This window comes from Wolffia australiana, chromosome 1, assembly GCF_029677425.1.
Source record: "Wolffia australiana isolate 7733 chromosome 1, ASM2967742v1".
NCBI lineage: Eukaryota > Viridiplantae > Streptophyta > Magnoliopsida > Alismatales > Araceae > Wolffia > Wolffia australiana.
The window spans coordinates 998,899-1,063,957 of NC_135835.1; the positions used below are offsets into that span (position 1 = coordinate 998,899).

At 38.0% G+C, this 65,059-nt stretch overlaps 5 protein-coding genes across 8 annotated transcripts; 3 read left to right on the plus strand and 2 right to left on the minus strand.

The window, feature by feature from the left end:
- Positions 1–23,593: 23,593 nt before the first annotated feature.
- LOC144700541 (1-aminocyclopropane-1-carboxylate oxidase 3-like) lies at positions 23,594–25,461 on the plus strand. Its single transcript, XM_078571963.1, has 4 exons — positions 23,594–23,790; positions 23,855–24,081; positions 24,202–24,532; positions 25,129–25,461. Exons 1-4 carry the CDS (start codon positions 23,683–23,685, stop codon positions 25,390–25,392), a joined length of 930 nt encoding a protein of 309 aa, XP_078428089.1. The 5' UTR covers positions 23,594–23,682; the 3' UTR covers positions 25,393–25,461.
- An 837-nt stretch (positions 25,462–26,298) lies between these two features.
- LOC144700549 (Integral membrane Yip1 family protein) lies at positions 26,299–29,810 on the minus strand. 3 transcript variants are annotated; one of them, XM_078571985.1, is made up of 7 exons: positions 29,627–29,810; positions 29,446–29,528; positions 29,175–29,211; positions 28,997–29,065; positions 26,936–27,101; positions 26,599–26,872; positions 26,299–26,520 (listed from the first exon to the last, which is right to left on the minus strand). In XM_078571985.1, the coding sequence occupies exons 2-7, from the start codon at positions 29,497–29,499 to the stop codon at positions 26,329–26,331; spliced, it is 792 nt and encodes a 263-aa protein (XP_078428111.1). In that variant the 5' UTR covers positions 29,500–29,528; positions 29,627–29,810; the 3' UTR covers positions 26,299–26,328. The 3 variants fall into 3 exon arrangements, with proteins under 3 accessions (XP_078428111.1, XP_078428117.1, XP_078428102.1); XM_078571991.1 differs by having other exon boundaries at positions 26,936–27,098; positions 29,446–29,535; positions 29,627–29,809; XM_078571976.1 differs by having other exon boundaries at positions 29,446–29,535; positions 29,627–29,809.
- A 21,315-nt stretch (positions 29,811–51,125) lies between these two features.
- LOC144700575 (PRA1 family protein A1-like) lies at positions 51,126–53,213 on the minus strand. 2 transcript variants are annotated; one of them, XM_078572019.1, is made up of 8 exons: positions 52,895–53,213; positions 52,620–52,660; positions 52,453–52,531; positions 52,142–52,228; positions 51,983–52,071; positions 51,791–51,862; positions 51,547–51,663; positions 51,126–51,425 (listed from the first exon to the last, which is right to left on the minus strand). In XM_078572019.1, the coding sequence occupies exons 1-7, from the start codon at positions 53,050–53,052 to the stop codon at positions 51,560–51,562; spliced, it is 630 nt and encodes a 209-aa protein (XP_078428145.1). In that variant the 5' UTR covers positions 53,053–53,213; the 3' UTR covers positions 51,126–51,425; positions 51,547–51,559. The 2 variants fall into 2 exon arrangements, with proteins under 2 accessions (XP_078428145.1, XP_078428139.1); XM_078572013.1 differs by lacking the exon at positions 51,126–51,425 and having other exon boundaries at positions 51,435–51,663; positions 52,895–53,212.
- Positions 53,214–53,892: 679 nt separating this feature from the next.
- LOC144700564 (putative glycosyltransferase At5g11130) lies at positions 53,893–55,048 on the plus strand. The gene has a single exon (XM_078572003.1). It carries the CDS (start codon positions 53,898–53,900, stop codon positions 54,930–54,932), a length of 1,035 nt encoding a protein of 344 aa, XP_078428129.1. The 5' UTR covers positions 53,893–53,897; the 3' UTR covers positions 54,933–55,048.
- A 1,338-nt stretch (positions 55,049–56,386) lies between these two features.
- LOC144700588 (myosin heavy chain-like protein) lies at positions 56,387–60,698 on the plus strand. Its single transcript, XM_078572030.1, has 15 exons — positions 56,387–56,524; positions 56,598–56,682; positions 56,773–56,810; positions 57,010–57,099; positions 57,189–57,242; positions 57,386–57,463; positions 57,694–57,762; positions 57,842–57,997; positions 58,086–58,209; positions 58,725–58,765; positions 58,851–58,940; positions 59,503–59,607; positions 60,028–60,141; positions 60,201–60,310; positions 60,412–60,698. The coding sequence occupies exons 1-15, from the start codon at positions 56,489–56,491 to the stop codon at positions 60,482–60,484; spliced, it is 1,263 nt and encodes a 420-aa protein (XP_078428156.1). The 5' UTR covers positions 56,387–56,488; the 3' UTR covers positions 60,485–60,698.
- Positions 60,699–65,059: the final 4,361 nt, after the last annotated feature.

Below are 65,059 nucleotides of genomic sequence, written 5' to 3' on the forward strand. Positions count from 1 at the left end.
CTGCCGCCGCCACCGCCGCCGCCGCGCGATGTCGGCCTCCCACCTCCTCTCCATTCTCTCTCTCTCTCTCTCTCTCTCTCTCTCTCTCTCTCTCTCTCTCTCCGTTAGCCTTGGCAGCAGCAACCCCGCCAGTCGCTCGAGCAGCCGACCAGGCCGCCCTAGGCAGCCCGCCAAGGCGCCAAGGCAGCCCGACCAGGCCGCCCGAGCAGCCCGACCAAGCCGCCCAGGCCGCCCCGCCAGAGCCGCCCAGGCAGCCCCGCCAGAGCCACCCAAGGCAACCCCGCTAGGGCCGCCTAGGCTGCCCTCCAGGGCCGCCCTAGGCAGCCCCGCCCAGGCCACCCAAGGCAGCCTTGCCAGGGCCCCAGGCAGCCCTGCCAGGGCCGCCCTAGACAGCCCCACCAAGGCCGCCCAAGGCAGCCCCGCCAAGGCCACCAGGCAACCCCGCTAGGGCCGCCTAGGCAGCCCTGCCAAGGCCACCCAGGAAGCCCTCGCCAGAGCCGCCCAAGAGCGCCCAAGCCACCCAAACCGGGCTGCCCGAGGCCGCGTTCAGGCTGCCCCTGTCTGGACGCTGTCGGCGCTTCAAGCCACGCGCGCTGGCGCTCCGCACGCTTCGTGCGCTCAGCACCCGCATGCGCTGCACTGCGCGCACCCTTCACGCGCTTCGCGCGCGCGGGTGTTCGCCCACGCTTGACTCAGGACCGTTCAACGCCCGGAACGTCCAGCCTTGTTCTCGTCCTATAGGCCGCTCAACGCCCAGATTCGTCTAGTCGCACCACAATCAGAATTTCACGCTCCCTCTTCACGCACTACGGTGCAGAGGTATGCCTGAACCCTCTGGTGTCGAAGTGTTCTCCGTCCAGTGTTTTCTCGGGAAGTTTCCACCGCCGTCAGAATCTGAATTGGTTTTGAGTTTCTGCTTCTTCTACCTCCCTCTCGAGTGTTTCCTTGCGACGCGAATCCTATGTATTGATTTCGGTGCTTAGGCATCGTCGCGGTGGGGGAAGACAGTACTCCCACCCTCGATAAGGGTCGGAGCTGCACCACCAGATTTTTCATCGGTTTTAAAGTCCGGATCCGACTGTGTGGATTTCTGTGGATTGTTTTATCCCTCCTTATAAACCCAATTCCCTTCGTCAACCTGTCCGTCGTCCTTTCCCCTTTGTCACCCCTCACACATCCATCCTGCCCTTACCCATATACCCAGTCGTTCCGCCCTTCCTTGTCTACCCCGTAGTCGTCCTACGTCAGATTTTTATATCTTTTATCAATTTTTTTTGATTTAGGCAATTACAATTACAACGACATTAAAGATACACACATAATTTTATTCCATCACACACCACCTCCTTATGTCCCCATAATCTCATCTCTCTATTATCACACCGTTCACTTACTCCATCATTACCATATCCGACATGTTCTCTACCTCATTCACGTAACGCTTCATGTAATTCTACTTTCATTTTTGTCATTTCTTTGCTAATTTTAAGTTTGAGTTATAACTATTTACATCCTTTTACTCGATATCAGTATCCCATCTATTATATTCTCGTCTTTATCTAGTCTCATATCGATACTAACTATAGTAAGAAAATTGAATCCTTGATCATTTTTCCTTGTGGAGACGATCTGTACTCATCACTAGCTAAATATTCATAGTTAAGTTCTGGTATATATTTATTGAATAATCTCAATTACTAACGATGAGTTAAAACTCTAAAATTGAGATTATCAATGGCTAATTAGGGTTTGATAGTTGACCATATCCTAAGTCATCTGAGGAACTTAAGTGGATGATAGACTATACAAAAATAGTAATTGATGACATAAAGGTTGCATGAGTGAGTTGATACACACTCATTTGTATTCTCTAGAGCACAAGGTATAGCTTGGCACCCCACGGATTGGAGACTCTAATTATCAATTTGGTTAAGTTGATATGTTATTAATTAATTGATATATGATATATGTACTGAATTTGTAAGGCCTCTAAATTCACTAGCTCTAAATTTGTAAGATTATGGGGTCACTAGATTCATTAGCTCGACTAATACATAGGCCTAGAGGGTCACCCACAAATGATCTTTTGATCTTAAAAAGATATACTTATTGTATAAATAGGGGAAGACCCTAAACAACATTCATCCAAGCCGTACTTGTTCAGGGCTCTTCCCTTTTCTCTCTTCTCCCTATAGCTCATATCCATTGCCAATGAAATCAAGACTGTGTAACTATGATGACAGATTGTGAATGGAGCTTACGAAGATGAAATAGAAGATTAGACGTGCCAAGGATCACATATATGTCTAGAGGCTACAAACTAGAGCATCTCAACAAGTATCACTTGAGGATCTAAGAAATCATAGATGCAATAAGTGACCAAGTGTTTTGATTCATTGTTTTGTTCATGCCAAACTCTAGGTTCCCTCGGCCTGAGGGCCTCAAGTGTCGCTTCCCTCTTATGTTTTTGTTCCATTTTGATTATGTTATTATCTTCTCCTACGAGAGTCAATTTTGTTTCATCCAGACCAAGGTCATAGAACCCAACACTTCTCACACACCAAGAACACCAAAGACAAGCTTAATGGATATCAAAAACTCATTCCCTTTCGGTCAGCCCACACATGTAGTAAGAAATTTTAAGGATGATTTTTACAAAGATCCATGCCCCAAGTTATAGATCAGAGGGTGCAGATGGAAAGAGAGATAAAAATGAAGCTACCCTCAACATTTCAGCTCAATTCCCCTTCTAGATCGTCATATATGAACCTTTAAAGTTTGAGAAATCATGGCTGTAATTTTTTTCTCTTTTTCAAAGTTTTTATTGCTTCGTCATTTTTCCTTGGTGGTTGAAAAAACCTATATATTCCTCATTCTTGTCACAAAATAAAAAAACTACAATGATTGCATAACGTGGCGACGCAGACTTTGATGCCACGTCAACTCTTTTTTTACTTTTGTCTCCAATCAGATGACACCACATCACCACATAGTTTCCTTGACTTTTCAGCTTTGACAAATGCATCAAAAGTAATTATTTATTGGCCCAAGTTACCCTGGTGGATTAAAAAATAATAAAAGTTTCAGTCAATGATTAGCCATTAGGGTATCATGATTTATGATCCCATAATGACCCCCTTTTTGTAATGATAAGTTGTGCTAATCATTGCCAAAATCATGATTGGTCACCATTTAATCAAATCAAATGACGACATGTGGGAGACAGAATTTAAGACCAGAAATATCAAATAAATTCCCTTAAATCAAATATAACTAATAAATATCTGGATTATTGATTCCAAAATTACAAATTAATATCATCATGAATATAAGATCCAAAAATCCTACACATGTTTCAACTCAGGTAAAAAAATTCCTTAAGATGTCAGAAAATTATGTAAAAATACCCAAAATAAACTAAAATCAGAATATCACTTTAAAAATAGATTTAATAATTTTAATCTTGATAATCCATATATAATTATTTTAATGCATAAAACATGGAAATTAGATAGAATGAACCCAAGAATTTACATGTTATCAGAGACTCTACATGATATAGTTATTTGACATGTAGTATACAAACTAAAAATGTGTAATCTCAAAATTCTAATAAATGCTGACATGGTGGAGGGATCTTAAAGGTATGATGATGTGTATAAGATGATTGAATTTACTAAGAAATGTGATCTTCTTAGAGAATGGGTCTCCCTTATATTACCATTAACCTCATCATTCAATTCCTTCATGACTCATATTCATAGTTCATCATTAATTTTATCATGAACAAGATTCAGGTCGACCTATTTTAACTACTTAATTTGCTTAAGAATGTCATAGGTAAATATTTTTAGGGAAAAATTATGAATACCCTTAGTTTGTATGTCCAAGGAAAAGGCGTTTGATGTCCTTGAGAAGAGCAAATGAACGAAACATATTAAGATAGCTCTATTTTGAAAGGATATTAATGACATCAAATAATTTCACCATGGTTAAAAAGGTCACTAATAGAGTAACTACATGAAGTATGTCATGGAGATAGTTTTTAGAAAGTCGAGGCATGGGATGTTTCAATTGCTGAAAAGTAGATGCAAGTTGGGGAAAATATAATATGAAGTTGAGGCTATGAAATAGTGTAAAAATTGTCATGATCTCAATATGGATAGTCAACTTTAAGCTTTTCTTGGGAGATATGGTATCTTAAAAAGGTAATAATGTTCCTCACATAATAAAGGACATCTCAATTGTTATGAACATACATAGATATTCCCCAACTATTTTTTTAAATATACCTTTCACTTATTTGTCAAATAAACTGATTGCTTTAGCATAAATAGTAAATGGAATAAATTTATTGGATGTCTTTTATCATCATCTCAATTTGGTATTACACCTAAGATGAGAAATAACTATGTGAATAAGGCTTATCTTTACGAGCTTATGGAAACTTGTTAAAGGTAGATTACGTAAGATTCTTGGGATGCATACTTCATTATTTTGATTTTAAATCATATGCCACTCATAAGTCATACCATATGATTAAAGAACCCATGTCTCCAATTTTAGAGATCGATAATATGCTAATGACATATTAAGGTTGATACATGATATTTTATTAGTCCACCTACTTGAAAGAGAATGAAAATTCTTTAATGAGATCGAAGATAAGATTACTTGATGATGGAAAGATATCCGGCAAGCCAATCACACATTCCACGTCTTGTTCCATGTTCATAAATAGAACATATTAATTACAGTGTACGCGTGATGCTCATAATGAAGTCCATGAATACATGGTCGTACTTATGAATTATGATGAGATCATATTACGGAGATCACTAGCCTTTAACTATGTGTTCTATATTTTCATAATTGATGGATACGTGAGACGGACATCAAAGTATCCACACAGAATAGCACTATCTACTCTCACTCATATGAGTATGGTAGTTCACATGGCCATTAGTGTGGAGATACTAAGGATAGATAGTGGGTGCTCTTAAGTGGAAAGAGTTCACTGAATTGATCCATACAAATCCCTGAGGGTATGATAACAAACTTTCAATCACGTTGATTCAAGTCATGGTTGTGTGAGTGGTCCTTAGACCTGAGACACCAACGATGTCTTGTAGACGGACATTTGTACTTTGACTATGACTTACAAGTCCCTAATCACGCGAGTCTAAACAGTCTTAATTCCAGTGCATCAAGAAGTTCATGAAGATGATTGAGTGGTCAAGATGGGATCATGATAAGCCTAAAATTGATGCATAAATACGTTGTTGTTTTGGGCTTTTAGACTTATGCAATAAAATTTATAATAACCCTTAACCACTAAATATTGTGTATAGAGCAAGCAAGGGGTCGAACCACAAGGAGGCACTAAGAAAGAATTTTTATCCCATTTTAAATAATTTAATTCAAGAATAAATTAATTTTGCACTTAATAGACTTTAATTATGTTTATAATTAATCAAAATTAAGTAAAAACTTAATTTTTATTTTAATATTTTCGGTCAAGAAACTCAAGATATGATAATTTTAATGAAAAATTCATATTAATTTGGATTACTAATTTCCCAAGTATGATAAAATTTTAAGACAATTTTTATGTATTAAAATAGGGAATTAATAATCAAGAAAGGGGCTTTGAAATTGGATTTCAAGATGGAAGAATTTTTGAATGAAATTTTATATTTAGGTTTTTATATATTAAATTAAATTTCCAAATCTAGTGAGAGAAAGTAGACGAATTAACCTAGAGACAGAAAGTAGAAGAATTTGAGATAAAAGTGAAATTTGACCCTAATCTAAATATCTAAAAATGCAGAATTGATCAAAATCTATGTACAACTAAAGATTAAAAATCAGATCTCAAATAAAAATCAAAATGCAATGCTAATTTTATTTCAAAATAACTTCAAGGGCATGTACATTCTGTCCATGCCTTGGCGTTTTAGAATCATTCAAAAAGAAGTTCAAAAATCAAATTAGAAACTTACAATTTTCAATGATGAACCAAGATCTGTCGACTTCCAAAGCAACTCCTGTGTCCTTCCTGGCCAAATCCTTGGGGAGAGCTTCAAGAAGTGAATTTTGCCTTCTTAATGACCTTTATTTAAAGATCCAACCGTCTGGATTATAGAAGGGAAAAAGACAGACATGCCCTCAAAATTTCAGCTCAATTGGACGGTTAGAAATGCAAGTGGAGATCGATTCTCCACGTGCATTTATTTCATGAAAAGGGTAATAAAACAACAGACAAAGCGTACGTTATTATTATTTTTTCTCGCCATCCGCGCCACGTTTCCTTTTCAGTGTACCATGATTCGCTCATTATGGCATCGCGATGCGCGATGCCATAATGAGCCTATGATTGATTATTGTGAGCGCTTCCAATCATTCGCCCAAATTTTACCAGCGAATGACATGGACGCCACCTTTTTAAAGAAAAAATAGTATTTTAAATATTAGATAAATAAATCAATTCTTTTAATTCTAAAATTATTTCTTGGCTAAACAATGGTAAAAAAATTATAAAAAATATGGACAAATTTTAGAAAAATTAGTAAAACATTAACCAACCTTTAGCTTAGTATTTTAGGCCCTGTAAAAAATATTTATTCAATGCAATGAGGTTAAATACCATGTAAAAAATACTAAAAAATTAGAAACAATAATAAAATCAAAGTGGAAGTCATTTATCTCAATTTATTTATGATAACATGCAAATATAACCATTAAAACATATAAATTTACTGAACTATTCATCAATTGAAAATTATAATTCGCAAGTTATTAGATCATCCACCCTCATTATAAGAGATGACAGCTCAAGGAAGATGATGCAATGAAGTCCTTGGCCAAGGGAGTGAAATATCAGAGAAGAGTTCTCTCACGATTTTGAAACACATCACTTCTAACTCGGATAATCGATTAGGGTTTGATTGTTGACCATAACCTAAGTCATCCTAGGAACTTCGAGTAGATGAGGGATTTTACATACATGGTAATTGATGAAGAACATGTTCCATGAGTGAGTCGATACAGATTCCTTTGTATCTTCTTGAGCACGAGGTGTAGCTTGTCACCCCAAGTGTCAGAGACTCAACCTATCAATTGAGTTAAATCGATATGACATTAATTAATCTATATGATGGTATAGTTAATTAACTTAGAAGGCCAATAAGAGTTATTGGGCCGCTAGAGTCATTAACTAGACTGATATATGGGCCTAGACGGTCGCATGCATATGGTCTTTAGACGTTAGAAGATATACTAAAATTTTGGGGGTTTTATGGATAAATAACCACTTAGTATAAATAGGAAAGGACCCTGAACGAAATGCACCATGGACAGAATTGTTCAGTGGCCTTCCCCTTCTTCTCCTTTGTTCTCACACCTCCTTTCCACTCCCAATGTGATCAAGACGGGGTAGCGACGATGATAGGGGGTGAGCGAAGTTTGCAAGGTTGAAGAAGGAGATTCAACATACCACAGATTGTGTGGATATATCCAAATGCTGCACACTTGTCTCACTCTAAGATCCAATATATCATGGATGTAATCTGTGCATAGGTTCTTCGTTTCAATACTTTGTTGATATCGTTATGATTTTGTTATGAGTCTGATGTTACACGACAAACGCTGGAATTGAATGACTCGTGTTACACCAGGGAGGGTGGGGGCAGTCATGGGTATGCAACAAAGATGATAATAAAGGAAAAAAGGCAAATGATGATGCAATGATGAAATCAATGAGAAGTATAAACCTAGTGTCCACGCAAACCAACGACCACTACATTAAGGTAAACTTGACTTGGGAATGCCACTAGTCTCATGATGACCCAGACTACGGGTTGAGGGCTGACCATTCGAGTACGACTACTGCTACTAGTGCAAGTAGTTTCGATGTACCAACCAAGGTTGTACTGATTGTCTACCATTCATGATGAGATATGTCCTAGAAATCGTGAAAAATTAAAGAGTTTTCAACATGAGACTTGTACCTTTTCTCCGTGTCTTCGTCGGTCTCATGGAGCTGATTGCACTACTTTAATCAAGATTAGTAATAGCAAGAAAATCACCTAAGTAAAAGAAATAAATTCCTTAATGGCTACCGTTCCCCGGCAATGGTGCCAATTGATAATCTCGAATTCAGGGGTTTTAATTTATCTTTGGTAATTGAGATTATTCAATAAAAAATATATTTAACCATACTCCGAAATATTTAGCCAGTGATGGGTATGAATCGTCTCCACAGGGAACAATGATTAAGGATTTAATTCTCCTACTATAGTGATTATCGCCATAAAAAAGAAAAGGACAAAAATAAAATAGGCGAGCTAATGATGTCGAGTGAAAGAATGAAGTAAAAGTAGAATTTTGAGAGGTGTTATGAGAATAAGGAAGAAGACGTGAAAGATACGATAGTGATCAAGTGCATGAACAATGTGATGGCAAAGTGAGGGAGTGAAATGATAGTAAAAAGATATCAATAAACCTTAATTAAGCTAACGATGATATCATAAAAAGAGCAACGTAAGTCAAAGATGCTTACCTTAGATCCTTACGTTTCGCCAGGATCATGGCAATTTGCGAGTGCCGGTAAGCTCCCCCTCTTCTCTTATACTTCTTCCCACATACCCAAGACACCAAGAACACACTTGATGGATCTCAAAACTCAGTGTCTTTTAATCATCCCACACAACTAGGGAGCCAGTTCAAAATAAATTTCACAAAGATCTAGGCCTCTATCTATAGATCAGAGGGTATGAGTGGAAAGAGGAGGGGGGGATGAAGCAGTGCTGAAAATTTCTCCTCAATTGGAGCTGTAGATTGTCAGATGTCGCTGTTTGAGGTTGGAGCAATCTTAGTCCTTGATTTCTTTCTCTCTCCTTGTTAGTGTCATTGACACTTCCTCTTTTTCTGTTTCTGTTGAACCATCACATCATTGAAATTCTGTGCCACATCATCTTTGACACTTACATCATTCAAGGTGGCCACATGTATGTCTAGTTAAAAAAACAAAATTAATATTAACGCTATATCATTAAATATATTATAACCCATGGTTGACGTGGTGTCGCGTCAGCGCGCGCCGCATCTGCAGTTTTCCCTTCTTCATCCAATCAGCTACTGACATGTGTGTGCCACGTGTGCACGTGCATGTCACGTGTACACGTGGTGGTATGTTGTGCTACCATCCATGTTGTCACATCGCCTACCATCCATGTTGACTATTTTAAAGACAAAGGAAAAAGTTGATTTTTTGTCTTTTTCTTCATTTTCCCACGTGCACATTGATTGCAAAAAAAGGCTTCTCTTTTTATTCATCCACGTCATCCCTATGACAGAAATGACAAAAAAATGAAATTCGTTCATTGAATGCCACTATGGCATCGCTTTTCGCTATGCCATAATGGCATAGCAAAATGGTTGGCTGATGCCAACCATTAATTTCGTTAACGATTGGTTTTCACCAACCATTATCTTTAGTTAATTTATCAATGTTCAACGAATCGAACGGCGACAAGTGGTGGTGCAAAATAAAGACTTTAAATATCTTCTAAAATTCATATAAAATAATATAAACCCCAAAGAATACATATAAATATATATACTTAGACTTAGAAAAATCATATATTTCCTAATTTAATGTTGAAAAATTCCAGAAAAATCATATTCTGTCTCTAAAAATATATTCTTTCATAATCTAGTGTCATAAAAAATCCCCAAAAATACATAAAAATGCAAAAACTTCATAACATCATCTTAAAAATAGATTTTATCATATTAATCTTGATAACATGCAACTATAAGTAATTTAAAGCAAATAAACATTTAAATATGACTAGATTAAGGTACTAAAAATGCATGTTATTTGCGGCAGCTGCAACTGCGATCGTAGTTGCGATGGCGGCCACGGCTGGCGATTGCGGCTGTAGTTGGTGGCCGTGGTGATGGTTTGGGAGGCCGCATGGCATGATGGTTGCGGGTAGGAGGGTCGTCAATGACGGTGGCTGGAGCTCTAGCGAAGGTTGCTACAGTTTACGACAAAGGCTAGGGTTTCTGATTTTCAAATTCACAATGGCATTTTTGTAATTATGTGGAAAAGCTAAACAACTAAGTAATTACCTAAATTAAAAGGAAAACTCTATTAATGTTCACATTTTTCAAAAAATTTCTTCTCCCTCTTCCGATGGGTGCCCCCCCTATAGAGGATAAATATGGGCCTTCCCTCGAAATAATGGGGAGAAGGTCCAATTAAAGGGTCCTAGGAGTCCCTAATAGGAGAGAGATTCACCAACATGCTGATGTAACACAATGACCAACTAAGACAGATCAAGTCCACCAAAGAAGTTTGAACGGAGAATTCAATGAAAATGCCAGGTAGTGATACAAACATATAAGAGAAATTAACTCAAAGTACGTGAATCGCTGGGTGACCCAAGACGTAATTCAATAGGACAACACGGACGGGTTTTGTCAAAAATCAAGCTTCCAATGAACCGTGTGAGCAGATAAAAAAAGACGACGTGGTGGGGGATGATTTCTCGTCCAAGAGCGTCTGCACCGTCAACGTAAATGATTAAGCCCAATACCGACAAAGAAATGGCCTATGTTGGATATGGTGGCTAATCCTATATTCACGTTAATTCACTCGAGGCAACGGGCAAAATAGAGTACAACACTGAAAGATGTAACAACACTGTAAACTAGAGGGAGAAGATAGAACCTGGGAGGTGGTTGCAAGCCCTCCTGTTAAGGAGTCGATTTGTTGATTCAGCTCCCAATAATTGGTTGGACGGTCATCCCAAGGTGATCCGGTGGAGTTGGTTGTCACCACGCAGGGTCGATTGGATTCGCTGGTACCCAAACAAGCAAGCCTTCTGCGGTCGGCCGACAGACAGAGAGGTTATGCGATCGATTTCGAAGCCTCTCTTTCAATCTCAGATGTCGTTACTCTTGTGAACCATGATTTGTCGTCCGAACGAAATGTAACCAGCACGTATTTGTGAGATCAATCGAATGCAGCCTTAGTCTTGGTCACCAGGAGCTAGTATTCTCAAGGAGAGGGTAGGATTCTTGGTCACTAGATCACCGATTCTAGAGAGTATTTCCTGAGAAAACTTATTGTTGCTGGCATTGATTATCCAGAGTATCGGAGATCTGAGAGACTGATAGTGATGGACTATCGACAGAATACCCAGTCCGCAACAGAGTTCCAATGACCAGGAAGGCCCACGACCTTATTAACAACAGCTATGGAGTGTTCTGAGGTCGAAGGAGGTTGACAGAGTTCTGCAGAAGCTTGAATAGTCGATTCTGATCACAGAGAGAATAGGTGCCAATCTATAGCAGATTTCGGTGTTTCCGTTGATTAGGCAATGCGAACAATTTCTGATGATCGTCCTGACGACCTCGATGGCTGACACAGATCTTCGCACTGTATGTCACGGTCACGGTGGGATAGAGGGCAGCGTTCTTGAATAAACCACAGATCTTCTGACAGCGATTGGAACCTCAGTGCGTTGCGGTCAAACGGTGACGCTGACGGACGAAAATCATTCCTTCAAATGTAATTGACAAGCATTATCGCATTCCTCTCTGGGGGAGGGAGAGGTGGCGAACCACCTGATGTAACGCCGCTAGAACTCCTTCCAAAATAACCAAGATAACATCTTTCAAGAGGACGATAATTGCAACACGAATTTCAGATAATCAAATAGAAGAACGAGGAGTCTTTTCTTCTTCAACAGAACACAATCACGGCAGCCGTGGTTCGATTTTTGGCAAGTGAATACTATCGTGATCTGGTGACGGTCAACAACAACTAATAGAAGTGATCTCCTTTATTCTTCCTAATAGATGAGTTCTTTTCTCAGAAAACAAGCACGACGAATAATAAGAAAACAAAATAATTGCCAACAGGGGACTTCAGATCTGGATTTCTGAACAAGACAACAATGACTTCTTCTCCCCCTCCACGTCCACTCTTCCCTTTTTATGTTGGGGAAGTGGTAGTTGTGGAGGGGGGGTGGGCTTTTTGGGGCCCTCCTCTTAAGGGAGAGCCTATTGGGCTCCCCTTAAGAGGATTCTTTAGGGGTAGAAGAAGCCCAACATGGATTTCCTCCCCCTAAAGATGACATTTAACATAATTAAAAAAATCAAACACGCACGAGGGGAGGCCAGTGCTCACATAGGAGGGGCCTCCCGATATTCCAAAGACGACAAGAAAACGAGAGAACATAAAAATACACGACGCAAAGCGATAAGACGATGTCGGTTCTCAAGCTTGGTAGCGAAATTGTAGATTCTTCATGTCTGCTCGAGCATCACGGCGTGGCTGGTGACGGATCGGGGCGTGGTCGACTGGATGGTCCTCCATCACATGCCCACACACAGACTCACACACACACAAAAAAATATGTAGGTTCGTACAGCGGCCCAAACAAGTGCGACCAAACAAACACAAACACAAACGCGACCGACATACAAGGCCAACTAGGCAAGGAAAAATAAATGAAAGATAATGTCAAACCTCGAGGGCCCATTGACGAGGCCCAATACTTTGAAAGCCGGATCTCCCGCATCATCCCTCGCTCGACAAAGTGGTTGAGACCGGATCTTTGAAGCTAGATGGTCCCCCATCAGAGTCTTGTACTGCATGGAATCCTCAAGTTCATCTGGATCAATGCCTCAAGAACCCAACACTTGAGAATAAAATTCACATAGTTCATGGCCAATAATGTTATCCCAAGTCAAATGACTCAACTACATATGTGTCGAATGAATGATAAATCAAAGAGGTGAAATCACACTCTGCTGGACACAGCGTGATCTATAATGAGCTCTAAAATTATTAGTGTAGGTATAAGCACTCCTTATAGCTCTATACCTATTGAAATTGTTACCATATAAACATATGAATTCTATTCCATAAGAGTTGTGGAAAGGGAAGGAAATATAACTTTCATTATGAGGAAGTGTGGGAAGTCTTGATCATGAGATGAGTCATGACTTAAACAAGCTACAGTTGAGGACTACTATGAGGTATGAATTTTAGGGATATCCAAAACATAATTCTTCAATACAACTTTTTACCATTTCAATGAGAAAATATGTTTTTTTGGAAAAGAGTTGTCTTCTTGGAAGACATGTATGTTCCATGAGAATTTAATGGGAAAAACATAATCTTGAAATAAAATTTAGATCTAAAACATCACAACCTCATTGCATACGGAGTTAGTCTTGAACATGCTCAGATGTACACAAAATAACTTGATACGTCTAGTGGATATGAAAGAAAAACATGATCGTGATGTTAGACATGATAGTTCAAGTAAATATCAAGATAATACATCCCACATATGGCAATGACTAACTTATGAGATGCTATTCTAACTTTAGGAATGTGCCAAAACATACTAAATCTAGAATTCCATCCATACACCTAAACCAAGTTTCAAACTTGGCAGATGCTCTGAAGGATGTGGTACCCATGAGGCATAAGTGGATCTTTAAATAAGTATTAGTCTTTATAGATAATTATAATTTTTAACAACAAAGTTTGTGGATAAATGGTCCTAACTAGATGCAATGGTAAAGTTAAGAGAGTCATTCTCACCGTAGAAGCACATCATAATAATGGAATATGTAAATATACTTTGCATATGATACAACCTAAATCATACATCCAAGGCATGGAAGTTGTGAGGTTATAATTAGGGATGGAAGAAAGTTTCATAACTTGAAATATGAGTCTCGATAGAGTGATGAAATATCATTCCTTCATCCATAATGAAGACTAGTGGGAGCATGATTACTCTTATAATTTTTTATGTACATGATGATCTACTCATTTGGAATTATGTAGTTGCTTGTGACTTAACTAAGAGGGGGAGAGGGGAATTAGTTTCAGAGTTACTATCTATGTTTTATGAATTCCTTTAATGGATTCATGGATTTATAACCCATCTCTTAATCTCACAATACACGTATTAAAGATCTGGTACGTATAATCTATAATATCTATACCTCAGCTACTCCAATCCTGACTAGAGAATCCTGATCTGTACACCCCACAATAGGGATGGAAGAATACCTTAGTACAAGACACAAAGAATACCCCACGGCAATCCCTACCACACGTTATTGTCCTTTATCGCTACCCACTCTAGTCTTGACCTGGTTTGATGTCTAACTCTCTGACTTCTTTGGTCTATCCTCCTTGCTGAGATCCGTCGTAGATGCAAACTGGTCGTGCCTCTAAGTGATATGCTTCTCGACTGAGTTAGTGTTACTTATATACCTTGGAATTTTGGTCAAAACAGATCCTTTGGTTCACAAATAGTGGACGACCCAAGTAGAATCTGTATATAAGTTTGAAATTCAATATGAATTAAATTTGAACTAGAAATAAATGAGTATGCAAACAACGCAATTAAACACCAAAAAGGGATTGTCATGACTAATGTTGAATTTGACAAAGGGGGTGACTTTGGCCTATGGATGACCTTAGAATAATCTTGACTTTGACCTATATTTTCCCTTTTACATATCAGTGTCTTTTGACCAATCTTGACTTTCACCTACAGTTGATAGTATACAAATAGGTGATTTTTTATTTAAGTTGATTTTGACATATGGTTGATCTTTGACTTAACTTGACCTTGAACTAGGTTGACATTTGATCCTACTGAATTTTGGCTTATCTTGACTTTGACCTGCACTTGATCTTTGTCCAGATATTGCCTCAGTCGACCTTGGATCAGGTTGACCTTGATTGATTGATTATAACTTTTGTCCAGTTTTCAGATAGAGCTATCACATATTCTGAATTGAACAAAGTATAAATCAAACATATTCTGAATTTATAATCGATCAATCAAGGTCAAAGTGATTAAGAATAAATCAAACATGGATAGTGATTAATGGGGTGAGATATAAATAAACAACTAATAGTATTCAATACATCTTATACCTATTTATGTGAAAGTTAATATATACGATAAACACGACCTGTTCAATACTCAGCGTAGTCAATGACAGGGTAGATTTATTCTAGCATTAAAATGATACAAAAAAAATTATCGCAAAGAAAAAGGTTTACCCGGAAGAAAAACATTGATAGGGAAGAAAATGAATGATTGGGATGACAAAGATTGATAAAAAAATGATAAGAAAGACAGAGAATAATGGGGAAGAAAAAGAATAATGACGAAGACAAAGATTGATCGGGAAAAAAAAGATTGATTGGAAAGAAAAAAAATAGGGGGGATGAATGGAAAGCCAACAGTGAACGGGAATCAAAATTGAATTGATGAGAAGATTGAATGAGGAGAAATATTGAACGAGAAATATGAATATCTCTACAATAGAAATAAGAAAAATTGTTTGATAGTCAGATTGATCAATGCAGATAGAGAAATGAGTGAGATGAAAAACAAATAAACCAATGAAAATGCTTTTATAAGTCAAACAAGAAGGTTGTGTTTAAAAAACTAAATGAGAGGAACAATGATGGGTTTCTAATCATTTAAACTAGAAATAGATATTGGAAAATGAAAAGCCAATGATTTTTTTCTATTCCTTCAAACTATAAAGATATTCAAAAATAAGAAAATCCAATGATTTGTTTCTAGTAAGAATGAATTATGAAAATTTCTCATTCTTACCTCAGTCATAGGATCAAGAACATACTAATGAATCAAACTGTGAGATGAACTTAAACAATAATCAATTCAGAGAGTATAAGATAAAATCCCATACATTACCATTGATATGGAAAAAATATAAAATATCCTATCCATGGATGGTTTGGGAGAAGCAACCTTTGTATTAGGAATACGAATCAATATAGATAGGTCAATAAAATTATCACTATGTATATATCCATGAACATATAACCCATCACCATAAGGGTTTTTTTAATGGATACATTTAAGAGACATCCATTGTCCACTGGCAATCAGAATCATTATGTAAAACATCTATGTACAAGTCTAAAGCTTTATGTCCTAATGGTCATCAGCACTTTAATAATATAAGATGTGTTCCTAAGGTCTTGATATTGCCTAAGAGCATATTTTAAATTCATAAAGAAGAAGAATTGAAAATCATGGGGAACAAATTAGAGTTTTAAATGATATCCAAATGATCGAAATCCTATGTTTGTCTTCACGTTGACATACCATGAAGGTATAGCCTAGTCAAGAGGTTTCAACTAGGGAAAACCTAAGCCTTAAAGATGAAAGTTGAGTTCATCACTGCAGATGATGTCTCCATGGAGAAATGTGATTCAATAAGTTATCACTAACTTTGGAGCCATCCCTTTGATCATAGAACTTATTCTATTGTTATTTGACACCAATGATGCTATTCCAAAAGTGAAATAATCGAGGTTTGAATAGCAGTTTTCGAAATTGATCAGGCACTTCAATTGATTTGGGAGATTTATAATCCACAAATTTGGTTCAATTATCTCATTTAAGGCTCTGGTTTATACAAAAATAGGTTTAAATTTCATGCTTAGTATAGGGCAAGAAAGCTTTGAATTGATAGCGAGAAGATGCAAGACTAAATTTTACTTAAAATACCATTTTTTAGTGCTCTAGAGATGGAAATTTTTAGGTTATTACAATGGCCGGGACATAATCTACGATCATGGATACATTGGTGGGTAGCAGATTTAGACAACAACATATGGTAGAAAAAACATTTTAAAATTTTCCACAATAGTAATTCTTGATTGTGTTTTGAGGCCTGGAAAATATTTTCACGTATGTATTAGTTGTAATATTTAAATATAAAAAAGTGAGAAAATTCAAATCGTACATACTAGAGATAACACAAACCTCATTGTCACTTCTGCCAAGGTCCAAGGGGTGCCTTCTCTCCAAGAATCTTGATCAATTTTTAACCCTCTCTCTCAAAATATTGTATAAAAATAATGTATCAAAGAATTATGATGCCCTAGGCTGCCAAAGAAAAGTTGGAGCAAAAATCCAAGATGGGATATAAAGAGAGGGAAAAGAGTTTAAATACAAGTGCCTGAACTCTCTCAGGGTTTAGATTTAATATGAGCAGTTTGTAGGGCTAGAATTACTCAATTTCTAGAATGACTCTAATTCCATTTCTTCCCATATTGTAAAATAGACCTTCCAAATTCAAATCATGGGTTAGTTAAATAATTATTGCCTTTATTTGGCCCAATTCTTAAAATTGCTTAAACGGGCTTGAATAATAAATTTCTCTTCTATTGGACCTCTTATTATAGTTTAGTTCATGGTTTGGATTTTTTATAGTATAGGATATGGTTTGGGATTATTTTTATCCCATTGGCATTCAAAATTTACATTTTATTCACGTAAGACCTATTTTCAAATATAATTACAACAATATGTGGAAAAAATCCATTTGACACTAAAGAGTTAAGTGGGTCTAGTCTCAGAAATCAAGAACATGGAAAATATAATATAATAAAAGAAATTATAATTTATTATTTTAACATTATGTGGCAAATAAAGCAAGTGTAGACCTAAAAATAAGGGGAAAACATGTATTCTCAAAGCATACTTTTATTTACCTAATTTGATATTTTAAGTGATCATGTATTAAGTAGATATCGTAGTGCAAAACTTCAACTGATCAATATAGCAGACCCATTACGAAGCCATTAGCTCCACATATTTTATGCATACAAAAGTTGACGGTTTTGGTATCAAAGAGAGATTGGATTTCTTCCAAAAATAAAATTTTATGGAAACGTTTGCGGCCCAATCACACATTGCATATAATAGTTTATTAGTTTATAAAATATCTATTCATTATATTGCATGTGTAATGGTTATGATGTGTACATGCAATGACTAAGTGAATTATAAATATCACAAGTTTTTGAGAGAAAGAGTTCATTGAATTGATCCGTATGATCTCTAAGTAGTATTATAACAGACTTTTCGTCAGATTGATTCACTTCATGGTTGTGTCAATAATCCTTAGACTTGAGACACCAACAACACTACCTCATGTGATACTTGAAGTCCTCGGCCAAGGTAGTGGGATATCGGAGAAGAGTTATGTGATGATTTTCCAATGCATCAAATACTTACTCAAATGATAGATAAGGGTTTGATAATTGACAATACCCAAAGACACCCTAGGAGGATTTTGTGGATGAGGTACAATCTAGTTTGTATGAATCTCATAAGATGCATGATAGATGATGAAACTAAGATTCCATGAGAGAATCATTATATTCCTTTGTATCTTCTAGAGCACAAGGTGTAGCTTGATACCATGTGATCTAGAATATGCTTATCAAATGGGTTAAATTGATAATTGAATAGTTAATATATATGTTGATATAGATAATTAATTAGATTCCCCTATAAAGGTTATTTGGCAACTAGAGTCGTCTACTAAACTGATATATAAGCGTTAAGGTACATAAATGGTCTTATAGATGTCAAAAGATATACATATTTAGGGCGTTCATGAAAAAAATCTTGTTGCCCTGAGAAATTTATCAAGGCCTGGATTCTTCAGGTTCCCAGCCTTCTTTTCCCTTCTCCCCTTGGCTTCCCTCTAGACATCGATCAAAAATAGAAATCATCAAGATGAAGGAGGAGATTTGATGTGAGGTTGGACTGTGTGGATATGTTTAGAGGCTGCACACCTGAGCACCTCAATACATTTAGCTTAAGGAGCAGAGAAATCATAGATATTATCTATACCACGGTGATTTGATCATGGGGTTTTAAGATCTGTTACAATTCAATTTTCACGTCAATCATATTGTTAGGATCCAACAGAATCTTAGTTTGATTATAGATATGATCTGTGCCAAGGTTATTTCATCACCGGGTTTTAATTTAAATTACACTTTTATTTTAAGTATTCCACTATAGTAATTATTTTATTTTCATGTAAATTTCAGTCCTAGGATCCAAAAAAAGCAAACCAACATATCTTCGTCCATGTCTTGGTATGAAAATATTTTATGTGTCAAACTATCTTGTTAGGGGAAATTGAGAAAAATGAATTTTATGGGCTGTGAATTTTTACAAACCTGTACTGGTTTTATTAAAATTATTGAATGAAAACTAAATATTGAAATAACTACTTTTATGATATAGTCTTTCCAAAAGCCATTAAAAACTATTGGTAGTTCCTAGATTTGTGTATTTTACCCCATTTTAAATATGAATTAATTATGTCAATATATTTATTGATTATTATAATAGTATTAATAATTATATTTCAGATTGAATTGATCAAAATATAAAAGCACATATTGACCCATATATTGGTTTGGTATGAACCTAATTTTATGTGTGAGACTATCTGACTTGAGGGAAAGTTTGTGAAATGATTTTTATAGGTTGTGAATCTTATATTTTTCTAAAAAAATTAAATAAGAAATAAATTTTTAAACAACTAGGTTTATGATATAGTCTTTATGAAATGCCCCCTACAAAAATATAAGTATTCCATGTCAATCCACCTCTTGAGAAGCGGTGACTTTTAGATTCAAGAAAAATTCACAGTCTATGTGGCAAGTGCCAACTTATAATAATGTAAATGAAGCCACATTTTAGTTATCACTAAATGATAACTAAAAGCTAACTTTACCTTCGAATACAAATAAAAAAACCATCCCATTGTGCTTATTTCAACTAAATAAGCACCATTATTGTTATTCAATGCCAATATTAGTTTCATACTACTAAAACCTACAAAAGAAATTATGCTGTCATATAATCATTACTATATTATCAAATTTTAAGATTCACTCAATACTAGTTAAGAGACATACAAAAATCAGGTAATAAATATTTAAATAAATTTTATATGAAATTATCAAGAATATATGATCATAGTGAAAGCATTGCAATGATGTTTTTACCATTATATAACACATGCAATCAAATGACATTTTTAAGGACAGAGATGTGTATTTTTTTTGTGAGGATATAGATGTGGATTAAGGTTCTAGTAAATGAAATAATTATTAATCCTGCATATAGTGGATACACTAAGTCTTGCACGTATCCCATAGGGTAGCTTTCTTTCTAAATATGCACATTTAACAATAAAGATCAAGTAAAAAAACCATATAAACTTTAAGATTTTAATTTCCTTATGCCCAATAAGAATAACTCTATAAATGTAGAATCATGTGATTCGAATGAGCATGGGATAAATTTTGAGTTCTATATTATAGATCTAAAAACTGAATATGTAAACTAAACATATCAAATATATATATATATATATATATATATATATATATATTTATTTATTTATTTATTTATTGGGATTGGTCCTTAGGTTTCATTCCTTGTCATAGAAATCCAACTCATAAATGAAAAGAAAATACAAATCAAAAGGGTTGTAAAATATCTTGTTTCCAATTCCACCAGAGTATTTTGAAAATACGGTGTGGATAAACTAAGTTTTTTAATGCATATATCAAGCTTGTTTCAATTTCTAGAACTCAGAAGAATAGAGTCAACAATGTGATCATGGGGATGATGCTATTTTGGCATGCGAAAAGCTATTTTTTATTTATTGGAGTCTTCATTCATTTTTTATTGATAACAAACATGGTTTCACTAAAAATTTATTCAACATAAGTAATAACGAAGGACAAAAAGTTCGATGTTATATTTTCTTCCAAGATTATTATCCTTTTTTTTTCTAACTTTAAAAAAGAGGATTGTGATTGTAACATCCAAAACCAATCAAGAAGCTTTTGTTGTGAAATGTTTGTAATGAACAGATTCCGTGGTGGTTGTTTGTAAGATTAGATAGGTGTGAAACCCTACAGAATACCTATAGGAGCACATCAATGAACATCAAAACAAGCACCATGAGCTTCTTCTTGGTGATCACATACTCGAAAGAAGCAGCGCATCTGAGTATTTCTCAGATAAAGACAACGATTCAGTAGCTCAGCTTGTCTTGTGCGGCCAATCTATCAAAACTAAATCTCCTTTTGCATAACTTTCTTTAGTGCCCGTCCCTCTCATTGTATAGAAACAAGGAGGGAGTCAGCGTTACAGTAGCTGACCCCACACGACCTCCTGAACTACATTTCACCTTCTTGCGCCACACGAGGGACCGGACCGGCTTACGGTGCTAAGAGGGAAGGAATCAATCGTGGAGCAGTCAAAGTGCTTCCATCCAGGCTAGTTGTATTTAAAATGCACTTTCAATGCGGGCCGAATGAATTCACCCCCTCAATCATAGCAGGTTAGATCATTTTAAGTTCAAAGCAACCCAGCCTTATCTTATGTCGGTCGGATTTGAACGTCTCTTCCCTCATGGAATTAATGAGTTATTTGATGCAATGAACTGGCTTACCCAATCGACGACAGTCTTTCAAAAGCCTTAAACAACTGAGATGATACCCTCAAGAAAGCGTGGTGAATTTTATCACCATAATCTGAGGAACGCCCTCGTTTCTCTACCCAGTAAAACTCATCAAACTGTGCAGATCATTGGCTTAGTCTGATATTCTTTACACGTATCCTTTTACAGAGAATGTTTTAATTAATAATTTCAAGCAACTCATAATTCAAATCTTTCTTCTGCTCGATGTGATTAAATATTGGCTTTGTCCGACGCTAACTTCGCCCGCGAAATTACAGAAAATCGTTCTAATAGAATCCGCAAGAACAGTATAGAGGTGCGACGCGCGGGCGAACCGACCACTCATTCCAGATTTTCTCAATCGCTAGACTAGTGGGTTTTGGCGAATAGTATGCGTTACTAGCTATCCGTCAAATCCTTACAGTGCAGACGGGACGTAAACTTCAGTAAAGAGAAAGAGACGAGACTACAAGCGATTCGAATAGTGGGTTGTCTCATTTAGATTCTCCAAGCTAGTGGGCTGGATGCTTAGTGAACCGTCCAGACAGCGGTAATAGCTATATCTCTCTCTAGATTACCGTCGATCTCGGGCTATCTGAGAGGGAGGATGACAGGTTTCTGTAGTGAAGTCTTCCCTTTGACTCCTCCCGTTCCGTGGAAACAGCTGTATGGGTCCACCGATCGTTCTTTTGCAGAACGGGGAATTTACTCACGTTTGATCAAATGGCTTGAGGTCATTGTTTTCCAGGGTAACGCAAATGGAAAGCGTGAGGCAGTGCAATTGAATTGCCTTTTGGAGTCATTATTGTGTGCACTATCACGGACTGATGCACTGAATGAGCCTGCATGGAAGCAAATGGAGGATAACCTGAGACAAACTTTTTTCCGGAAGCTTTGTCCTGGGTCTGAAATCTGATTCACGGCGTGCCACGAGCAGATAGATAGACTGAAAGATACATACATGGATAGATAGATAGGCTGAAAGATAGATACACGGATAGATAGGCAGATAGATAGACTGAAAGATAGATACATGGATAGATTGACAGATACATAGACTAAAAGATAAATAAATGGATAGATAGATAGATAGACTGAAAGATACATACATGGATACATATGTAGACTTAAAGATAGATTGATAGAGACATGCATAGATACATACATAGAAAGATAGATACATATACAGATATATACATAGATAAAAAGATAGATACATATTTAGATATATACATACATAGAAAGATAGATAGATACATAGATAGAAAGACATATACATAGATACATACATAGACTCCGTCAGGTTAAAAAGTTTGGGGAAAAAAGATATAGGAACCACTTAACATGTAAAAATACTGGCCAAAATGAATAGTATCAAGGAACCAAGAAAAGTTTTCAATAAAAGATAGATACAAACAGAGCAAGAGAGTGAGGATCCACCTGGACCCCTCTGTAAACCTGCAAGATAGATTCGGCTGATTCCAGCCGAATAACTCCAGCCAGGGGTCCAGTTTTTTCGCTCTCTACGATCCAAGGCGTCACACCGTTCCTAGAAGTCTCTAGAAAAAGGTCATCCTCGTCGACGTTAACTCTTCCGACGCAGAAAGATATCTAACACTGAGATGGCCTCCGGCCCTGAAATCAAAGTCGAAGTCATCCTCCTCAACTTGGCCTACTTGGACATTAACTAGGCCTGCGGCCATAGAAAATTCAACGTGCCGGAGCTTTGGGCGAGACTTCTAAGAACGGGCAGCCTCCGATACCGCCTTCTCCGTGGTGCTCTCCGCCACAAGCGCGGTAGGAAGAGCAATAATGGCGATCTTCTTAAGAACTTGCAAGCATTTACAACGCCATTCCCGACTTCTCAACTGACAACTCCTCTCAACGAGATAAGGAGGATAAAATATCATCTTATGCGAAGTTTTGTACGTCACGGACAGCATCCTGAGCATCTACTGAGTTGTCTTCTTCTTCTTCTTCGTTTTCCTCCTAGCGCGAACAAAACCCAGAACCAGGACAAGCTCCACTGCGCGTCTGACCCGTCAGCGCCTCTCCCGCCGCCATCCTCTTCCCTCAAGCCATACGACAGTCAAATCTTCGCCGACTATGAGAGAGGTAATGGCGGGGGCCCCATTTGCACTAATTGGTCGCGCCCACGCATATAATCTTTCCTTCACTCCGCGAGCCCCACTCGCCCCCATAAATACGCGGTCTTCCATATCTTCCAGACTCCCACCCCCCACTTCTCTCTCTCTCGTTCTCTCGCTCTCTCGCTCTCTCGCTCTCTCGCTCTCTCTGGGCATGGCGAACGGGATGCCGGTGATCGACTTGGGGGGGCTGCAAGGGAAGAAGAGGAAGGAGACGATGGCAAGGTTCCAGGACGCGTGCGAGAACTGGGGGTTCTTCCAGGTGAAGGCGATCGCCGACAACCATAATCGAGTTATGAACAAACTGACCGTTTGTTCTGGCGCAGGTGATAAACCATGGAATCCCCGACGAGCTGGTGGATAGGATGAAGAAGCTGACCCACAAGCACCACGACGCGTGGCTCAAGCCGGCGTTCGAGGAATCCGAAATAGCGAAGGAAGTCGCCGCTGCCAACGGCCGTGTCAACGACAAAGACTGGGAGACATGCTTCTTCGTTCAGCATCTTCCCGCAAGCAACGCCGAAAAAGTCCCCAGCATCTCCGCCGAGCTCCTGTGAGACTCCGCCGTCTCTTTTATTAAGACTCAAGCAGACTATCGCTGTGTTCAAAGCTATGGCTGTTAGAAAGATGTAGATCTCCGACATCTTTTGATCGTCATCTATTTCATATACAGGGAGACGATCAAAGAGTACGAGGAGTTAGCGGCGGAGCTGGCGGAGAAGCTGCTGGATCTCATCGGCGAGAACCTCGGCTTGGAGAAAGGCTACATCAAGAAGGCCTTCTCCGGGGAATCCGGGCCGTTCATGGGCACCAAGTTTGCAAAGTATCCGTCCTGCCCGAAGCCAGACCTTGTCACCGGCCTCCGCACCCACACCGACGCCGGGGGGATTATCCTCGTCCTCCAGGATGACGTTCCCGGGCTGCAGTTTCTCAAGGGCGCCGACTGGGTTGACGTCGTCCCCGTCCCTGGCGGCATCTTCATCAACACCGGCGACCAGCTCGAGGCAATCACACCTCCCTCAGATCCCCTCCCCCTTAATCATCTTCTTCATCAGCTTTTCATCCTCTTCATCAACTTTTCATCCTCATCTTCCTCCATCATCTTCTTCATCCTTTTTATGTTTATCATCCTCTTCATCTTCATCATCCACATCATCTTCTTCATCCTCTTCCTGTTTATCATCCACATCATCTTCTTCATCCCCTTCCTGTTTATCATCCACATCATCTTCTTCATCCTCTTCCTGTTTATCATCCACATCATCTTTTTCGTCCTCTTCCTGTTTATCATCCACATCATCTTCTTCATCTACTTCATCCCATTCATTTTATCACCCCCATCATCACTTTTTGTTCATTCTCTTCATCTTTATCATCCACACCATCTTCATCATCCTCTTCATCTACTTGATTATCCACCTCATATCCTGCCTTTTCATCCTCCTCGCCTTCTTCATACTCTTCAACGTGGTCTATATCTCCTCATTCTTCGTCACCCTCTTCATCTTTCTTGACCTTCACCGCCCACATAATATTCTTCATGTGCGAACTGCTCAGGTGTTTGTTCTTCGTATTTTTTGTTGATTGTTGGGGATGGCAGGTGGTGACAAACGGGAGAGTGAAGAGCATAGCGCACAGAGTTCAAGCGCAGGAAGACGGGGGGAGGATATCGATAGCCACGTTCTACAACCCGTCGAGCGACGCCGTGATCGGACCGGCGCCGAACCTGGTCTACCCGGTCTACAAGTTCGAGGACTACATGCGAGTCTACGCCGGGACCAAGTTTGCCGACAAGGAGCCGCGGTTCGTCGCCATGAAGGACCGAGACCAGCCCGACACCCCCCTCAATTCCCTCGTCTATTAAAACGCACAAAACCTCGCTCTTTATGCTTGTGAGACGAGTCTAAGAATCAGATATTGCTTTTGTTTGGCCCCCCTTTGAATTATAGCAAGAATAACGAGAAACAGATGGCGAGAGATATAGCGAGACTGAGAGAGACGGGCAGCGAGAGCCATGGAGATAGAAAGAGATTGATAGAAATATGATAGAGATAGAGAGAGGGATAAAGAAGTATAGATATATAGACTGAAAGACGGAGCGAAAGAGATCGATAAAGGCAGAGACTGAGAGAGAGAGAGGGATAAAGAAATATAGAGATAGAGATTGAAAGAGGGAGCGAAAGAGATCGATAAAGATAGACGGGGAGAGAGGAGAGAGGGATAGAGAAATTTAGAGATGGAGATGTAAAGAGGGAGAGAACGAGATCGATAAAGACAGAGATTGAGAGAGCGGAGAGAGGCGAGAGATATAGAGAAATATAGAGATAAAGATATGAAGGAGAGAGATCGGTATAGACAGATGGAGAGAGCGGAGATAGGAGATAGGGATAGAGAAATATAGAGATGGAGATATAAAGGGAAAGCTAAAGAGATCGATAAAGAAAGATTGAGAGAAGGGAGAGAGGGGAGAGGGATAGAGAAATAAAGATTCAGAGATAGAAAGACGGTGCGAAAGAGATAGATAGAGACAGAGATTGAGCGAGATGAGTGAGAGAAATATGGAGATAGAGATGGAAAGAGGGAAGAGATATTATAAGAGAGAAATATAGATATAGAGGTAGAAAGAGGGGAAAAGAGATTGATAGAGACAGATACTGAGAGAGGGAAGAGATGACAGAGAGGAAAATGGAGACAGATGGAAAGAGGGAGCGAAAGAGATTGATAGAGACAGACATTGAGAGAGGAGAGAGAGATGAGAAAGAGACAGAGATAGAGAAATGCATTTTGAGCTACAGCTGCATTACGCAAAGAAGTAAACCTTTAAGAACACAGCAAAGCAGAAGTGCAGCAAGAAGGCGCTGACTACCCAAACCATGAGCTCATTCCCCTCGGCATAAGCCTTCAGGTTGAAGGAGACGAAGCCCGCCGACACAGACCCAGCAACGAGTGCGATCAGCCACCGGAACAGCGACAAAGGAACCATCATCAGGAGCTGAAACCCAGAAAATAAAATAAAAAATAAAAATCAACACTTTTGATAAGTAATTGAATGAATAAATGAACAACTCACAGAAGCCGGCAAGAAGACAAAGAGGGAGTAGCCCCAGAGGCAGCAAAGGCGAACGAGGCTGCCGCCTGAGCCGAGGTACTGGAGCAAGAAGTAAGCGGCGACCGGCGCGGCAACGGCATAGCCATACACCACACCTGCCGCCCAGTTGAAATACGACACGTCGAAGTTCCACGTGGAGCTCGGGTCCTTCCTCCTGGCCATCAGATAGGCGGCACAATTGCCCATGGCCGCCAGCATGAACACAAGTGTCGTCGAGACCCAAACCGGCGCGTATCTGAGGTCAACGCTCAAGGTCAACGTTTAAGAATTGATGAGGATGAGGAAGGGCCTTGCTTACAGATCTGGGTTTGCATCAATCTTGCTTATGAAATCCCCCCGAAGGGGATAGACAGAGCCCATGAGCCTATCCACCACAACATCGGTGTCAACATTGAAGTATGGGCTGTATGATGAAATGCTGAACACTCCAGCCCAGCTTGTTGCTGTCGGCCCGTTACTTTCTGCTATATAGTGATGCTATATATTAGATATATCATGAGCTATGGAATAAATTGCTGGAAACAGTACGAGCTTCGCAGAAAAAGCGCTATAATAAGGATTTGGTGTCAAAGATGATGATGACAAACTGTCATCCGTCAGATGATGAATGAATTTGTCATCATTATTCATTCACAGCTAAACATGGATACCAATGAAGATTATGAAATTTGTGAATGCTAACGATGATTACAAATTCGTTATCCATCCGTAGAAGAGGGAAGATTTTTTTCTGAGTTACAAGAGACGGTGTGCTCACAAGGAGACACTTGCGGGCCCTTACTAAAAAGGGGGCATTCTTGGGAGAACAGGTATAAGTAAGAGGGCTTTTCCTCAGGCCGAGGCAATTGTTTCTTGAGTGAAAGTTGGAGGCAGGAGCTGGAGCGCTCGGGCAACGCGAGTTCCACTCATCTTGACAAAGGGGGTGAAGCCGATCCAGCCGATCTCTGGGTGGCAGACCATCTATCTTCTATATCTGCATTCATGGCAACCTTTGTCTCTCATCTTCTTTGTCTCTCTCTTCCCTCTCGTTTCTATTCCATCCATGTACTCCTATCAGCTATGGAGTGCTACGTGTTTCAAGGATGACCTCCCCAAAACAGCAGACATCAAATAATCTGTGTAACACCTTTCAATTATGCGTTAGACAGCAGGGTTAAAATGTCATTCCCTCATTTATTAGGGGGTTTTATGTTAAAGTGCATGTCTCTATCTGGCTATCTAAGACATAAAGAGTGAAGTAAAACATGAGCATTTTTAAGGTTGTAATCCCCTGCACCCAGGGTGATGAGCTCCTCCCATTGCCCTGCCACCTATTCTCTCTCTTCCGTCCAGCCAAAAGTCAAAAATAAGGAATGGACAGGGTCCTCTCACATTATTACTGAATCTATCATCCCACATCTACTGCTGACGTAGACAAAGGATAATATGTATTGCCGGCTTCCACAACAACCATAGACTGTTTACAAAGTTATGCCCTAATATATTCATCATGATTCCATATATCTGGCTTCCTTCCATTCTTCTCAGTGATGCACTGAAACAATATTCCATAACCAAGGGTATCTAGGGTGTATTAGCCCATTAGGGAGATTTATGTCATTTGGTGTTTAGGGTTAGGGTACTCCTTTCTCTTTAAATATTTGTTGGCCTACCCTTAGGAAGCAGTAAAGAATCAAGGTAAGATCAGCATCTTGGCTCACTGTCTTGATCTTTTCTTCGTCTTGGTCTTGTCCCCTCAACCATCCAGCAATCCCCTACTCCCAATCGCCTCACTAGATCTTCATCCGGGTTCCCTCCAATCAAATCCCTACCTCCCTCTCCTCAATCGATCCCCATCCCCACAATCGTCAACTGTTCTCTGCATCTCCAGGTATCTTATCCCTGATTGATCCTGACTCCTCCATTCAACCGCTCTTCCTACCATTCATGTTCTACTCTTCGACCTGGGGAACACCTTCCCTTCGCTTCCCTTTTACCCCATATGAAGCTACATCAAGTTTTGAATAATGACTCTTTCCAATTAAACCCCTTCCATGAATAAACCCGATTCTCTAATTTTGCAGTTCATATAAAGTAGTTTTCTCTTCGGAATAAAGAGCCAAAGGAGACGCCCCTCATAGTGATCCCAAAAGCAAGCCATCGAAGGCCTCTTCTAATAGCATCTATAATGTCAGTCATATGATTTAGAGGTTGATAGAATCATTTCATCAAACACTAGTGACCTTAAACTTAAGTAAATTAGCAATATTAAAGCAATCAAACGACACATAGCAGGCATAGCAAGTTTCAACAAATGGCATCTGAACCTCTTTCAATCATCTTTCAAAAAACAATACAAATGGCATCTGTCACAACATACCATTAGAACTCCCCGGAGCTTGATAACCTCCATTGCCAGGAGGGAAATTCTGTATGGTTGGATTTGCGCCTGAACGGGAAAAGAAAATGTCATCCGAAGAAAACATCAAATTCCGGTTAACAGTCGATTTTGAACTAGAGGGCCAGGATGATCAAATTGCAAGCTTTCAGACATCAACCTCGAGTCTCGGATTTCTCGCTTTGAGGAATCACGGCCTGCATGTAACATTCCAAATAAAGAATCAGATTACTCGGGTACAACAAGTCTAAATTTTTTTTTCTGCCACCCAAATGAAAAAATTCGCCCTCCAAGTCTCAAGCGAGAAAGAAAGGAACATCAAAATAAGCTAAAGAAAACACGGCGACAAGACTGAAAGGTAAAATAAACCCCGGAATCTAATCCAACCAAAAACCCTTTAGTTATCTGTTTCTTGGCGGACAGAAACTCACCGGTACAGAACCAAGCAGGTGACTGGAGGGCAGACTGCCGTAAGCGTTGTCCATGACGGCGGCGATCTATTCAAACCCAGAAACTGTTCTCTGCAGGTGATCTTTCTTCAGACTTATTCTCCACCTACACTACACCAAGATGCCCATTCCAAGGCAAAATCTACTCCAAAGTAAAGCTTACCCGAGTCTTGATTAAATCAGACCAGGCGCAGTATCACCAACCCTTCCGCTCGAATTCCTTCTTCCCTACTTCCTCGATGATCCCAAGAACATCGACTGGTAACTTCTCTCAAGAATCATAACCCCTTCCCCACGTATCAATCTCGCAACAAGGTACGAATCAAATTTCATGCAAGCTGTGCGCACCCAGCAAAAGGAAGACACCTATTAAAAAGGAAATATTCGTCTAAAAAATGGCAAAAGACATTTATTGAATCATTTAGGATATAAATAGTAGAAATTTAATGAGCGGTTATTACTTTTTAAACTCATTTATTTTTCTCGTGATGGTGTAATGACTTCAGTGCTGAATGTGTTCTGAGATTTTTATTCAAGATTCACGAACTAATTTGCTTTTTTACAGTTTAAGTAATAAGTATTGTATTAACTATGTTAAGCATTGCATTAAATTACTCAGTTATGAAAGTCTCCTGATTTAAAATCTGGTTAATTACCTCAAAATATTTTGGGTGAAATATTTTGGAAAAGTCATTAATTAATCGGACTCCTCGTTAGTACTATATATTTTCAAACTCATTGAATTTATGTGTTAGAACGTTTGTTTAAACTTATGATGATATTGCAATAATCTTGATATATTTTACCCATTTATTTGTCTGGGCATATATGTTTCATATGATTTCTTTAAGTAATATATGAAAATGTAAACTTGATAATATAGAAGATGTGTAAGAACAGTGTTAAATGTATTTGAGTTCATTAATCAAGAGCAATGAACTATTTTTTAACTCTTTAAAGTGATAAGTCGTAGATTACTTGCAGATGCATCATGCATTATGTGTCATTATCATCGTCTTTATGTATAGTACTATTGAAATAATGAATGCTATCATTTATTGTATACATATTCTCACTATCCCCGCATAAACATGAATGGCAAAAAATAAATATGTATGAGTCCACTCATCGATGCAGTGACAATTGTTTTTAAGGACCAAACTCTTTACCTCCTCAATCTATTTATTTCCTACCTTCTCCATATTCTTGACTTCTAAATGAAGTTGACCCTAAGCTGACACTCCTGGCTTCAAATTCAAAGAGCACCCTCGAGGCACAAGAGGAAGAAGTTGATGGATCACTCCACACCTATGACCTATGGTCAACAACCAAAGTGAGTGTGCCATTAGATCAGAATTACAACTTCAAAATTGATCCATACTTCATGAAACAGTTTCCATTCTTACACAATGTTCCTTTGGAATACCAATACAAGCATAGAAAAATTCACTATTGTCTATGAGATGAACCAGTTTGGGAAAATCCCAGTTGAGATGTAGAAGGTGAGAGTGCTCACATTCACCTCTTAAGAATAAAGTGAATGAGTGGTGTGTGAAACTTTGTCTTGAATTAAGCAATTTTAGAGGAATGGAATCTCATTTATTAAAGAGGTTCACTAATTGGAAATGATGAATGCTTTTTGAGAAAAGTGATTTGTGAATTAACACAAGGACATAGAGAGACCTTCTATGGTGCTTGGGAGAGGAGGAACAGCTACACTAGTGAATGTTCTCTCTACAAAATACCTGATTGTGAGTTATTCCAAGTTTTATTTGGCAGTTTTGGCAACATAGATATGTACATTTTGGATGCAACTAGAGAAGGTAACTCTGTGATGAAATATGATGATAAAGGGCATGGAGAGAGTTCTGGGAATTGTAGCCTCGATCAATATGACCCAAACTTGATTCTGCAACATAATATTTAATCAAAGACAGATATGAAAACCAAAAAGATAAAATATAAAAAGATAACCTTTGCAAAAATATAATCTAAGATTTATTGTTTCCTTGAGTAAGCACCTTCAATCCGCTCTAATATTTAGACTCTAGACATTCCATACAATCCTAAATTTGATTCTCCTCTTCCTCTAGTTTCACAAGAAACAACACTCATGGAAGAGGAAGATAAGAAAGAGAGGACAATCAAAATGACATGAATGTGTATCAAATGAGAGTAGGGATCGGGGTTCGGGTCTGATCGGATCGTTAGAATCCAGATCAAATGTTCCGAATGATCTATTGGAGATTTGGTCTGAACAATTGGAATCTTTTGATCGAACAAAATTTAGATCGAGTTCAAAAAAATATTCAATTGATTTAGTTTGTTCGTTCATGTTCAATCGAACATTTGTTCGAACAGTTCGAACAAAATCGAACATTCGGTAATAAAATAGAAATGCAGAATTGGGGATTTTTTTTTGAAGAAGACTGTATGAGGGAACTTTTATATTTAATGAGGTACATAAAACATGATTAATTATTTTGAAATACAGAGGCATAAGTTTGGAAGTAGGCATTATAAATTAGCCATATTATGTAAATTATCTCTAATTATAGGACGTCACATGATGGCGATGTCACAGGCCACGCGGACGGGTGACGTCCCCTATCAGGACAATGTCATTACGTGCGCCGATGAGACGATGTGCCGTGACCAGACGAGACGACGTACTGTGAAGGGGATGAGACGACTTGCCATGTCCGGATGAGATGACGTGATGGGACTGAATGAGATGACGTCACTTGGTGGCGAAGTCTCCGACCAAGCAGATGGGTGACGTCCCCGGATGAGACAATGTACTTGCGCCGACGAGATGACGTGACATGACATGACGAGACGAAATGACAGAATCGAGTGAGAGGATGTCACATGGCAGCGATTTTGCCGACCACACAGACGTGTGATGTCCCCGGTCAAGACCGAGATGACATGTCATGACCGGAAGATAACCTGCCATGATCAGATGAGACGATGTGACGGGATCGAGTAAGAGTACATCACATGGCAGCGACATTGCCAGCCACGTGGAGAGGTGACGTCCCCAGTCAAGAACAAGAAGAGGTGACGTGACCGGAAGACGACCTGTCGTGACCGAACGAGATGATGTGACGGGATCGAGTAAGAGGATGTCACATGGCGGCGATGTCGCTGGCCACACAGATGGGAGACGTCCCTGGTCAAGACCGAGATGACGTTTCGTGACCGGAGGAGATGAGGTGATGGGATCGAGTAAGAGGACATCACATGGCGGCGAGATCATGTCGGTATCGTGCACTGACGAGACCAGGGGCCATGACCGGACGAGATGACATGAGGGGACCGAATGAGAGGACATCGCATGGCGGTGATGTTGCAATAGATGAATAATATGCATATAAGTAAACCATCCTTTTAATGATAACGCGAATGAGGACAAAAAATTTGTTTAGCCGGGCAAAGGGTTATTGTATTTTTCATTCGTAAAACATTCCCAAATAATCAGCCAACCCCGTTCTTTTATGTGGTTCCCTCGCTCCATGCTCATGTACAACACTACTCGGGGTTTGCAAATCTGCAAGAATGAGATGAATTAATGATCTTTAAAAAGATAGAAATGTATTACAAAGATTTTGTAGTTTCTTGTGATAATGTATTTTTTCGTCCCATAAATCTTCGTCAGTAGTACTTTTTTGCTCCCTCCACTTGGTTTTGTACGGCCACAACCAACACTTCATAGTTGTCAATACCTCAATGTTTCCACGTTCAGATTGTGTCTATTGTGCGTGATGATGTCCCCACCAGCAAAGAACAATCTCTCTGTTGGGGTAGAGGTTGGCGAAATCGATAGAAACTGTTTCGCTATGTTCGACAATTGACTATCATTCCCCAGTTTCCTTCCACCATGAGAATGCATCTGCTTTAGGGTAGAAAGAAGAAGAAGTGTAATCATCCAACTCATTCGTAGAACATGCCGACCCATGATCGGAATTGTGCATCATGTAGAGCTTCAATCATTGTGAGAAAATATCAATGGATAGGCTTGGCATCGATAATGCCTCTGCTCTACCATTTGACATGGACTATCAGCTCCTCACTCTGCCATTGTTTGAAGCATATGGTGCACATAGCTCAAGACGATTGAGTGTCATAATGGATCCATGGGCGCTAATTTGACTATTGGGTGCAGCAGTGCGACAACATTTATGACTATGTTGCGCTTTAGCACAAATGTATACTTTGACAACTTTGTCGCCATTTGGTTGATAGCGGCCAAGAGAAAAACACGTGCCACTTCTGTCATGCTCCCATTATAGTTTTTGAAGTACATGAGTGATCTTTCTAAGTGGCCATTCAACAACGTAACAACACCTACAACCGCAGGTATTGTCAACACGGTTGTCCTGGTGGATGAGTGTGTGGCATCTACAAATGGCTTCGAAATCTTGACGAACTCAGTGAGCAAGTCCCACTCGTCATCAGCAATGTGAAGGTTTCATTGTTGCGGATCGACAAGGAGGGCCATGGTGAACAAAGCCTACCTCTTATCCACCACTCCTTCCAACATGTTGTGGGTGGAATTCCACATTGTTGGCATGTCAAGGGGAAATTTATTGCAATTTGGAAGCCCAAGGGTTGCACATATCTCCCGGTATTTTTTAGCTCTGCTCATTAGACCCCTTTACCATAGTTATCAAGTCTCTAACTTGAGACACAACTTGCCAAAGAGAGACATAATTAACTCATGTACTAGATGTCTCCCTCATTTGAACGTTCTCCTGAGTCATGTCGGTATCATCCTCCTCTAGCAACACCTGCTCTTGAATGTGAAGCTTTGCTAGCCCCTCTTGGACGACTAGGTTAATGATGTTTGTGAAACAGGGAACATGACATGCATGTGTGAAGCACGGATTCATAACCACTACCTTGTGTGTCAATACTCTGACGGATTCACGGATTCATTCTCCCCTTGCATGAAGCATTATCAGTCCTAATTGTAGTGACCTGTAACACAAGAAAAAACATTAAAATATAGAAAATAATATTGTAAGTAGTGGTACACAATATACCTTAGCCGTGAGCTTAATTCTACGAGCACTGAGATGATGACTTCACTCATTTTCTCCCCAGAATGGCCATGGGCTAGTTCTCGAATAGAAAATACCCGGTTCCTCAACTTCCACTCGGCAACAATCCAATGCACAGTGATGCCAAGTAGTTCAATATCATTCTTCGATGTCCACACGTCAACAATTAGGGAGATATATTTGACATTTGTGAGTTCCTCAGCATATTGATTCTTCATTTTGCAATATGCTTCTATAAATGACTCTTTCGCTACTCTCGAACTTGGAATAAGCATGTCAAATTGTGTGCAGAAATGAGACCATTGAACAAAACCCTCACTGTCCTCTATGCTCCATGGTAGGTCCACAATGTATACAAGCAGCCCAAGCTCTACTTTATTAGCTTTAGGGTAATCCAAATGCATCGGGGTTCCTTCCTAGTGCGCAGTCCACCATGTAATAGCTCAGCAACAGATTTATCTCTCGTCGTTAACCCTTTCAACTCATCGTGTATAGCACAATGGAACTTCTCTTGATGCCTCCAAAAAAAATTTGTGCTCCCGTGCTTGTTCCTATCGATGATGGCCTTGCTGTGGAGGGGGGGGGGAGGTGACCTTTGTGCATACCTTACATACGTATTTTTGAGGTCCTGCCTTCTGATAACATGATAAATGCATGGTTATTTTCATACATTTTGGATGAATTTGGTATTATTAATTGGGAATTCATCATGTTATTATTTAAATTAAATGAATATTTATGTATTAGCTATAAATTCCAATTTCTACACATTATGGTTATTTTTTGCTAACCTCCTTGACTTCTCTGAAGTCAAGCAGTTTGATTGCTGATGAGTATTTTATAGTTCCAAAAGTTCAGAAATTTACAGGAATGAGAAGATACAATTATTAGGGAATCGGATAATTTTGGAAGCTTAGATATTCTACAAAGGGGCTTGAAAGGATCAAGTGAAGTTGTGGAGCTTCAAAAGAGAAATCTGAGGGATATGGGCCACTACCTGACCTGCCCATTGGGCTCTCAAAAGCCTTACAAAGAAAGACGTTGAATATCACAAGGGGTATTTTAGTAAATAGAAAAGAGAATAGAAAATACCCAAAGGGGTATTTTAGTAATTCTTCCTATGTATGAATACTCTTTTTCTCCCTCATTTTCCCTCCTTCTGGATGTACTCTAGTAATTGGCTGGCAACCAGGACAGGGCATTTTTTAGAATCCATATTGTTCAACATGCTTGATTTAAGTTTAGTGAAGTTTTTTCTTAATATCACTCTTGTTTGCATTGAAAAATGCCTGATACTAGAAAAATATGAGGATCCATAATTAAGGGCTCATTAAGCTTACACTGAGGTTTCATTAACTTAGATTTCCATTTTCCCATCATTATCTATCCATTTTCCCGTTAAATCCATCATTTTCTCACTCTAAACACTCATTTTCCCTACTTTCTCTCTCTATAATCGACTCTTTCTCTGTCTAAACCTTCATCCATATCCCTATTTTTTCCCTCAAAATTTCATAAAAACTCTCCTCCATTTGCAACTTCAAATTCCCTCTCAAACACCTTCTACACCCTTTCTTCATTTTCTCTCTCTATCTCCACATTTCAACCAGTTCTCTCTCTAAGATCAGCCCTTCTCTCTCTAGGATCAGAATCCTCTATCCCTAGATTCCCCATCACTTCCTATTTCAAATCCCAGAAAAAAATCACCTAAAAAATCAATTTCTAACCTTCTAAGTCCAAGTTTTCTCCCCTCACCGCCATTGTCTTGTGGTGGTATGCGCTGCACGGCAGCGCCAGGGGCAGCGGGAGTGCCTTCTGCATGCCAGTCATGTGCGCCCACAGCGACGTGACCACTGGGCAGAAGGGCGGCCCTTCAGGACTTAGCCGAATTTTGGCGAAGTCCGAAAGGGACCCGAACCGGTTCAAACAGGATCAAACCGGATTAAACTGGTCGAATCCTTTTTTAAAAGAATTAATTAGTTTTTTGGTGTTCTAAAAATCCTAAAAATATTCTGCTCAGCCACCCAACGCCGCCGCTCTATGGCAGCTACCGATGATCGCCCGAAAAGGTAACATTTATATTTTTCTGCATTTAAAATTTATAAAATAGGAAAAATCAGGGGAACTAGGAAAAATTAGGAAAAATATTTTCTGCATTTAAAATTTCCAAAAATAGGAAAAATCCCTAAAATTGTTATAATCAATTTCAAGTGATTTTAACATCTAAAAAAATATTAAATTTTCTAACTCTCGTTCTTAATATGTCTAGTGGTTTTGGTGTAAATTAAATTCCAGAAAATTCTAAAAAATGTTTATTTTCAATTTCTGGTGCGAATTAAAATTAGGAAAATTAGTGTAGAATATTTTTAGTGTTTTTCCTTTTATTTCTGATTCAATTTAAACCATAATTAATTATATAAACTAATTAAAAATAAGAAAAATTCCATAAATTATATCTCTCATCTTTAAACTCATTTCCTTTTTTTCAAGCTTCATAAAAATTCCGAAGTTAAATTTCTGTCTCTCTGTGGATCGAGTCCTTACTTGCCCTATATTCATTATAGAGAAGTTAAGTGGAAAATTTTCATAAACATTGTTAGTTATTTCTGAATTAAATCAACGACATTAAAACCCTAATGTTAGACTTATCTTCCTGAAATACTAGAATACCTTGGACCTCGGTCCACAGTGCCTGCTTGTAGCGATCGACCCCTCGGGTGATAGATCAGTCCCCTTACTAGTGCGTTGTCATTTGTTTGATCACGCATGTGCTCATCATCGCGATGCGAACCGATGGGAGATGAGCTATCAAATGTCTCCTCTTTGCTAACAAATGGCTAACCAAAAGATGAGTCTCCTTGACTATCAAAAGGCAGCTCAATGGATAATAATGTCAGAATTAAAAGATGAAACAAATCAACTCAAAATGATTCACAAAGTCTAAACAGAATCAGCAATGTCTTTGGGGTATAGCTCTTCTGCAACAGAATTGATGTAATGAATTATGAGCTACAGAGAGATCTAGAGATTAAATTGAAAAGGGGGTAGCAGATCTCAAATGATATCAAATACTCCTGCAATCTCTCTCCTTCCACCTTTCTCAGATGCCCTTTCCCTGTCCTAGAGAGATAGAGAGCCTTTGCATAATAATTGAACATAAAATGGTTCTCAACTGATGATTTGGAAATCAGTAACTCACTTCAAAGAGAATTAATTTTCTCTTGGCGTAGTCTGAAGCGGGAAATTAAAGAATTGTAGTTGTGATCTGTGTTCAACGTTCGAGGAATCAACAGAAATAGTTTTCTATGGTTGAGTCATGGAATAAACACATTCCAACCCTATCTCTTTGATCTCATTTCTTCTTAAAGTGACCCAACATTAAAAATAACAGTCCCTCATAAATATATAAAGAAACAGTCATTGAACACTTATCCTATCTACTTCTAAAGATGATCTTTCCGCCATCTAACAAACCCAGAGATCCAAATACCATCTGACACACTTACGAATAATCCCATTTCCAACCAACATTAAAAATTTTAATGTTGGGTTGGCGTGGTGCTGCTAAGAAATTTCCACTGTGTTGTGATAGAGGGAGAAGAGATAGTACAAGATGGAAAGAGAGAAAGAAGAGGAAGGGAATGAGAGAAGATAAGAACGTGTCAGAGCCAAACAAGGGATTGGGAGATAGAGAGAGAAAAGGCAGAGACAAGGTGTTGAGAAATCGATCCATCAGTGGATACAGAGCTGCAGATTATCTCATCTGACAATGTGAAGAAGCAATTTCAGTTCTAAAAAAGTCATTGGGTCAGCTATTACAATGGGAAATGAAACATGTTGAGATAAAATGCTGTTAAGAACTGAGTTTATAATCCAGAAAACGATGGGTTGGATCAAACATATTAAAACCAAAATTACAGAAAATAAAGAAATTCAAGGCTTATTAAACTAGAATACGCATCCATGACATACACATCAGAAACATTCAACTGTCCTTATCCATTGAAGACCAGCCCCAAGAAAAAAAATAAACTATGGATGGCGCATCAAAAGGAAACCAAGGAAAAACAGCTGGAGGAGGAATATGTACTCAATGTTTTGCTTTCTCTCAAACTTTCTAGAATGCTATATTCAATATTTAACTCTGATATTTCATTCAGGATTAAAATTTGAAGCATGTATTAATTTTTTATTCATTCCAAGTTAAATTACAGAATTGAACTCATTAATGATCTTCCATGGGAATATTATATTTTTCAGTCTTCACTAGTGAACTACACCACTAAATTATCTTCCATGGCATTGATTTATCATCACCTGAGATGATAATATTCATACGGAATGATTTGGGCAATGATAATATTCTCATTTACCTTCAGCTAGAGTATCTCATAAGACTTTCATACAGAATGAGTTGGGTGATTACAACGGCAACGACATAGTATGATGCACATTGCACAATGTAGAATGCAGAATGCAGAAGAGGCTCACAAATGATTCACGTACCTGTCAAGCTCCATGAAGAATATTCAAATCCATGAACATAATATTCAAACTCCACGAACTTCATGAACACAATATTCGAACTCCATGAATCCAGACTCACCGGGTCGGCGGGAAGAGCAGTCGAAAATGGTATAAATTTTTGTTTTCAGATTCTAACATTCGCTTTGATCCGATTGGAACAAAATGTTCGAATCCATTCTGATTATTCGATTCGAACATTGGACCAGTTCAAAAAATTGATCCGAACCCAATGCGAAGGTCGGTTTAGAATGCCCGATGCAATCAAGCATTCGAATGATCACTTCAAATCCCAATCCCTTAATGAGAGTGCCCCCCTCTATGAATATTTTTTAAGAGATTTTCATAAAGACCCTATCAAAAGTTTTATTAAAGTTCCCATCTTTGAAAACATTTAATAAAAGTTTCCAAACTTATAGTATATCTACCAACGTCTAGAGATATATAGTATGTGTGATCCTCTACGCCCATGTATCAGCCTACTTTATAACTTCAATGGGCCTAATAACCTTTATTAAGTCAACCTTATTAACTAATTGTAGAAACATATAGATTAATTTATAAATGATTGGGTTATCCCGATTGATAGGATCAACTTCTAGCCCAAAGGGTGCCAAACTACAATTTCTGCACTAGAAGATACAAAGTAGTTATTTAATTCTCTCATATAACTTTTATCATCATTGGTTCTCATGTAAGTATGACCCTTAAACTCTCAAATGATTTCGGGTATGGTTAACTATCAAAACATTATCAGTCATTTTGGTTAGTACTAACGCGCGGTGAAATCATCAAAGAACAACTTATTCGATAATTCCATTACCCTGGTTAGAGATTTAATACACCTTCTTCCTTGAGTCAATTTCCTCAAATACCGAGAACATACTATACATTTTTTACCTCAAAATAACCTTGTAGACTTGTTTCATCAGAGCTTGGATGATTTGGAATCTCGTGAAGAGAAAGTCATAAACCATAGTTATAGCACAACCGTGCAATTAAGAGGTTTCTTTGGTGTATCATGCCTAAGGACCACTCGTGCAACCATGACACTAATCAAAATGGTTAAAAAGAGGTATACCAACACTTAGGGATTCATATGGATCAATTATGTGAACTCATTACACAAAAAGCACCCACTATCTTTCTTCAATGTCTCCACACTACTGGCTATGGGATTGACCAAACTAATCATATGAGTGGGATTAGATAGTGCTAGTTTTTTGAACTATTTTTATTTCCTTCTTTATTATCCTTTTAATAATAATGTTTATAACACATTTTTAAAGTATATTTGTCATCTTTCGTAGTTTCATCATAGTTGATGTAGTCATTGAATATATTCATAGACTTCAATTATAAACATGGCATGTGCTTTATTATGAAAATATTGTAGCAATGAAATATTAAACAAGACGTTGAATGAGATGTTGGCTTCCAGCCCTCATATATTTGTGACAATCTAAGTCCTAAAGTCAAGGGGAGAAGTGCAAGGCACGAAGGTAGTCAAGCCTAGACAAATTCGAGACCACATGAAGAAATTCAGCTGAACAGTAAACTTAGCTATATATATATATATATATTATGTATAAAGAATATATCTTGAGGCTTAGCTCCTATGATTGAGTAACATTAGATTGTGTCCATGATCCACAATATGAATCTGATTCTCATCGTAGACAAGTTATGAATTCAAATAGACCTTTCAAATTGAAAACTAAAACAGGTAAACGATTGAATCGCCAAGAATAGAATTGAGTCAACCATTATTTGGTTCCATCAATGAGTCACCTTGAGCAACACAGATGTCTGACTTCTTGATATATCAATGTGGTTCTTGACTTCTTCTCTACCCATTTAATCTATTCATGTTCTAAGCAATTTGTGTCACCTTTAAATCTGGGAGGATCTTCTCACCATTCAAGGTACACTCGAGAGGAGAGGGAACTCAAAGATAAAGGGATAAATAGGGGTTTTGAATGAGAGAGGGATAATGAATTTATGTCAAAGGGAAATATAAAGATATTTTTCATGGACACCCTCACATTTTACATATATCCTGAAGGATATTTTCTTGGACATAGCAAAAAATTCATGAATATGGGACCATGAACCTTGAATTATTTATCCACAGGTCTCTCTAAGAATAACTTAGGGTATGTTTAAATATTAAACCCTAACTTGGATCATAGTTAAAGTGGAAAAGTTAGTAAATCTTTAAGAAAATCCTTTCTTGATATTTTCACTACTTTAGCCTAAAGCTGCATCAGATCGTCTTCCTTGATTCAATCTCATGCATACTATATCAAAGTTGGATGATCCTGTCTCAACTACAAATCATCTTCTTATACTTGTTTTGGTGCAAACTAATGATATTTAAATTTTGTTAACCAAGTAATCTTAGGTCATAATCAAAAGACAATCATCCATCCATAAGATTTATTTGATGTATGAAGTCTAAGGACCACTTAAACAAGAATGAATTGTGATCATAATAGAAGTGATTGGTTCCCAACTTCAACCTCTCCTTTCTCAGATGGTTCACCACACTCTTCTAGAGATGCTAGATCTCTTGATCACTCTACATCTAAGAAATGCTAGGCTGGGACCTTAGAAAGGGATAGTGTGTATGCGCATGAATGGGTGTGATATGAAGCACATGATATGCAATTAATTTATCTACCCCCATTTATCAATTATTCTCATAAAATATATGCATGGAACGAATAGCAGGGATAGAAAGAACCTGATATTTTAAGCTCCTTGATTTCATGGTTGGCTTCTTCATGGTTGGATTGGTCGACAACTCACTAACATGTCCCTATGAGCTCACCTCCTTGGCATTGGCATTTTATTGGAAGAAAGGAAAATTCTAATTATAAAAATGAAATCTATCTAAGAACATGAAAAATAATCAAGATAGTGGGATGGGTTGTCTCCAAGCGATGTGAAATTTTATTGTTTTGTATCAGCCTTGCAAGTCAACAGACAGCATGATTGTTGTGGATCTAATGCATAAAAATCAGGTTCAAGATTATATGTGGAAATCAAGTTCTGAATCCAACTATCATATGTGTGATCATGTGTAGGGGAACCATCATGCTCGTATGGTGTGCCATGAGAGTGCTGGGGAAAATAGTAGTCTTCCCCGTAAAAATGATCATAGGTAATACTCTAGAGAGAGAGTTGTCTCTAGACTGGAAATGTGAGTGACATTATAGAGGAAAACCATGATGTGATAGGCGTTGACTATGATTTTCCTCGTAATACTAATAAGGTGTGGAGTGGTCGGAGGTAGGACCATGTTGTTAGATAGCTGGATATGTGTAGCATGAGTGTGATACCCAACAATCATTTGTGACTCATATCCATCCCGAGGTGGGGATGGGTATTCATACTCTGAATAACATGGCTCCAACTATAGTCTCCATCCATGATCAGTCATGAGAGGGTAGGTACATAGGGGATTTCAATAACATCTATTTCAAAAATGTAAGATATAAAATAAATAAATAAATTTAGAGAACATAAAAAATCTGAAATTAGAAATAAAATGTCACCATACTTTTAAGTATTTCGTATACCTGCAATAATTTCAGCAATAACAAAAGCAAGTATATTTTATTGATTCAAAATAAACTAAATCAGGAGAGATATGATGTCACCTCAAATTTCTCCTAACTAGTTTATCATATATATAGGTAGATATGTTTTATTGGTATTTTTAAACTATTCTTCAGAAAAATAAATTGCAATAAAATAGGTTGAAATCGTGGGTGTCGAGAAGGTCCTTGAGAAAATGACGCAACGAGACTGATATGCTAAAATACGATGAAATTGAACTTGGTAGGTTATTCTAGCTCAATCCAAAAATATGAGTTTGATAAATTAGGTTAAATCTACCATAGGGATATCAACAGTTTACCTGAATCGACCTGATTTAGGCAGCCAGATATTGGGGGTGTCAATAGCCATCTAAGGGCGTCAATATGTGTCCTTGTATGTCTTCCTCTGCAAAATCATGAATCCATAGCAAGATGGAGCTCCGCCAGTGCCGTTTGGAGCTTCTCAAGCCTCCAGGGGAACTGTTACCACCCTTAGACGGCAAGGAAAACCTCAAAACAGGTCTCCTACAATCGTTGGATGTCTCAATTGGAAGATCTAAAATTACTGGGCGTAAACCCTTTTTTAAGGCTTCGAGAGAAGCTCTAACATCCATGGATGGCATGGGCTGGGCCTTGGGGTCCTCCCAAGCCATCGGATGGCATGTGGTGGTCCTCCTCGACCAGAAATTATTGTCTAATTGGAAGAGGACGATAGCCATGGGCAGAGATGGATGAATCTGCCCATAGTCGTTTGATCTCTTCTAAAGAAGATCCAACAACTGCAATAAATCGCAGTTGTAGACCTCTATTAGCTATGGTGCAACAACATTTTCCACATCAGCAACAGTGTTAGTGGGCCCCATCAGCCATCCTTGATCGTTATTTGCCCGTCGGGGTCCAATTGTCCTCCTCCATGTTTGGAATCAATCAGAAGCTTGAAGAAAGAAAGAAAAAATATAAAATTTATATTTTCTAAATATCATCGTATGATCTTACTTAATATCGGACAACCAATATTAGGTCAAAAAAACTAAAGAAACCCATTATGATGTGTGCTTCAGGCCGGGTTGGCCCGAAGCCCAGTCATGGCTTCTCTCTTGTTTTCTCAAGCTTGTGGCCCGTTGGGCTGGGATCATTTTATCAACCTATCGGCTCAGCCCGTCTGCGCTTTGCAAAGAAGAGAGATAAATCCCATATCAAGAAAAGTAAAAATACGTGTGACTATATAAATGTTGTGCACATGTCTTTGATGAATTAAAGAAAACTACTCTATGCTGCTGTGCATGCCACCATGCAACTTGTCTTGAATGTGGGCCTTCTCACAAGCCTTTACTGAGGACTCTTCGCTGCATGTTGCTCTTTGTGCTCTTGCATTAGCTGGCAGCAGGTGGGGTTACGGCTCTGTGCTCGCATGTCGGTGGCTGGCTTGTGCACCATTTCGCCTAGCTTTGGCTTCTCGGATGCTAAAAACATTTTTTACTTTTTATATTATCATTCTTTCTATTTTTTCTTTTTACTCATTTATATCTATTCAGCCCTGCAAAATGTAGAATAACACATCTAGAGAGAAGAATTGAACTGGACTTTAAAATTGACACGTTCTTTAGAATTAATAATGATAACACACATTTTGCATGAAAATAATTGGACTTCTAAAATATGTAAAAATTATATTAAAAATTGTTGTTTTAATCAAGGGCTATGTTAAATGCATGAAGTGAGAATCCATATAAAAATGAAGATACTATAAATAGAATGAACCCAAAAATGAATTTAAAATATGTATAATTTCAAGCCTCATTTTAGGTTAAGCAATGAACTAGTTCGGAAAAATCCCAATAGAGACATCGAAGAATAGAGTGTTTACATTCACCTCTTAAGAACAAAGTGAATGAGCCGTTCATGAAACTTGCTCTTGAGTTAAACACTTTGGGAGAAATAGAATCTGATTTATTAAAGAGGGATTACTACTTGGAAAAGTTGAATGCTTTGAGAAAAGTGACTTGTGAACTCACAGAAGGACATAGTAAAACCTTATGTGGTGCTTGGGAGATGAGGAAAGGCTACATTAGAGAATGCCATCTCCACAAAAGACCTGATTGTGAGTTGTTCCAAATTTTATTTGATAGTTTAGGTGACATATATAGCTACATTTTGGATGCAACTAGAGACGGGAACTCTATGATGCAAAACGATATGGGGGGGTGCTGAGAATTTTAACCTCGCTCCACATGCCCAAAATTGATTGTAAACCAGAATATTTAATCAACGACAGATATGAAAACCAAAAAGATGAAAAAAAACAAAAAAAAATCAACTTTTCACAAATATAATATGTGATTTATTGGTCCTTTAGTGAGCACCTCAAATCCATTCAGATATTCAGCCTCTAGAGATATCCATCCAATGTTTCAAAAAATCATTTATTGATATTTCCACTAACCTAGCCTAAAATTTCATCATATTGTCTTCCTTCAGTCAATCTCATATTATATCAACGTCAAGTGATCTCGTCTTGATGATAAAATCACCTTTGTATTTTTTTTATTCAAGCTAAGGTTTTTAGATTTTTGTGATCAAGGAATCTTAGGTCATATTTAAGATACAATTATCCATCCATGAGATGTATTTGATGTCGCAAGTATAAGGACCACTTACATATGTATGACATGAATAATCAACATTTTTCATATGTATTAAACCATATAGATATTTTTAAAATTTTAATCAACGAAATATTTCCTCTAAATTCAAAAAATGAGTATTGACTTTTCCATTTTCGTGAATATACCATTTCATCCAAATTCAATAAGAAAGAGAGGTGTAAGTATATTAATATAGCTTGATACATTATACGCATCAGGTTTATAAGTGATGGTTGTCGGGCCACTGTTGATAATGAGCCACGAGCAATGAGGAGGCTTAAACTATCTACATTTTATGGATTAAGTTATTGGTCCATTTAAATTCTTGAAATACCGCTAATTATAGATTTCGTCTGGCCAGGAAGTGACCACACGTTTCAAGTCTTGTTCATCATCCATTGATACAAAAAATCTATGCATGTCAAATCCTTATTAGGAAGTCATTTAATCCATTTTGGGGCTTAGAGAATAATATATTGACTTATTGACTTATGAAGAATAATATACTGATATTAAAGTATCTAAACAGATAGTACTCTCTAATCTCAATCACTTGATGAGTATAGTTGATAAGCCAAAAATAGGGGTGAATTTTACAATTTTTTTTAACCCCTTGCCGTTGTTGATTTTAGCTTAAACAATAAAATTTATAAAACCCTACTTAAGATGTGCAGTGATAAGTAAAGGGTATCGTCCAAGGGAAGCTAGTAAGTTAATTCAATTGATGATCCACTTAAATAATTTGACACTAATTAAAGTTAATTTGATCTTCAATGAAGATCAAATCACCCTAATTAAATGAGGAATTTAGAAAGGGAGGTAGGAGAGATGAGAGGAATAGAAGAAATATGGCTCTAAATTGAATTATTTGATCCAATTTAAACGATCGAATTAGTCAATTAGAGGGATTCAGAAGGAAACTTGATTTTGTATTGGTTGGGTTTGTAGGTTTTATAATTAAGAAATAACTACACTATTAGATAGTAAAATGGGAAATTTAATCTCCTAGAAAGTTAACCCCTTTTTATAAGTTTAATTATAGTTTTCTTGAAATGCACTTGGAATAGCTAGGTAAATCTCTCAGTTTCTCCTCTCAATTCTAGTCAGGGCTTGTACATGCCACTCAAGCCAAGCGATTTAGAAGTTCAGAAAATAATTAAGAAGAATGATTAAGAGATTCAGCTAACAACATCCAATATACACCAAAAATTCAAATACAAAGAATAAAAAAGGTACCAGATAGGTTGATCCAAGCTGGAGCTCCTCTATGTCTTGCAGCTGTGATAAAGCACCATCAAGAATGACCCCCTCTCGAAATTCGGCTTTTATACTTAGGTTAAATGGTAACAATTACCATTTTACCCTGATTAGTAATTAATTTTTATCCATCAATGTGGGCTTGATCTTAATAATCCAACCATACAGATAGAAAGAGGGGATCAAGACAAGAAAATCTATAAAAAAATCATCTCAATCGGACTTCAGGATCAGACGTTATTAATAAATGAATTTAAACCAATTTTAGCCATTGGATTTAAATCCATTTATTTATTAATTTAATTCTTCCACACGCCATGATGTGTCAAATGCGGATTGGCTGGCGCAATTTGAATCCATTTTTTGGGTTAAATATCTGAGCGCCACGTAACCTTGGTCCTAGAATCAATAAAAACAACATGCTACGAGGCGATTTGCACGTACCCATACACGCTTCATAATTTAACCCATTCAAACTGTGCCACATCACCTCCCGTGCATGCGCTTTGCATGCACAACACATGAGGTGAGCTTACCTCCCGGAGAGAGACTGGCCTAAAATTTTGCAATAAAGTCCCTGATAAAACGGTGGCATGCAAACTGACACCACTCAAAAAATATTTATGTATATATCCTTTTTGCTTTCTCTCTCCTTATTTTTTACATAAAAACCATTAAAAAATTGCTGATTAATTGCAATAAAACCTTGTAACTATTTTAAATGCTTACAACCAAAACCGAGAGCTGTTTTAAGGGCATAATTGCAATGAAACTGTAAGAAAAAACCCTTTTACTTTTGCAATTGTTTAAATGCTCATATTTTCCATATAAATATATCATTTTCCTAGTTAAAAATTCATTTCTTCCTCGAATAAATTCCCGAAAATTCCAATAAAATTCCATAAAATTCTAGAAAATTCAGTTATTGTCCCCACATTAATTAACATCAAAATTAAATTTTAAATCTGCCATTTTCATATAAAAATAATTATTTCAAGCTTAAATAAATCCCATAAAATTCATAAAATTAACATGAAATTAGGGAAAAATCAGAAATCACTTCGAAACATTAATTATATGTAAATATATGATAATAACCATATTTTAGGCTCTTTAAATGCATAAAATTGAGCTAATAGCATGAAACAAAGACCAAATTTAGGGTGTTATCAATAGTATATCTCGCAGCCATTAGTGTGGTGACACTAATGATGTGTTGTGGGTGCTCTTTAAGTGAAATAAATTAATTTAATCATATGTATGGATCCCTAAACAGTAATATTACAGAATTTAAATATGGCTGATTCATGTCTTGGTTGTGTAAGTGGTCCTTCGACATGAGACACGAAAGACATCTTGGGAATGGATGGAAAGTTATATATTGACCATGATTATACATATATGGCTGACTAGTCCTACTCATGGAATTTCAAACCATATTAGATTAGATGTAGTAGGAATTTTGCTTAGGTAATTCAATAACAAAGATGGAATTTCCCCCCCTTATAAGAAGAGTAGATAACTCAAGATGATTTGGTGAAGTCCTTGGCCAAGGCAGTCGATAGGGTTTGACATTGTTACTGAATAAAATGACCATTTAGGTTTTGACATTTTACCCTTACCCTAAGTCATCTTAGGAGAATCAACCAGATGAAGGATTATGTGTTCACGGTGACTAATGACAGTAAGGATCCTCAAAGAGTTCATGTGCTTGTGTATCTTCTCGAGAATCAGGCATATTTTGGCAACCCATGGGCTGGAAACTCAACCTAATGATTGGACTAAATGGATCATTCATTACTTGATATTTAAATGATTGGGATATATAAGCTGACTTAACAAAAAAAATTGTTAATAAGGTATATTGGGCCATTATACTTATTACCTAGACTAAGACATAGGCCTAACAGCACACAAATAGTTTTTTTAAGAGTTTTTATAAAAAATACCCATTAAGTATAAATAGGATAAAACTCTGGACAAAATTTATTCATGAAAATTATTGAATATTGAATATTCAGCCCATAAATTTAATTTTACACATTTCCCCTAAAGTAAGATAAACTGGCACATAAATTAAGTTCTTACCAAAACATGGGTCAACATGTGTTTTATGATTTATTATTTATTCAACGAGAACATGAATGTTTAGTATATTATAATCCTTTGTAATATAGCAATGAATGTAAGATACACAAATATGGGAGCTAGTTATATTTTTGTTGAGGGTATTTAACAAAAATAGAGAATAAAAGTATTTGTCTCTATCATTAAAGTTAGGTTAATAACTATAGTATGTAAATATATTATACTGAATTCACATTTCATGTAATTATGTAGTATAAAATATTTGTTTCAACATTTAGTTATTGATAATAATTTTGTTAAACCAATACATGTTGAAGTCATTGGGAGAGAAAGTCAACACAACTGAAGCAAGCAAACCCTTGTCAAAGTCAAAAGGGGGCATTTAAGCATGGCCTAGTATCAATTGCTTTGTCAACAAAAACTCTCCGTCAAAGTGGACTACCAGTAGGTACAGGAGGGATTAATGATGCACAGATGATTTTTATTCATTGATATGCTACGAACAAAGTGTTTATACAGCTCTTTTTTTTGTTTTTTTCCTCCAGATGGAACTGTTGCCAATCTATATCCAGGTATCAGAGTCTAATATCTGGATGTCAATAGTGGGTATGAATATCTGAGTTTAGTACCTAGATATTGAAATCCAGTGTTTGTATTTCAGTTCTGGAATCCAGATATTTGAATATGGTATCTGGTATGGTCATCTGTCACCATCATATCCCATAAGACATCCATCCCCATATTCAATATCGGACAAATATTCAGTATACATTTGATTATGATACCAACATCTGAAATTTGCTCGCTTTTGTCCTTAGTGGATAACTGGGTTTCTCTGATATCAGATATCAGACGGATATGAGACAGACATTTGATATGAGACTGGGTTTCTCTGAAAATATCTTTTAGCTCATTTTAAAGAGTTCTTTATAGGACGGAAATGTTCATATGAGAAAAACAAGAGATACCAGAGGCTATGCATTAATAGCACCAGATCCCTCAACCCACACCTTCAGCTCTAAAGAGAGGATGCCAGATGATGCTAACTATGAACTCACACGTGCATAAAAAATTAAGTTAGCATTGCGAGGCTTCTGAGTAGCTAAAGCTACATTTTGAGACTCTGAATTCGAGGTATTTCCATGGCTTATGGTAAACTTTATTCGGTTATATGTTGCACATACTGTCATGTTGTACACTCAGATGTAGCCCTACTAAATCCTTAGGACATCTGAGGATTTAAGAAGTTGGCCATATTGTAACCCATATTTAGGTAAAAACGCGACAGTTTGTAGTGTGAATCACTTACTCTACACATGACTATTGAACTGATATATAAATAATTTTTTGGACAGCTTCTTGTTCCCTTTTTGCACTATTTAGGAAAGTTTGTGCCTCCAACTCAAATGAGAATTCCATTACACCTCAGGTCGTTGGAAACAAATTTATTAAAAAATTGAATTGACTGATTTATGCATCATCATGTTGCTTGGGATATGGTCTGTGCTCTAATTAGAATATTTGACTAATGGGATTCCGAGAATGATATCAACAGGAGGGATCCAAAGGTAAGTAGAGAAAATGGTAAGTTGTCTAGAGTCACGCAAGGATCTGTAGACTTGTTCCCAATGTCATTGCATTCTTAACTTTTATTCGCCCAAGTAAAATCATCCAATGTTTTATTTCCGATTCAGTAAGCCAGCCCCATTAAACTTATGTTTATCATTAATGGACTATTTTTTAAATTCGTGCATCTTAAATGTCAGCTACTTCTAATAATTCATTCCATATTTCGTCATCAGTTTCACTGGTTGATATAGCAGTCTAGGTTTTGTTGTCTAACACGTCAAACTAAATATCATTACATGGCACACTTCTCACTATGTTGATCATTTAAATTTAACTCCCCAAAAACTAAGGTGGGGAAAAGAAACAATCTCTGTACTAAATCAAGAAAAGTAAAGATAAATGGGATGCTTAGTTAACGTGATGAAGGAACTGTCTATATCCTCTGCTGGATATACTACGCAATAGATAAAATTACTGAAGTGCTTGCTTTCTTCCCACAGATCCTAAGGTTGAATCTTTGACTTTGTAGCCCACTGCAACCCTTTGACTTTGTCCCCTGCAACCCTGATTCCACAAGATTCCTCTCGAAGTTTAATTTTTCTACCCCGATACGACATAACAGTTTGAAATCCAAGCCGGACTTTTTTGAAATACATGGAACATTTTCTAAAGTTAGAGGGTCTTGAAGGTAAAGATACATCAGATAACGCGTTCCATTGTTCTTAGCTAGAGTACCCATTTTTGTTCTAACATAATTATCAAGAGTATCAGAAGTAGTGCCAATCTGGATGTTATAGTCAAACGAGTCACAATCACACGATTGTACGGCTCATTGCAGGACCCCTAAATTACTTTTTTTTTAATGAATCCCCTAAATTACTTTGGGCTACCCACATTAAAGACGAAAGTCATGAAAAACCTTCCCACAATTGGAGACTTTGGGTATGCAGTTTCTTAAATATCAATTAAGTCATACAACGGCCTTTTCATGAGCCGTTGCTTACAGTAGTCAATCGGTATAGAGTTATAAAGAAAGGGGCATAAAAGAAAAAAAATAAGAAGTAAAAATAAAAAAGTAAAGAGAGGCGAACCTGTAGTCATCCTTTCTCCTTTTGCAAACTTTTTCACGTTTATAGTCAGCTGCAATGATCCTCATTTCTTTCAATAGAAGATATTTCATCTTTCATCGCAACCAACGCTTGAGGTCACTTCCGAAAGGATGCAAAATAAAAAATAATTAATTTGTTTTCTTCCCAGAAAACATATTATACCTTTTGTCCTTTGACAAACAGAATTCATGTTCTGTGCAACAGATTCGACATTACTTACAACGCATAATCTATTAAAGTTCACTGTAGCTGCGCCATACTTCACGGAATTCTTCTCGGAATGTGTTTAGGCGGGCCTTCAGATTTGGTGTTCGAAACGTACCGTGAAGCAAAATAGCTACATGCCATTAGAGAAAGTCATCAATAAGGGCTCCTGAGTTTAAAATCTTAACAAAGGAAATCACAAAATACCCCTTATTTGGAAATTATTAGAAGGATAATTAAGGAAGTCTCGAAGCAGATACCTGTGAGCCCAGCGAGAAATGCCCACAGAACGGTGAGAAGGCTTCCCGACATAAGCCACAAGGCAAAACTAGCTGTAAGAAAACAAATTGGAAATAGAGAAAAGGTTATCATGTCCCATCAGATAAGTGAATAAACAACCGATAAGTAAATTAAAAACAGAAATAAAATACAGAGAAACAATTTTTCGATACCAGTGGAGAATATCAATACAAACATCCAACGAGGATGGCCACAAATATGAATGGCTCTCTTCACTGATGATCTTCCACGAAGGACAGGCCTGCAGAAACGATTTCAGTACACGCACGGCCAAATAAAAATTTCAAAAATATTCCATCAAGAGTGCTCACATTATAGGGGGTCTTAACTTCGCTGCGAAGTGAGGAGATATCTGTCTAACAGCTCTGGTAATTTTCTCATTAAACGTAACGGCAAAGCTGCAGATGATGTAAACGCACAACTGTAAAAAATAATAAAACGCGGCAAAATTTTTGGCTACAAGGAATGGTATAAAAAAATGGGTACAATCAGGAAATAGGGGCCTTGGTAATACAGAGAACTGGGGATACATTGGATAATCAGAAAGGGATGGATGAGGCATGATTTTTGCTAATGTGTATATCGGAACATATATCAGATAAAAATCACACTCGGCACTAACCTATCGTTTAGCAACGCAATGCTGAAGCCCGTTAGTAACGCAGCAAATACTGCCAATGGCTTCCGAAAGAATCCAATCGCTTCGTACAAAAAAAAAAGTAAATGTTAGGGGGGACTTAGAAAAATGGGTGTAACAAATACGTAGGAGAAGCGCGGAGTCTAGCTCACCGAGAATGAATAGCAACATAATGAAATAATTCGTCCGATAGCTGCAGGGCAGCGGAGAGAAAAGACAAGGGTTAGAGTAGATGGTCTCTCATCAGAAAGAATTCAAAGTAATTCCGCATCAGAGATACGGATTTGGGGGAAAAAAGAAGGGAAAAAAGCGGCCAAAATTCTGTTAATTTCCCAGAAAACCTAAAACGGTAACATACGAAATACGGAACGCGCAAAGGTCATCAACGTCAACGAAGAAGAAATTGGGAATCAAACAGAAATCTTACTAATACAAGTTACACTTCAAGCGGTTGGTCCATTTGGAGTATGATCTGGGGAGGGTGAATCGGGAGAAGAACTCTGAAACAGGTCGCGGCGGTGAAGACCACTCCACCTCTTGCAATGCGTCGACAAGGTCCTGCACCGTCACACTACCCCAATCCATGGCTGTCTCCGGGGCTCAATTCTTCGATGCAAATCTCTTCACCGATAATTCCCCAAACCACTTCTTCGCGGCGGCAATAGATCGCGCAATCGATCGAAGAGATGGAAAACCTAGGGATCTTGCTGCCCAACGCTCGTCCGCTAGCTCAGAAAAAGCTTAATTTCAATCTTTCCTGCAGCTATAGTGCAGGGACGCGGACGGGACGGTTTTTCGTCCCAGGATGAAAAATCGTCCCGTACGCGAGGTTGGACGGAAATTCGTCCCCAGTCGTCCGAACGGGACGGTTTTCGTCCAATCGGACAAAAAAGTCCTGTCTGGAGGTCTCGAACGAAAAAACCGTCCCGTCCGTATCCTTGCACTGATTCGGGACATCGGACGATCTTTTTCGTCCTGTCTGCGTCCTTGCACTAATTTGGGACGTCGGCCACGATCTTTTTTGTCCTATCCGCGTCCCTGCACTGATTCCGACATCGGACGATCTTTTTCGTCCCGTCCATTTTTTCATCCCAGGACGAAAAAATCGTCCCGTGGATAGACTATGGAAGGGACAGTTCAGACAAACCTCTAAAAGCTGTGTCCCTGTCCATTTTGATCATTCACTATGGCGGCATCAACCTTCAGTCCTGCATTTTTATATTTAATCGTTACAATCGTCATCAATCGTCATTTACATTATTATTTCTGATTAATCGTTATCAGCATTGGCGCCGACCTATTTAAAATAGATGAATCTTATTTTAAATAGATTCAAGAATCACACGAACCCGCCCTTCCTCTAAATCACTCGAACTGTATATATATTTATACACGGTTGGTTGGCTGATTCTAGGGCAAGGTTAACAGCAATGGCGGGCAACCATCTCCACCACCTTCTCATCGGCATGCTTCTCATCTCATCAGTCCTCGCTTCTCCATACCTATCTCCGCGTACATTGCGCCGGGAATTTCCTCGCATGATCGAAGATTTCAAGATCTTCGCATACTCCTGCGATGGAACGAACTCCAGCCGCTTCCGAGAGGGATCGCCTTCCGATCTCTTCCATTCCTGGATCATGAGCAGCCGATTTCTCTCCGCAGATCCGGAGGATGCCGATCTGTTCTACATCACAACCTTCTCCGGGGTCGGACCGAGGTCGATCTCGCGATCCATCCGTAGACTCCGCGCGGAGCTGCCGTACTGGAACCGCACGCTCGGAGCGGATCATTTCTTCGTCACGGAAGACGGAATCGGCGAGTCCTCGGATCGTAACCTCGTGGAGCTGCGCAAGAACGCGATCCAGATCTCGCCGTTTCCGGCCACTCCGTCAAGATTCATACCTCACAAGGACCTCACTCTCCCGTCGTCGACGAGCGCTTCCCCGCCGGAGTCCCTTGATGCGACCGCTCAAGCGCTGATGGACGAAATCCGGACCGTTCCTGGATTGATTGTGGTGAACGGACATCGCGATCCGAGCGCACGCGCGGAGATCATGTCAACCAACGAGTTCTGCTTGTTCTTCCACGGCTACGGCGGCGATCTCCCGATCGGCGAGGCGATGAAGGCGGGATGCGTTCCGATCGTCGTCTCCGACCGTCCGATCTTGGATCTGCCGTTCAGCGATGTGGTGGACTGGTCGGAAATCGCGCTGTTCGTGGCGTTGCAGGAAGGAGGGGGATTCGTTCGGCGAGCAATCGATCGGATCGACGAGGAGAAGCGCGCGAGGATGAGGGCATCGGCTGCTCAGGTGAGTTCGCTGTTCAGGTTTGAAGATGGGTTCATGGAGGGGGATCGGGAGCCGAGGGATGCCTTCCATGCCGTGATCTTCCAGCTATGGCGCCGGCGGCATACCATTCGCTACGCTCGTTGGGGGGAGGCCAAAGTCTTGAAATCTACATGTTAGCTGACCCCCATTACTAATTTCTCTTTATACTGCAGTTATAGTATAATCGTCCAGGACGGGACGCTAGACGGTTGGGGACGGTTTTCTTCCCGTCATACTGGGAATGGAAAACAGTAGATGTTCTGATTCATAGAAGCTTTAAAAATTGGGAAACAAATTATAAAGTTAAAATTAATGATTCGCCGGGCCTATGCACTATAAATGTAGGTTATTCTTCTAAAGTAACAGCTCTCTGAGGAGCCATAAGCATAATATCATTCTGGAGTCAGATTGAGTATCAGTATTTTTCTTACGGGTAACTAATAAAATTATTAATTAATGCAAATGTTACTTGTAAAGATCATAATATATAAAAGGATGAGGGAATTATGCTGGTTAGTCACCTTGGATTTAGGTAGGATGGTCCAGTTTTCAGTAAAAACCTATACCTTACATAAAGTTTGCTTTGGTTCCGGTCTAGATCTGTTTCAGTCATGTCCAGTCCCCATTAGTCTAGTTCAGATCGGGTTGACTAGTTAATTTCAAAGTCAAAATAGAAAATTGGTCATGGACTTCCCCATTATATGCTTTGGGAAGAACTTTGCCACCCTAAAACACAATTTTATGTGCAAACCACTTTACAGATCATTCTTTTCTCCCTGCTTTAAGCATGCAGATTTTTTTATCGTCAAAAAATACGGCGCTAGGTACGACCAACCCCTAGGATTGTGTCCTTAGACCGATCCAGCCGTGCCCTGGATGCTACCCAGGGATATTTTATTAATTAAATGTAGTGTTCAACAGCATTTATAGGCGGGGAGCGAGCGTACATGTCCCAATTACATGCGGACCATACTTGTCCACGCCCTTGATGCAGAAAAAGGAAAAAATACATGAGTGGTACCTATAAGTAGCCAAAAGAAGGTTGCTCGTTGTTGTTAATGTGCTGGAGCCCGCAACGTTCGCAGATGTCAACTTGTGGTGCACGGCAGGTAGGCCTATCAGGCGAGAGGCCAAGCTCCCTCTATGCTTGTTGACGATGTGAACACTAGTGACGAGATCAGACAGGCAGATAGAGATCAGACACGTGAACACTAGTGATGAGAGTTGGGCCCTTTCTTCTTTGTTTTGCAAAAACAGTCCTCGAAGATGTTAATGACATCAAGGTCAACCCGGACGTCGAGGAACTCAAGGATCTCCTCACATAGATGATGTTGATGTCGATGCATGTTGACGATGATACCATGGTCGTTATTTTGTCATCATGTGTTAACATCGCCATCATGCATTGTCGTCATCTGGACATGTCAAACCCTGCTTGGATATGAGTAATTTTTGCAGGCAACTTAATGAAAGATTATTTGAACATTAGTGAAAGATTATTTGATCAGAGATCACTGTAAATAAATAAAAAAGGACGTAGGGAATTTCAATTGGCTGAGTGTACCAATAAGGGTAGTGCAGGCATTTCATGTTGACATACTCAAATACTGGATGGACTTCAGGTCCAACAAATTCTCAATATGAAATAATTTGCGAGAAGGGGCTGGCAAATTCAGAGGCTTAGCTCGCCGAAGATGGACGCGCAGCACGCATCGCGCGGCCGCCGGATGGTAAGATCTCCATCTTTTCTTTTGTATCAGGAATCAACGTCGTTTTTTATAGATTTCTTTTTGAACGATCTAGTTGGAAGAAATTCGCCAGAAGCGAGTGGCGGAGAGAATTCAGAAAGCTTCCTCTGGATCCGACTTAGAGGCTTCAAACATTTACGGTACTTTTTACATCTCCGTCCTCCGAGATGTAGACTCCTTGTGGCAGTTGCATCTGCGATTCTGGTTTCTGATCGGTGTTTTTCGTGCAGGAATGCCAATTTATGATGGAGGAAGTCGGTCCTCCGAGGTGAGCGAACCGAAAAAATGTTTTATCGAGGGAGATAAAAGGAATTATTATATTCTTTTTTATTTGGCAATAAATAGTTACAATTTAATCCTCCAGATTTAGAAAATTCGTGTCGCAATAAAGTTTTCGTGAAAGAAAACATTGATTTTCTCTGCTAGGAGGGACTACCTTCCCCAACTGATAGCCCTTTTCCTCGCAGAAAGATTTTAATGCGCTATTACTCCGGCTGAAGGAGTTGGAGAAAAAAAATACTGAATTAGAAATTGAAAAAATTCAAGTTCAATCCAAGGTAACATGGGTACATCGAACTTATTATCGATTATACTTTCTATGCAGTTTCTATTAGTCACCTTAGTTTTACGTTTATTTGGTCATCAGCTGGAAGTATCCCAAGCGGAGAAGGAGACATTGCTGAGACGCGTGAATGTTTTGGTAATCAGACAAAACAAGAATTCTTAATATTGGCAATGATAATTTTAACTAAATATTAAGTATATATCATTTTCCTTGCATACTTTTGTGTTGATTTTCAACTCTATGCGACGTGTCTTTTTATTTCTACTGGAAAACTGCAGGAACAGGAGACTCTACCTTCGTTGAGGAAATCTTTGCAAGACCTTTCAATTGAAAAAGATGCAGCTGTTGTTGCTCGGGTAGCTAAACACTTTAACAAACCTTTTTTGGTAGTTCTGATCGTTTGGTAGTTCTGAATTAGAAATTAATTCCATTGTCTAGCTCGTTTTATGTGATGTGATCAAGGTTTAGATGAGTCTCATTTTTACAACACTTTATTACACATTATCATTAAAATCAAGGGAAAGCTCAACGCAAGCTATTGCTGCTAGTACCTGAATTTTTGTCAAATCTTTCCCCATAACTGCAGGAAGATCTTCTGGCTCAAGTTAGAGCTCTCAAGAAGCGCTTACAAGTGGCAGAAGAGGAACAATACAGAGTCGGTGTCACATTCTAGTATTCATTTTTTTAGAAGCTCCGCAGTCATTTCTTTTGTCCTTACAGCTTTTACTGTTTAGGCCGAAGAAGATGCTGCAGCTTTGAGAGCGGAATTGAATGCCATGCAACAGAACGAAATGAAGAACCAATTTAATGATATAGCGTCAATGGATAGGTCGACTGATCTCATTAAATCAATGGAAACAGAGAATCTGGAATTAAAATCCCAGCTTCAGGTGCAGTTCGTTTGAATTCGGACCTGGCATGAAGGCATCAATCAATGTGGCATTTCGGTATCTTATGTTGAGGTCATGGTTTTTGCAGAATGAACTAGTAAAAAACCAGGAAGGCCTTCAAAGGTTGGCAGAAGAGCAGGCTAAGTCGTCTCATCTCCAGGCACAGATGCAAGAACTGGAGCAACAGTTGAGTGCTTTGTCGAAGACATCAGGTACAGGGAATGCTCTCATGCATGCAACTGATCCCATCTTTGTTCTGATTTTAACCAGCTCCATTACTATAGATCATGATCCAGATTCTTTAAAACATTATTTTATGTGATCACATTTTCCAGACTCCAAATTTGGCTCTTTGATGGTGATGATTTCACCATGGTCATGGTTTTGTCATCCAATCTGTTTTGGCGTCTTTTCGAATTGATTTTACTAAATGCTGTACAAAATTGGGCTTTCTTGAGAAATTTGGATTTTACTACATCCAAGTCATGCAGTCGTGGTGCTAGAAATAGTCTAGATGTTTATATTTTAATCGAGTCAAATTCGTAATAACTTCTGACTTCGGATTAAATGTGTAACACCATCTATCTAGGTTTTGGGGCCATAGACCACCTCTATATAATAGAAGTTTGTTTTTTTCTCCGACAATTTGTTCATGTGCATTTTTATTCCTTTCTGGTTTTAAGTAGAAAATTATCTTGATGGCTACATGCTCTTAATTTTGGTGCAGAGGAGCTGTCCAGGGATGTTGTAAGTAAGACGGCCTTAGCGGTATATTGGTGAACTGAGAACTCTACTTAAAACTAGTTTTCTTTTGGACTCCGATTTACACAACTGAAGTCGGTTATCTGAGCAGAAGGAGAAGGAGAAGCTGGAAAAGCAACTGCATGACTTGGCGGTGATGGTGGAGAGACTTGAAAACGGGCGACAGAAACTCCTGCTGGAGGTTCGTGTTTTGACTTTAATAGGATGATGGATTGAAGTAGGTGTCAAGAGAGAAAAGAGAGAGGAAGAAAGCAACGGAAGAAAATAGGCCAGAATGAAATTTGCATTTTCTTTATTCATGATAGGTGATATGTACTCGGGGTTATTGGGTTGAAAGAGGCATGGGCCATTGTGAATTACAACAGGAAGATGACTCTATTCTGCTGCAAACTCTGTGTCCCATGTGCTACATCTTAACTGTAGGGTTAGTTATCTGGTGATCGGGACCTAGGATGATTCATCATCATCCTCTTGGTGTCGAACTCCAGTTTATAGTGATGACTATGAGGCTAAACAAAACTGAAAAGTAGTATTTCAAGATCCATCCACCAAATTCAGATAATGAGTCCTCCTGTGCCTGGTTCTACCGAAGATGAATGGCTGCCTCGAAAAACTCATTGCTTCCTCTTCCGCTGAAATGGTGCAGGATATCCTAAATGAATTCATAAGTAATCCATTTCATGTTATATCTAACTAGATATGACTTTCAAGGCCTGGAACTAATGTATAGCCATTGTGTCCAGGTTGACTCGCAGTCATCTCAAATTGAGAAGCTATACGAGGAGAATGCAGACTTATCTGCGTCTTATAATGATGCATTAAAGGCCATTGCCGAATGGGAAAGTCAGGTATTTTCATAGCTTCCTTGGAGCCACATTTTCTTTGTCTTTTTTGTCATCCACAATTCTTTTCACCATCATCGTCATCCATGGGTGGCATGGACAAATGACGTTGCTGATGATAAAATCATCAATGACAGCTTGAGATGAGGGGGAGGACGATGACAGAGCTTCGTAGTCATGTTTCCTAGGCATCGTTTTCTTTGACCCATCAACAAGGGTTGGTGGAAAAGGGAAAAATTATCATCGCCGCTCGTCGTTATTTGGGTTTGGATGGGGAAGTATATAATGATGACTATTCATCATCCATTTTCGCTTTGGACGACGATGATGAGGATGTTGGTGATTCGTCATTATTATCTTTGACATTGATGGTTTGGTCAATCGTATCTATCTTTAAATAAATCAACCCTTTGGAGCGACTCGCAGGTGAAAAGCTGCTTGGAACAGAACAAAGAGCTTAGAGAAACGCTTCACAAGCTGAGAACCGACAAGCGTTTGAGTTTGGACTCTCAGGGAGCAGAAGCTCTGCAACAGCTCAAGGTCAGACTCCGACTGCTACATTACTCCCAAAATCTTTCTAGTAAACTCCGACTTTGCAGGGTGAACTTGCAGATGAAGAGAGCAGATCTGAAGCCCTTTCTGCTGAAGTCCTGCGGCTCTCATCTGAACTGAAGCTGGCTTCCCAATCATACCAGAAGCTCACTTGGATGTAAAATTATTATTATTATTATTATTATTATTCTCATTGTTATTCTTATTTGACTTTGGAGGACAATGTTTAATCTTGTTCGATCCACTCTGGTTCTCCAGGTACAGGCCTGTCCTTCGGAATATTGAGGAGAGTTTGATGAAGATGAAGCAAGAGAGCTTTGTCTCTGTGTAACAAGCTCAGCCAAGAAGACTTACCAATTTTGGCTTTCACAGGTATTGTATTATTGATTGTCCCTGATTTACATAGCCATTCCTATCCATCTTTCATATCTCAGCTCATTAATTGTAGACCACAGAAATGGAGAAAATTTTCTTGTCCTCTGTATGCAAAAAATGTTGTTATTCTTTTAAAGAAATATTAAGAGTCTGATTTTACTCGTAAACAAGTATTTATTCTCAATGACTCAATGAAATGAAGAGGGGCTTTCCCAAGGAACATCCACATTTGTTATTTTGGAAATTATGTGGATGGCATTTCTTGAAAATTTGGGACTCATTCACACTCACATTAACGATTCATATTTATTAACTAATCGAGTTTATTCCATCTATCACTTGCTATAATTCAGAAACGATTCCCCTAAGCCATATATAAATTAACGTCATTATTGGATTAGTGCTTCTAGTTCTACAGAGACTCCCTCCGTTCATATTGTATATCCAGGACTAAAATTCTTCTATAAAAAGGAATTTTATTTCTATAGTTAAAAAATAATTGTTATAGAGTAATTGTCTCAATAATTTCAATTTCAGTGAAAATATATTACTGATAAATGAAATGTTAAATCCGAGAATTTTGTAATTTGGGTTGAAGTATCATTAAACAACAAAAGTATTTGTTACTTCAACCATCTCTGAAAAAAGATATAATCAAATTAGTCATCATTTAGATATTTTAACTATCTAGTTAAATAATGTAATACCATTGAATTATGCGATTTACTTATACAACTACATTAACATCTATTGCGATTAACAAAGTACTAAAGGAAAAAAATAATTTCAAACAATTTGACCTTCTTAATTGTAAATATAATACTTTTATCTGATAAGGATACCAAAAACAACAAACGGAAAACTTATCAATGTCACGTCAATGTTTTTAGATGACAGCGCCCACGAAGAACTAGAAAACTTGTTATTTTTTAGTCAAATAGCATCGCTTAGGTTTCGTGTTTAGACACACTAGGATAAAATCTTCCCATAATGAACAATAGTTCTTCCACTTGAAACTAGGTGGTGGTGATATGCACTAAGGTGGTGAATTATTATTTTTTGTTTTCTATGTCTATTTCTATTTTTTATTCTTTAAATATGTTCAGTTGCAGTCATCTCACTAATAACACACAAATTATTAGATTAATATTATGAATTTAATATGTTTATTTGTATAGAAATAATCACATATGCGAATTGTCAAGCTTAAAATGATTGAATCCAATTATGGATTTTGTGCTATTCGTATGAAAATTTCTGAGATAATATTAGAAAATGTTTTTTTTACTTAGACTATATTTTAATGGAGTTTTTAACATCATATCTGTTGAGAAATTAATATTAAAATTAAGGTATATAATTTTAAAATTTTATAAATAAAATATAATTTTACAGAATTATTCAAGGAGGCCTATGATTTACGTCGTGTCACAGTCTGATTATTTTCAATTCACCCAAACATTGAAAAAAGGTGTCATTGTTGCACCATAAATCATGATGCCATATATTGACAATCAAGAGCTAACAATTTCCTATTTTATTATGCATCGACACATGGTGTCAGAAAAATGTGTCAATTTTATTCACAACAAATCCACTGGAACAGTTGAACACTTGATAGCGTAGCATATTCCTACGATTTAAATCACATTAAATATAGTTTCAAAAACCAAGAAAAATAGACGCATGGCAACATGGTAGTGGTCAGTAGCAAAAAATGATGACATCTTTTGGGGAATAAAAGTGTGCACTTTTTCACCAAAAAAAATATATTATATATTGATGTTTAAAAGGAAAAAATCAATGTGGAATCTCTGGTGAGTCCTTAGATGAATAAGGTGATAATCAGAAATACATACATGCTTGAGATTTGACAAGTGGATAGATGAGGTGAGGAAAAATCAATGGCTCAGAATGTTCCTACTTCAGAACACAATTATTGATGGTTCAAAAAAGAGTTTCACGTTGAAAATTTTGAGAGTATCTTTGTCTCTCTCATCTATCCATCAAATCCTTGACTTTAAGAATAGGCCCCCTTATCCATATAAAAATCATTTGAATTTTCACCAACATAGCTTGACTGAGTGAAATTAAGTAATGTTAATATCCAGCGAGTTTGTTGGTGCCCCCCATTGATCAAAGTTGGAAAAAATAAAGATAACTCAAGTAGCCTCAGGTTATGAGAAATAAATTAATTGGATCAGTCTTCCAGGAATATAGGCATCTATGATAAGCCTCCATGTGCTTATGTACCTGTCTTCTTATCAACACCTATCCATCTATATCGATCCATCCACATAAATCCATCTATATATATTCATCCACATCTAATTTATATCACCCATCATCATCATTATCATCATCGTGCCCCTTTGTTATATATAAACATTTATATTACCCTTATCATCCATCATATTTATGCAACTGATTTTTAATCTCAATATTGTTTCTATATCCTTATTTTCTCATAAAACTTTTGTTTTTATTTGTAACATTCTCATCTCAACGTATTTCTCTCTATTTCCCAATATATGTTCCTTGTGGAGATGACACTACCTCATCATAAGCTAATCATTAGTTTACTAGTTAAGTTTATATAGAATTTACCGATTGAATCGATTATCAACTGTTAATTAAACACACAAATTTGACTTCATCACTCATGTCTCTCTTTGGGCAAGACTTGTTACCTTATCTTGGGGAACCATGCCTTGTATGCCTACCAGTCCCATTGACTTATTAAAGTCATTTTAGAAAATGCTACCCGATTGTACCATTTAGTGAACAAAATTTGTAAATCGAGCATGGATACCCATCTTACGGTCATGATTCAAAGCATCTCCTTAGAGATTGGTGTCTTCCTCCATTCTTTTGGATTAGCTTAATGAAATCCCCTTTCTGATCCCTCCTTTGAGGAAAGCCTTACTCTCAGACGTCCTTCCTTTATCATCAAAATCACATCTCCTTTGATTATGCCACCAACCTTGACGTGCCTCCTTCCCTACAGGCCATAAGGAAACTCCTTCCTTTATCATAAACATCACATCTCTTTTGATTATCCCACCAACCTTGATGTGCCTCCTTCCCTACACGCCATAAGGAAACTCCTTCCTTTATCATCAACATCACATCTCCTTTGATTATCCCACCATCCTTGACGTGCCTCCTTCCCTACATGCCATAAGGAAACTCCAATGGAGTTGAATATTATAAGTGACCTCCAGGAATCCTCACAAGTCAAACTACAAATTTTCCAAATCATTTCTTCCCTCAAAATAGCCACTTACCCTGCTCAACACAAGTCAACCAGATGGATCCTCCTGAGTTAAAAACAAAATTCTTTTGAGCCTATGACTAAAACCTAATCAAAATTTCCTAAACCAAAAAAATTCTTTATTCTCAGAGAATATTTATATGGATAAAAAATATTTTTAATAAAGATTATAAATTACAATATAATACTTATCAAATGCATGATAAATGTTTGTTATGTTTCCTTTGATATAAAATTAAAAAATCAAATTAATGTTTCAATTTGGACCAAATATTACTGTATCGATTATCACATTTTATGATATTATGCTATCAATAAATATTTTATGATTAATTGACATGGTCATCCAAACTTTTTTATGTGGATAATTAACACATGTCTCAATTATTTCTGAGTCAATGTATCCCACTCACATTACCAGTTCTCTAGTTTTAAGGTCAACCTCCTTAAATATTATGAAATTCATGTTATCTTAGTAATCCTCAACTCACTTTACCTCATAAATTATCATTGGATTGTACAATGCGTGTGTGGCTTCATGTAATGAGCAAGTGTCATGCCTTCTGGTTTGTGTGAGCCATCCAACATGGCAACACAAACAAACCACAAGGATTCAAGTTAGATGCAGAAGCATGTTCTCTTCATGGCCTGAGATATTAATTAGACGCTTCAGTTTCTATGGCTTTGATTGAAAATTTTAAATAATTAAGAATTAATACATTAATCCATTTATGATCACATCAACTTGAAATCACATCAACTTGAACTCTGCTTTGTAGAAGAGTTTCTTCAAGAGGTTTTTGCGTTTGGCCTCTCAATAAATGAAATGATGGAATCCTCTTGATCTTCTGCAATCATCCTTTAAGATATAGTTGATCTTCCCACCATCAAATCTCACTTGAAGGAGGGGGATTTCTGATAAAAGGAAAATACAAGGGCGATGAACACAAATTTGGGTCAATAATTGTGGTAATTTGAGTAAATCAATCGAAATTTATAAACCTTGAATCATAAAAGAATTTTACCACTTAGTGATGAGCAAGGTTTGGATCCATAAGGAATGTAAATTAGGGTTTTGAACACATTTAATATTGTAATTTGGGGATGGGAGGAGAAATGGATAGTTAATTAATGATGAGATGAGGAGGATGATGAGTAAGAATATGTAATAATGTATGGCATTAGGGAGATACATAGATTGTGATCATGGATTAATACATTTGGACATATGTATGAAGATGGATGAATGTGGATTGA

What these genes read in the sequence shown, in the direction of transcription:
- LOC144700541 (XM_078571963.1), top strand. Translation starts at nt 23,683, where the DNA reads ATGGCGAACGGGATGCCGGTGATCGACTTGGGGGGGCTGCAAGGGAAG. An exon ending in AGAACTGGGGGTTCTTCCAG is followed by an intron (nt 23,791 to 23,854) that starts GTGAAGGCGATC and finishes GTTCTGGCGCAG; the next exon opens with GTGATAAACCATGGAATCCC. An exon ending in AGCATCTCCGCCGAGCTCCT is followed by an intron (nt 24,082 to 24,201) that starts GTGAGACTCCGC and finishes TTTCATATACAG; the next exon opens with GGAGACGATCAAAGAGTACG.
- LOC144700549 (XM_078571985.1), bottom strand. Translation starts at nt 29,499, where the DNA reads ATGGACAACGCTTACGGCAGTCTGCCCTCCAGTCACCTGCTTGGTTCT. An exon ending in ACCTGCTTGGTTCTGTACCG is followed by an intron (nt 29,212 to 29,445) that starts GTGAGTTTCTGT and finishes TGTTACATGCAG; the next exon opens with GCCGTGATTCCTCAAAGCGA. An exon ending in AGCTCCGGGGAGTTCTAATG is followed by an intron (nt 27,102 to 28,996) that starts GTATGTTGTGAC and finishes ATCACTATATAG; the next exon opens with CAGAAAGTAACGGGCCGACA.
- LOC144700575 (XM_078572019.1), bottom strand. Translation starts at nt 53,052, where the DNA reads ATGGATTGGGGTAGTGTGACGGTGCAGGACCTTGTCGACGCATTGCAA. An exon ending in TTGAAGTGTAACTTGTATTA is followed by an intron (nt 52,661 to 52,894) that starts GTAAGATTTCTG and finishes GCTGCCCTGCAG; the next exon opens with CTATCGGACGAATTATTTCA. An exon ending in ATTTCTCGCTGGGCTCACAG is followed by an intron (nt 51,664 to 51,790) that starts GTATCTGCTTCG and finishes AATGGCATGTAG; the next exon opens with CTATTTTGCTTCACGGTACG.
- LOC144700564 (XM_078572003.1), top strand. Translation starts at nt 53,898, where the DNA reads ATGGCGGGCAACCATCTCCACCACCTTCTCATCGGCATGCTTCTCATC.
- LOC144700588 (XM_078572030.1), top strand. Translation starts at nt 56,489, where the DNA reads ATGGACGCGCAGCACGCATCGCGCGGCCGCCGGATG. An exon ending in GAGGAAGTCGGTCCTCCGAG is followed by an intron (nt 56,811 to 57,009) that starts GTGAGCGAACCG and finishes TTTTCCTCGCAG; the next exon opens with AAAGATTTTAATGCGCTATT. An exon ending in AAGCTCTGCAACAGCTCAAG is followed by an intron (nt 60,142 to 60,200) that starts GTCAGACTCCGA and finishes CCGACTTTGCAG; the next exon opens with GGTGAACTTGCAGATGAAGA.